Source organism: Thamnophis elegans, chromosome 2, assembly GCF_009769535.1.
Source record: "Thamnophis elegans isolate rThaEle1 chromosome 2, rThaEle1.pri, whole genome shotgun sequence".
NCBI classification, from domain to species: domain Eukaryota; kingdom Metazoa; phylum Chordata; class Lepidosauria; order Squamata; family Colubridae; genus Thamnophis; species Thamnophis elegans.
This window is the reverse complement of record NC_045542.1, coordinates 33302832-33374920: the sequence shown is the minus strand read 5'-3', so window position 1 is coordinate 33374920 and position 72089 is coordinate 33302832. Positions and strand designations below refer to the sequence as shown.

Genomic DNA, 72089 nt, shown 5'->3' with positions numbered 1-72089 from the left:
GGCTTCCCTAGGGCATGAGGCAATTCCTTTTGTCCCGACAAAAAACCCTTTGATTAATTTACTGCTCATTCACATCCAGCAAAGTCTTTCAAAGGAGGATTTACAGTCAAAGACCTTATCTGGCTTGGAAAGCTGAGAGGCCGATATCTACAAAACATGGCAAGGAGTCTCGGAGAGCCACTAACCAATTAAGCGAACTAATTGTCTCCTGCAAACTCCACTCCCCTTTCGCTCCTCTTTTATTTCCTCTGCGAGGGCCATTCATCATCCACCTGTGGCCTTACTTGCAAGTCGACCCCTGTTCCTTAGCTGTTCCCTTAATTTGGCAACTCTGTGCATGTGCAACTGGGAACAGGCTCCAGCTGTTCATCTGCCTCACTGATATCTGAATCTGAAGGCAGCTGATAACTGGCTTACAGCTATGGCCCCCTCTATGCCTCCGACACAGAGCCCTCATCAGAGCCTTCCCCAGACTCCAGGACTGGCCCATGTTCCTCCCCAACCTCCTCACTGTCCCAATCTATGGGCCACAACAGGATAACACCAACAGACTATGGATTGCTTTAGGGGAGCTGATCCCATGGCAAGCTTTTTGTCTCCAAGCTGGGCCAATTCTATTAGCCGACCTTAACCTTGATCCTAACCCTCTCTGCAAAGAGTTGAATAGTAGAGGCACTATAGAATGGTATGAGATCCTGATGCATAGAGGGAAGAATATAATAAGCAAACAATGTATCTGTGCCTTAAAGAAATAGAGCAGACAGAAAGTTCCTCTTATAAAAATTGTATTGGTAATAATACAATTTAATAATTAATTTGGTAATAAATTAATAAATTATTATTAATAAATTAATATCACAAGTTTAATACAACTAAATACTGTATCAGTGCGAGGGGCATAAATAAATGAACGGATGAATAAATAAATAAATAAATCCCCAAACCAGATACAGCAAATTATGAATGAACGTCCTTCTCTTGTTGGGATGCAATGCCAAATGAAGTCCAATTCATTCCTCCAAACAATCCAGCTCAGTAAACCATTTAGCAGTGCAAAAAAGCACTAGAACAAATGTGAGATCCTTGAAAAAACACCATTTGTGTGTCAGTCATGTAACACAGGATTATAGTTTGGCCTTCCTTCATCACCCTTCTCTCTGCTTCAGGTATTTAAAGCCCAGCAAAAATCAGATATTTTATTCGGTTAGCAACACTTTGTTTGCTTCTGAAATCTTAGAGACAATGCATGGCTCTCTGTTGACACTTGCAAAGACTGGCAATGTGGATTTCAGTAATTTCTTCCACTACTATCACACTACCTTCTCTTCCTTTTTTTATTAACACACAAGGCAACATCACATGAAGTATTGGAACTCCCCCCCCCTTTCACTAAACTGGATGTGGGCGTGGCCAGCGTGTGACACATCCATCCTGTGGGCTGGGAGTTTGACAGCCCTGCTCTAGAACCATGTGTCTTTGCTCTTTGCTAGCTTCTAGGCATCATTATAAGGAGGTAGGTGAAACCTGTCTCACTAAATAGTTTTTCCAATGTCTCTGTCAATCTCATGCTTTGCTGCTGGCTTCATTTTCACATCAAACACTTGGGACAAATCTTGCTGGCATCCATTAATTGAAACAGCCTAAATAAACTGGAAACTGTACATTTTTAAAATAGGGATAATGATATCCAGGTTGGCATTAGAAGTAGAATGGAGAGAATGTTTTAATTCGCTTCTTGGTGGTGAATTTCAAGTTTCACCACCAAGTTTCACTAATTGGGAAATTATTTATTTCCCCCACAAAAAAATTGTGGTGAAAACACTGGATTACAATTCAAAATACCTGGGCTACATATCATGGCTTATTATTCCATCTCCAAGTGTCTATTCCTACATCTATATCTGTGAAGTTGGAATGATAGTATTTTTATTTTCTGATACCCGTTATTGGCTTTCAGACTGCAATGTGTCATGCGTTATCATGGAATATGATCAACCCTTAGGATAAGCTACAGACATTAAAAAACAAGGCATTGTTAGGGCAGTGTAAATAGAAAGGATGGCAGGAAAAAATACCCATCAAACGGAATAAAAAGATACTATATCTTCCCCCCCTAAGCCAGGTGTCAAAATGCAAGAGATCTGAGATTACCTCTGCTTAGAGGTGAACTAGTTCTGGCAAGCTTGAAAATAACAGCTTGCAATCGTTCATGACAAGAGAAGAGGGAAAACTCTTTCTACCACCTTTACAGAAGGGAGAAAAACGTGCAAGAATTTAATGTAGATTGTTGTAAATAGGGCCTTCATTTAATGCACAGCAGACATTAGAATTTTTTCTAGCAGTTTTATTTTGTCATACATTTAGCAGTTCATTGAATTTTTATCGTCAACTGATCAGAGATATATGTCTTTGAATGGTTTCCTGGGTCAGCTTCCAGGTCTAGTTCTTACAGACAGAGGCTTGACATCTTACCCCCTTCCACAGTGCATTGGCACTTCAATTAGTTTTTCAAAGGCAAACAATAGAATTGTTAATTTTCCCTCTCCTAAAATGAAGGTGATAGCTTTGTAGTATTTCCTTTGTAGCTTCAGGGTGAGTAATTTCCCATTAAAATGCCCCTTTCCTCCTTTTTCCCCTCCTCTGAGGAAATAGGTGCTACACCTTGACAACTTGTTGTGCCCCCCCCCCCCCATACCCATAGTTTCTGTCTGATCTGAGCCTTTATTTGTCAGTCTCCTGCATCCTTATTTTTTCCTCCTGGCAAAGAACAAATCCGGTAAGATGAAGACTGAGGATGGGAGCAAGGCATCAGCTGCCTACCAATTTTCAGATCAAATAAAAGTAAGCTAATTCAAAGTACAGATCACAAATCTAGCTTTCTGAGGTAAAACGTGAAGTATTTACTAACCTTTGTCTAGCAGCTATTAGACCAATTACTATTTCTCCCTTCCTTCCTGTTGTTGGGGTTTATGATATCAAAGAGTTAATTGCATGCACTAGTTTTCTATGGAGGATGATGTGGCTGTCTTCAATCTTTGTGTATGACTACACCGTGTGGTTCCCAAATCTACAGCCATTCATAAAGAATCTGGTTTTCTTTGCTGCTCCAGGCAGGCGACTCAGTAGCCTAGTCAATATTTAAAATGGGGGGGGGGAGAGGGCAAGTAAGTTTGAATGATCACACTCCTAGAATGTTTTCCTCCTGTGTTAAGTTCTTCACAATAAAAAATCCCTTGTTTACAAAAAAAAAAGAAAGAAAGAAAGCTACTCCTGGAAGTCGATATCAGCAAAGAGAGAAATACATTGTTTAGGCATTTGATGCAGGTAAATTATGGGCTACAAAAAGATAATTATGCTTGGCTAAGCTAAGTATAAAGGGAACATAATGGAAGATGAACAGGATCAAAGAGAGTAATAGGGGTATCCTTAAAGAATTATAATATGGTGATTGTCCAAAATCACGGGGGGGGGGGGGGAAGCTTCACACACAAATAGAGACTTCTGATACATTGGCAGGAAGAAGACAGCTGGCTAGGCTTGAAGTTTTAGAAACAAGATACAGTAAGAATAGCTGGCAAGATTCAACTGATTACACAATTTTGAGTGCTGAATCCTAGCCTGTTCCAGAGCAGATCAGCAAAAGATTGCTGAAGTTTCCACTATGGTCTGAAGACTACTTGGTGAAACAATGGGGAGGATCAACATGTCATGGAAACTGGCCAGAGTTGAGGACAATATTTTGTTGGATACTGTTCCAAAGGAAGATCAAGACTAGACTACTGTGAGAGATTGCCAGCCAAGGATAATTGATGCCCTTGTTTAAGTGAGTGGGAGAAAGGGATTGGGGGAACTTATACAACATATATTTATAGACACATAGCTGTTGGAAGAAATGTCCTCCTGGGTTCAGTTACAAGTGGGGAAAAAGACACTGGAAACATGGAGGCTGTTTGGAAAGATGGTTTAATGGTGGACAGGACCACATGGCTTGAGATCCTGGGGGAAAAGGTGATCACGTGCTTCAAGATGTTGAGTGAAGAAAAAAAAGAAAAAGGGCTTGCTGTGAGTTCTTGGGTTTTTTACTCTCTCTGTTCGGCCCCACCTCTCTGTTTCCTATTCCTGTGTAAGAAATGTATTCTGATTGATTGTTAAACTCCCATGGGGCCATGGGGGGGGCAACACTCTAGGCTGTGTTTTGAGGCCAAGCTTGGTTGAGTTCCCTGATGCCATGTGGTGATTTTCTGTAGAACACTAATCCTACCTTTATTATGTAGAGTAGACTAGCTCAGGGCCCCTAATGGCCCATTGACAAAGGTGGGGGCTATTAAAAGTGAGTCTGTTTCCTGCCTAAAAAGATGTTTCTCCATTTCTTATCCAAGGAAATATAATATTCTGCCTTTTCAATATTTCCTGGGATATTTCATTTTTCTAGGAGAGGGGTGGGTGCTAACTTCCTACATAGCCTATATAGTCTATATCAAACTTGGGCATTTTAGGGCCTGTGGGCCATATCTGTTTTGCAGGTGGTCCCAATCCCAGCCTATAACATTGGCTTCAGTGGCAGGGGGGAAACGGAGGTACAGCAGCAGCATTGGGTGGGGTGGAGTGGGGGCAGGGGTGGGGGCAGAATGGCAGCCCTCCACCACAGTCCCAGCTTCTCATGTGGCCCCTTGGGAAAATTTACTCACTCCTGACCTATTGTATAGCTTAGCAAGTATACAGATATATAGCCTATTAAAATAAATAGATCTAGGCAATCACACTACAAATAATAGCTAACGTAAAGATAATTTAGAAGAGACACATAAATCATTGTAATTGTAAAAGCTGTAGGATGGCTAGAGAGTGATAGAGGTCACAAAAGAGGGTTGTTTGAAGGCCTGGACTTACCTGCTGCTTGGCTTAAATAAGTTTGCTGGGCTGAAAGCAAAACTAAAAACTTTGCCTATCTATGATGTTATAAATAAAAGAGACATCACAAGAAAGGTCTTCTGTATGCGAAACATCTGATCCAGGGGTGAAATCCAGCTGCAGGTTCTGACAGGCTCTGGAGAAGCGGTGGTAGAAATTTTGAGTAGTTCGGAGAACTGGAAGCAGAGATATTGAGTAGTTCAGAGAACTGGCAAATGCCACCTCTGGCTGGCCCCACAGTGGGGTGTGAATAGAGATTTTGCAGTATCCTTCCCCTGCCATGCCCACCAAGCCATACCCACCAAGCCACACCATGCCCACCAATCCATGCCCACAGAACTGGTAGTAAAGAAAAATTGAATTTCAGCACTGATCTGATCGTTTCCCAAGAATCCAAAACCGAATGAGAGCCGATTCAGTGGGAAAACCATTGGGGAGCCAGTAATAATGTGATAAGTAGGGAGGCAAAATCAATAGGGAGAATTCTATGCATAAAAGTGCTCTGTGCTCTCAAACAAACATTGCAGTTCAAACTCTTCACATAAAGGAAATTGTCTGAAGAGCCAGTTTGTTGTAGTAGCTAACGAACTGGGTAGAAGCCAGGAGACTGTGAATTTTAGCTCCACCTTAGGAGGCAATAAACTTCTCTGGCACTGCACATCAGGGAATGCATTCGCCTGTCATTAGCAGATGGTTGCCGATCCATTTATATATCTGAAAATGTAACATTCTGGCTAAGGGACATTCAAACAGCAAAGCACAGAACAGGAAGTCAGATCAACCAATCAGCATGCAGGAGATACATCTTTGCACAACACAGAGTTGGGATTTAGAAGGTGTTCATGTCAGCCCGTCTGCAGCAGAGGTGGTATTCTGCTAGTTCTAGAGAATTGGTAGCAGAAATTTTGAGGTGGTTCAAAGAACCGGCAAATAGGCTGGCCCCGCCCCTGCTGCCTCCCAGCTGATCTTCTTTTGTTGCCCTGAACAGGAGAACGGAGCTGGAAAGCAGGTTAGCGGGGTGGGGAGGGAATGGGGATTTTGCAGTATCCTTCCCTTGCCACGCCCACAAAGCCACATTCACAAAGCCATGCCCACAGAACTGGCAGTAATTTTTTTTTTGAATCCCACCAGTGGTGGGAGAGAGAGAGAGAGAAAGTTAAAGAAAATTCCGATTGCAGAAGCAAGAGCAAGCAAGAATTCTTCTATCATATTTCTCTTATTAATGGGGGCAATTTGAATCTTGTTTAAACCAAACTAATGGCCTTTTAGGCTTCCTCCACATGAATGGTGCTCACTTTTTGAGTAAAGTAAGAATTATATATGTCACGGTGTGGGTGGGGGGAGGATCAGGATTTTGGAGATGCTTAGGTGGGGCATGCCCTCCCCCCAAAAAAAATGGTTGGGAACAGGGGTGGGTTCCTGCCGGTTCGCACCGGTTCTTGCGATCCGGTTCGTCAGTGAACCCGGAAGTAATTAACTTCCGGGTTCCTAGCTCCTAGCCCCTGTCGCTGGGTGCCTGCAGGGTTTTTCTTTTTAAAAAATGCCTCTCCGGATGATCTTGAAAACCTGCAAGGTTGCTTTGGAAGGGGGCATATGGGCAGCATTTTCCCCTGCCCCCCTCCCCGGGAGCCTGCAGTTTTAAACCAAGCCTTTGCACAGTAAAGAAAATCTCACGAGCGAGAGAGAAATTCTTACTTGCTTTTACTGTGAAGTTGCGGAAGCTTCCAAGCAGAGATGGGGTGGGGGTTTTCAAGATCGTCTGCAGAGAGGCATTTTTTAAAAAGAAAATCCTGAAAAGGATTTGGAGAGATTTGCAACTGGTCTTTGGTGGGGGGGGGGAATTCCCAAAACCAGGAGCACAGCCCATTCCCCCTCCCAAAAAGACTGTTTTCTTTTTAAAAACCCCTCTGCAGAAGCTTCTCAGTGGAAGCTTCCAAGACTATAGGCAAGCAGAGATGGGATGGGGGTTTTCAAGATCGTCTGCAGAGAGGCATTTTTTTAAAAGAAAATCCTGAAAAGGATTTGGAGAGATTTGCAACTGGTCTTTGGTGGGGGGAGGGGGAATTCCCAAAACCAGGAGCACAGCCCATTCCCCCTCCCAAAAAGACTGTTTTCTTTTTAAAAACCCCTCTGCAGAAGCTTCTCAGTGGAAGCTTCCAAGACTATAGGCAAGCAGAGATGGGATGGGGGTTTTCAAGATCGTCTGCAGAGAGGCATTTTTTTAAAAGAAAATCCTGAAAAGGATTTGGAGAGATTTGCAACTGGTCTTTGGTGGGGGGGGGGGATTCCCAAAACCAGGAGCACAGCCCATTCCCCCTCCCAAAAAGACTGTTTTCTTTTTAAAAACCCCTCTGCAGAAGCTTCTCAGTGGAAGCTTCCAAGACTATAGGCAAGCAGAGATGGGATGGGGGTTTTCAAGATCGTCTGCAGAGAGGCATTTTTTTAAAAGAAAATCCTGAAAAGGATTTGGAGAGATTTGCAACTGGTCTTTGGTGGGGGGAGGGGGAATTCCCAAAACCAGGAGCACAGCCCATTCCCCCTCCCAAAAAGACTGTTTTCTTTTTAAAAACCCCTCTGCAGAAGCTTGAATTCCAGAACTCTTCCATGCCCTCCCTCCCCGTTTCATGGCAGCTGAAGCAACAGTGAAGCAGAGGCTGACACTCCTTGTTTAGGTAATTCTGAGGTGGTTGATGGTTCTGTGAGTGCCTGTCCTTTATAATTTTCCACGTTGCCTTGATGGTTTTTATTCCAGTGAATAAAAACCATATTCCCTGTTCTTAGGCTTAGGAAAAAAAAACTGGTTTCATTGGCAGTCTTTTTTTGGGGGGGGGGGGGGGGGGGTTTTTATTTTTTGGTTGTTTTCCTAGCACTGTCATAGTTTGTGGGTGTGGGTGGGTGTGTAATGTCCCGCAGTTATCTATGCATTAATAATGATCTAGTAATATTAATAATATCTAGTAATTAGTAATATCTAGTAACATCGTCTTGGCCACTCCCACCAGGTCACATGGGTGGCAAGCCACTCCCACAAAGGAGGCCACGCCCACAGAGTAGGTTCGAACAATTTTTGAAACCCACCCCTGGTTGGGAACCACTGCTCCAGAAAGTGAAGAGCATTCTCCAAAGCGGCTTCAAGAACGAAGACCTTGTTCAACCAGGCGTAGCCTCGAGAAGGCTGCAAGGGCCCAAGAAGAGAAAGAGAAATTGGCAAGGCTAATGGTGCATGGCAAATGCTGGGGAGCTCTGGACCACAGGGGCAATTGCACTGTTCCCCAAGGCTCACATTCCTTCAGGAACGGCATGAGTCAGCCTTTTTGAGTGGCAGTAGTAGCACTAGGGCTGAAGTCAAGGCCTGGGCCTCTATTTCAAGCTTAGCCTCAGTACTGCCATCAAGTGCTGCAGTTCAAGATGGCCAAGATGGGGATGGGTGGGAGGGAGAGAGAGAGAGAGAATTGTTTTGTTTTATTTGGGGGTGCAACATACCACCAGAGTCAAGTTAGCATTTTTAGAATTTTTAAACTGCTGAGTCTAAAGATTTGCCATCATCGATTTAGGGAGCAGAGAAGATGTAGGAGAGAGCTGACCTCCACTTTCTATAACTACTAAAGTTTTTTTTTAAAGAAAAAGCAGAGCAAATGCCTCATATAATGAGCCCTGGGTTGCTTCATCTTTTAGGTTTTTTTTTTTAATTTCATAGGTTGGGTTAGATGTTTTTAGTACTGTGTTAAGTAACATATGGCTGTAGAAATCTATTTGGAACAGTTTGATGGATGAAAATGTGCTGTGTTAGCACTGCCTCCTATTTTGTGTTAACAATTCCAAGCAATTTTCTGCCCATTAGCCTTTTTTTATATAACGTCTGATTTGCACAAAATACTGATGAGTTATCCAGAGTTCTGCTATTATGTGCCTGCACAAAACCAGAGCCTCAATTTCTACCCACTCCTTTGGCAAGTGATGAGGGCACCCCTCTTTTCCCGCCTTTTCCATTGAGAGCCATGATCGTTCTAATCTTGGATCTTCCTGTCCTTAGCATGCTTTTGGGGCTTCCCATTTGAAATTTTTTTTTCTCACTTGCTACAACAACACAACCCTTGAACACTGTCTATGTAACTGTTGCATATTCTCTGCAGAAGGCTGATTGATGATCTGGGAATAGGCTGTAAAACACACATGAATATTTATACAGATATGTATAAATATTGTACAAATACATAAACACATAAAGTCATATAAATACATAAGTCATATACATATACATATTTATGTTCAGCCTCAACCTCAATAATACACGGGCAAACAATCGATACAAACTCAAGGTAAACCACTCCAAACTTGATTGCAGAAAATATGACTTCAGCAACAGAGTGGTCAACTCCTGGAATGCTCTACCTGACTCCATTGTTACCTCCTCAACCCCCCACAGCTTCAACCTTAAACTGTCTACTGTGGACCTCATCCCATTCCTAAGAGGTCCATAAAGGGGGCGTGCATAAGCGCACCAGTGTGCCTACCCTCCCTGTCCTACTGTACCAATCTATTTGTACTCATTTCTTTCATTCATATTCATGTTTATATGTATACCTGCTATCTTATACATGTTTGACTAATAAAATAATGATAAGTAAATATGTGCTTTGTGTTAAAAACCCACCCTGAGCCCTTGATTTAGGAAATCTCACTCAGCTGGGCTTCCTCCCAGTATGGTTGCTCTGGGGATAAAATCCTGGGAGATTCCCATATAAGCTACTAGTTTTCAGGAGAGCCAGATGTAAAGCAAACAATCATTTTCACTATCAGCTGTGGACACAAAGAAAACATCCCAGGAGGTCTAATAGGCACAGAGAGGGCTCCACTTGTTGACAAAATAACCCTTATAGACCCGGCAAGAACCCCAAACTTTGTGAAAAAGAGAAAATGAAAAGAAACCCCCCCCCAAGGTTTCCACAATGTATCCCACCCCAACCCATTAAGTGCAGATTGAAGCTAAAGACAGATTGCCTAGGACAGTGGTGGGTTGCTCTTACTGTCACTATTGGTATGCTGATTATGCGCTCATGCATTCTGTTTGCGGATGCACCTCACTTGCGCTGTGCACACATGTGACCCTGTGACAACCAGCTGATTGTTGGGGATCGCGCAGGCACCACACACTGTGCACGCGTGCGCACTTTGCTGTTTGCCATAAAAACAGATTTAGAGCGCGGGTGGGCAGATGGCCCAAAAGAGCCACTGCACCAGTACGCTTTCAGCTGCTCCGGGCCACTACCGGTACGGCCGTACTGGGCTGTACCCGCAGCAACCCACCTCTTGTCTAGGTATAACATCTCTGCTCTTGGTGTAGCAGAAAAGGTTAGAAAACCCAAGTTGCCTTTATCTAGAATCAGAAGGAATACTAGGATTGATTTTGGAACCTGCATCTCCAGCAAAAAAAAAAAGTATTTTTTAAAATCACAAATAAAAGTAGGACGTTTTCATGTGGACTGTTTTTTTTTTGCCCATCCAGAACCAGCTCTAAATCCACCTACTCCAAGATTTCTCTTTTGTAATGCTGCAGCTCTGCAAGACTTGTGGATGGTTCATTTTCTATATTGGCAGCGTTTGCCTCACCTTGCCTCCAGGTGCAGCTCTTTCATGCCTCCAGGGGTGGGCTGCTGGGGGTTCGCAGAAGTTTGGGAGAACTTCTAGCTAAGATTCTCTGCAGTTCAGAGAACCCCCAAATCCCACTCCTGGTTGACCCTGCCCACCCTCTCCCAGGAGTCCCCACGCAGACCGTTTTGGATGCAAGTAAGTGCAGGGGACGTACGGAGGCTTGGGGAGGGTGAAAACTGGACCTAGCAGAAGTTTGGGAAGGGCTTTCAGAGGGCCTCTGGAGCCTGGGGAGGCCGTTTTTGCCCTCTCGGAGGCTCGAGAAAAGCCTCCAGACCCCAGGGAGGGCAAAAACGCCCTCCCACCATGGTGCAGGAGGCCAACTAGGCCATGCCCACCCAGCAACTGGGCAGAGAACCGCTTGCTAAAATTTTTGAAGCCCACCCCAGCTTGTTTCACCTTCCCTCCAGCTGATTCTAGCCATCCTACAAGCTAATGGTAAACCTCACATTCTCAGGATTTTGAGGTCAGCAGAAATGAAGATGAAGGCAGGTTGTTCAGATTGCTTTGATTACCTACTGAACAGGAACAAACAATGCTTTTGTGCAAGTGCCCTTAATTGGAAAGAATTAAAAAACGAATTCTTTTCTTTTGCCAAACAGGAGGTCAAATTTTTCTGATTATAAGAGTGGACATGCATTGATTTAAAAAAAAATCTATTTTTACCACCAGACAATTTACATTTTAAAAAAAGAATATGCTGAAGAAGGCTCCTAAAATGTTTTCCTCCTGACACATTTCTCCTCTCTACCCCAATTTTCATTTTTACCAGCTCTGATGAAAAATTTGTTTTGCAGTCTCATAAATATTCTATTCTATACAAATCTAAGGAATCCAGCTTTAGAAACATTATCATGCTGCCCTCTGGTGTTGATAAAATTTATGGGGAAAATGTTTTGAAATACTGTATTTTGTCCTTCCTTATTCTGTTGGATAGTAATTGCTATGGCATGATCCACCTAGTGATAGCATCCTGAACTTGTAGACATCTGGACAATGGATATCAGTGGGACACATTTAAGACTAGATTTATCTCTTTTATTAGATGCTAACTAAGGGTTAGAAATGTGTCAAGGTAGCTTTAATTCATGTTTATATTTCCTTTTAAAATGTAGTACATTAATACCATTAGCTAATGTACTGTTAATGGCAGGAGAACTATGAACTATAGATCAGAGACCAAATGAACAGGAAACATAAAGCAAAACAAGATGGTTTTGTATGTTTAATATGAATGTGGGTTATCAGCAGAGAAAAATTTCCAGCCATGATAGCATTAACAGATAAATAAACAACTTAAACATTACAAAAAAGAGGAAATTATTCCATTCAAAAATATGTGCAGGTCTCCATGTACATATTGAGAAATAAATATGGTCATAGAAATATGATGCCCCATCATTGGACTAAACTCATATGCCTTTGCATCAGTGGTAAGTTATGACCAATATGCCCCGGTACGGGGTGTCTTAGGTGGTAAGCACGCATGCGCGCACACACTAAGCATGTGTGCGCACATGCTGCACACGTTCATGTGGTGGACGCCGGGCCCCATAGCACCGTACCTGTTGGAACGGGATTCAGAACCTACCACTGCTTTGCATGTATTGTCATAATAGAATTCTTTATCTTTATCTTTAAAAGCGAACTTGGAATTGGCAGGCAATATCTTAAGAAATTGTTTACACTTCAAAATCTGAGACAGAGGCTCAGTGTTTTGAGTGCAGTACAGTACTTGCTGACTGCCTGCAATTTGGCAGTTCGAATCTCACCAGGCTCAAGGTTGACTTGGCCTTCCATTCTTCTGAGGTGGGTAAAATGAGGGCCCAGATTGCTGGGGGCAATAAGCTGACTCTGTAAATCACTTAGAGAGGGCTGTAAAGCACTGCGAAGTAGTATTTAAGTCTAAGTGCTATTAATAAGAGGCAGATGAGATGGACGTAGAAGCAAATAAGATGAAAATATGTATTGAGCATAGCTAGGACACTCCTTAGTGGACTTATGTTTACGTATATAATAATCATCTACTTGGGGAGAGGTCTGTACAGAACTATAAAAAATGTGGAAATACTGTAGTCAAGGAATTTTGGGGAGACAGTAACAACTGGTATTTATCTATGGCAGAGCCAGCTGTAGTAATCTCTGTCTAGAGCCCTGCTACCCTTAGGTTATCTACTCTACTGATGTGCAATGTTTGGCATCCCATGGCCTCCAACACTTGATATGAGCCAAATACTTCTCTTGAATGCAAAACATAGAGCAAAAGGCTTGTATGAAGGTGAAACCAGTGTAAGGCTAACCATTACAAAAGTAAAATTTCTAGACCTGCTGTCCTAGGTCTACATATGTATGGATATCTAGACCTAGATATCCAGGGAGACAATAAGATGTTGAAGAAATCATTGGCCATACTGCCAGCACCATATCACTTGCCAGCTCTACTTTTGAGTAGAGTTGTGGAGAATTATCTGAAGAAACAGCCAATGGTTTCCAATGGTTACCAATAGTTTCTAGTTTTGAAGGTGGATTTGAGGACTGTCTCCCTTAATTTTTCTCCCTCTAAGATTAAAATGTTTTGTCAATACTGAATGCATATACAACTAGATGGAGACTTGGATTGTGCTGCTGCAATTGCCTTTTTAAAAAAAGGTGATATCCCCATCCCACCCCCACCCTCTGATCGTGCTGCATATACTACCAATTCAGTATGCTCTACTTGGCTCTCCCTAGTTTTTGTATCCGAGAGGACTGGTATTAAAGGAGGTTTTCCAAAAACTTGCTGTCTTGTCTGTCCGTCTATGAGACATAACAAGAGAATCTAAAAATGTGAGATCTAAAATGTCTCCCTTCAACTCCCAGGCTATATTCTCATTCTCATTCTCATTCTCATTCTCATTCTCATTCTCATTCTCATTCTCTCTCTCTCTCTCTCTCTCTCTCTCTCTCTCTCTCTCTCTCTCTCTCTCTCTCTCTCTCTCTCTCTCTCTCTCTCTCTCTCTCTCCCTCCCTCCCTCCCTCCCTCCCTCCCTCCCTCCCTCCCTCCCTCCCTCCCTCCCTCCCTCTCTCCTGTGTGTGTTGATGTTGATGATACTATGATGCCCTTAAGGTAAAAGAAAACCCTCCTCTCAGCAGTCTTGAAATCTGACCCGAAAATAGAGAACAACTTATTTTTTATTAAAAAGAACAAAAGAAAAAAAAGGAGGGGGAGAATAGCTCTTTGTGAGAAAGGATCGATGTTGCTGGTGTTCTTGGCAATAAATGTGTGAATAAGGCGAACCTGTATAGGTTTCTTGACCAGATCCAGGGATGGAAACAGATTTAAGGGGCAACTCTGCACTGCAGTCTAAAGTGCTGCTCCTGGCTTTTTCTTAAGCTAACCCAGTGGCGGGTTTCAGAAATTGTTCGAACCTACTCTGTGGGTATGGCCTCCTCTGTGGGAGTGGCTTGCAACCCATGTGACCAGATATGAAATTATGAATTAGTACTTAGGTTGGTCCAAGTAATTATTCAGAAACTCTGGCATTGAAGCATGCAAGTCTTAAAGCTGTCAAGTTACAAGATCCTTGCACCCCTAACCCTTTAGAAAAATAAACTAGGGGTCTTCAAACCTGACAGCTTTAAGACTTGTGGACTTCAACTCCCAGAATTCCTCCTCCAGTCATGTTTGCTCAGGAACTCTGGCATTGAAGCATGCAAGTCTTAAAGCTGTCAAGTTACAAGATCCTTGCACCCCTAACCCTTTAGCAGTGGTGGGTTTCAAAAAAATTTGGAACCTCTTCTGTAGGTGTGGCCTGCTTTCTGGGTCCACTGGTGGAACCTCTTCTAACCGGTCTGGTAGATTTGATGAACCGGTTCTACCGAATAGGTGCGAACTGGTAGGAACCCACCTCTGAGCTAACCACACCTCAGGAATTCTATTCCAGATTTCAATGGGCTGGAAATGGGAGCAGGTGGGTGCTCTGTCCAGCCTGCAGCCACTATAAGACCTGATGAGTTATTGCCCTCCATCTTGTCCTTCTCATCCATTCAGGGAAGGCAAACCTCATTAGCTGGCTCTTGCTTGGACCAGTCCCTGCATTTCCTTTTAAGGATTATTCTCTCCTCACTAGTCCCTTGTACATTTGTTTTGCTTTCTAGATATTTGCACATTATGTTCTTCTACTCTCCTTCTCTCTCTCTCTTTTGCACATCGCACACAGATGTCCCCTGACACTAATGCTGATCTCCCCCCCCCTCCTTTTTGGTTCCATTGTTGCACGGATGCTTCAGTAACCAAAGCAAAAGGAACAGTTTGTTCTTTCTTCCTACCTTTCTGGGTAGGTCCATGAGTATTTTGAAAGAAGGGAAAACTCATAGTTCAGCTTCACAGAATCAAACTAGTGATATTCTTATCTTGCCAGTTAAAGGTGTTAAAAAGATAAATGGAAAGGAAGCTCTGTAGAACCATAAAAAGAGGGTGAGAAAGCAAAGGAAGCATATTGCCCCCAGTTTTGGCAGGAAAAGTGTGCACTGGGAGATGTAAGCCTTGAACGGAGCACTCCAGCAATGAGGACAGTTCATTGATTTAACTGCTTGCTTGATGCAAGTGTTGGAAGAAAACAACCATCTGGGTTCAGTTCCAAGCGGGGGAAAGACACTGGAAACATGGAGGCTGCTTGGAAAGATGGTTTAATGGTGGACACATGGCTTGAGGTCCTGGGGAAGCATGACCGCATGCTTCCAGATATTGGGTGAAGAAGGAAAAAAAGGGAGAAGAGCTTGCTGAGAGTTCCTGGGTTTTTTATACTCTCTGTTTAGCCCCACCTCTCTGTTTCCTGTTCCTGTGTAAGAAATGTATTCTGATTGGTTATCAGACTCCCATGGGGCCATGTGGGGCAACTCTCTAGGCTGTGTTTTGAGTCCAAGTTTGGTTGAGCATTGCCTCTTTCCAGGTGCCCTGTGGTGAGATGAGTAAAGGGCTAATCCTATCTTTGTTATGTAGAGTAAACTAGCAGACTTGACAAAGGTGGGCCTATTAAGAGTGACTCTGTTCCCTGCCTAAAAACATGTTTCTCCATTTCTTATCCAGGGAAATATAATATTCTGCCTTTTCAATATTTTCTAGGATATTTCATTTTTTTTCTAGTAGAGAGGTGGGTGCCAACTTCCTACACAAGTTTACACAAAATAGTAATTGCCAACCAACAGAAGCAGAAAATGAAGATCTGCCCAGGATCCCCCTAAATCTTTCTTCCCCATTGAACTAATTACAGATGGGAAAGTAGAAAGCTCTATCCCTTATTCATGCTTATTTAAGTCAAGGGAAGGCAGGGTTTTTTTTAATCTTAAGGGCCAAATGCCTGGCAAACTTGTGAAGATAAGAGGGAAGGGCAGGGATGAGAGGTCAGTTTGGCGGCAGCACTTCTACACAGTGTCTTGCAGGGCAGCTCCCCTTCTTTTTAAAATATATCTGAAGCCATTCGAGAGTCTATCTCTTTATTTGGGTAGCTAATTTTGGGTGTCAAAACAAATTACCCTAGTGTAGGAGAAAGTCACAGCATGCCACAAAGCACTTTCTAGCAATATGGAATTCTTCCAGTGTATCCCTGTACAAATTTTGTAGCCACAGCCACTGTGGATGAGGTGCAATCTATCCGATTCATTTGGAGAACAAGCTGACAAAGGTTATCAACTGTTCCAACAGATTGAGTACTTTTTCTTCAAAACTTTTTCTCCAAATAAAGTAGAATAAAATATAGATTAATAACATAAGAATGAAGACGTGGCATAAAAAGGATAGTTAGAAGCTTGCTTAAAAGAAATGTCGTCATTCTCTAACCACAAGATGTTCTAGCCAACGTCCCTATGTCAAAAGTCCAAACCACAAGGTTCAGATAAAGTTCATTCACACATAGTCCATACCTTTAACAAAAGGAGAAGTAAGACCCTCATCTCCTTATAAGGCTTTTTCCTCAAGGTAATGAGTTAAGTGTTTCCGTGTTACGCTGCCTTTGAATGTGTGCTTCGATAATGAAGGCTGTTCAGAACTTGCAATGCTAGCCATGGGCTAGCTTTCTGAACCTGGCTGCCAAATAAACTTTTCCTGTATCCTGAGAAGTCTAAAGCCTGCCATTTTCTGCAACACAAATAATTAAGTTTTAAAGTAGAAGATTAATTTGCTGAGAGTATGGAGATGGAGGGGGATGGGGGATTCCCATCCTTGTTATTGGGCCAGGTGTAATGGTAGAGTAAAACCACATTTCTTTTAAATTCAGAATTTTCTTTCTTCCACTAAGATCTCAAATTTTTAGACTCAGTGAGCACTAGGTGGCAATAGCATATTACAGCCTACATCAGGCTGTTCGCCCATCACTATAAAATTCATAATCACTTACCATTTTTTAAGATTCTGAAAGGCATTGTGCAATTATTGTCTGAAAATGATATATTTGTCATGCTTCTTTCAAACCTCTTTTAGGGCAAGGAAAAGAGAAATGAATTATTTGTGGGGGAGAAACAAGGTAACCGTAGCTTATTATGAGAAAATGCATGAATTGCTTATAGTTCTGATCAATGAAAGAAAAAGGAAGCCCTCCCTCTGTACAAATTATATCTTATTCATTGGTTATATGTGATCCAGATTTATAAAGGATCCTCCGTTTAGGATTTCCACCACAAACTGTATATATGCATAAATATACAGAGGAAAAAGTAAGCTGTTTGGGCAATAATAATTAATAGAAAGTAGGAATCCTTTCTTTACACTTTAAATGTATATAAATATCCACATCTGTTTTCCTAGTTTTCACTTCATTGTTGTATAATTCACATGGCCTTGAACGTTTTTAAAAATGAGTCTTGGGGAGTAAAATTAATGAAAACTTAACCATCTAGTCAAAGTCCACATGTAAATCAACTGCAACTTTGAGGATCAATATTATTTTATCTTCCTCCTGCTCTGCTTATTTCATTACTTCAATCAATATACGTAATGAATAAAAAGAAAAGGTTTTCAAGGTCTTTACCATAAAGGCAAACTGCATTTCATATAAAACCGTGATAGCCTGACAGCATTTCTCCTCCCCCTCCCTCTTATGCCAAAGAGGGTCAAGGTCGGGCAATCTTGATTATTTTTTCTCTGGTTTGTTTTTTCTTTTTGTCTGGACTGAGCGCATGTTCTGCTAATAGTCTCTGCATGTCTTTTCCAAGGACATCTCTGTGCTTTTCTACACTTAAGGACAGTGGGCCTTTATGGTGAAATTTCCCTGACAAAAAAAAAACATAATAAGGTAACAGAAACCTTATTTTTATCACTATCCCCACCACCACCACCACCACAGAATTTATACAGCATCATTCAAATTTTCAGAAAGTTCCATATAAAACAAATTATCAGGATATCAAAGAGAAGGGCCAGCAGCATAGTAGATGGACCCAATTACTAGGATGATGGCTAGGCTATTGGAAGATCTGAAGGACCAGGTTGGGGAATAGATCCCACTACAGAAAGTCCATCTATATGATCACTAACAGTTAATACCAATTTGATTGGCACATAATCAAATCCAGTCATTAGGGTCATAAGAAGCCTGATCTCATCTCACAGATACAGAGATAGCTGAAGATCCAGGTTCGAGCTTATGCTCCACTAGAGTTTAGTGGTTTTAAGCCAATCTCCCAGCTTAATGTAGTCCAGACCACAGGCTGAGGTTTGACCCTCGCATGCCTTGAATTCACAGGTATACAAAATAATCAGTAAAATAAAAAGGGACTACAGTCCTCTACAGGGTGCTACTGCTGTTTGTTCTCATAGTGACTGTTAAATGGCTTGGGGCCAGGGGTGGGATTCAGCCGGTTCGGACCCGTTCGGGCAAACCTGTAGCTCCAACTATCAGCTGGGCAGCGAACCGGTTCACTCCGACAATCAGGTTGGCCTGCCCACCCGCTCCTGCGCTTTACTTACCTATATCCTCTCAGCTGATTCGCAGAGCAGAGTGGATTACCATGCCACAACTGTTATTCCCCAGAAGTAATGTGGAAGATAAGTTTTGTTAAAACTACTGACGCCCAGAGAGCATCCGTCAGGCGTGTGCGCGTGCAAAGCACGCAGTCACCAAACCGGCAGGATCCCACCACTGCTTGGAGCGTGGTGATAGAGGCAGTTTCTCCATCTCCATAAAACTTTTGATGCAGCCCTCGCTCTGGCTTAGCTAAATATGTGTGCAAATCGAGTGTGAATCAGGCTGGGACGTGCCTGCTTGCCAGGCGAATCACACATCAGCTTATCTAATTGTCCTGCTGTATTTTTCTAATGGTGACCGCAGGTGATCTTGGCTTCCTCAACAAGAGCCCTGCTTTCTATGTTGGAACTACTTAGCCTAGTACTGAATTCTGTATTGAATTCTGACATTTCTTCTTCTATCAGCACTACTTAAATATCCTGCTCCTCAATAATTAAGTTGTTGCATTTGGATATAGAGAATGAAATCTCTGCATAGCTTGTTACCTGTGAGGTTGTGGAATGCTGCCTTTAAACACTCATTCTAGTATTTAGCACCAGAGCTTGCATTTCACACTTCTGGTCCGATTCTTTGATGCGTAAGAGGCAGTGCATTTACTCAGTGAATTGTATACCTCTTTTTTCCTCCACACTAGAAGTGCCTAAATTTTCAGTTTGTGGTGATCTTGATGTCTGAGTAATTTTTCCACAGACCCTCTGGCAGTTCCAAATGGTATGCCACAGCTTCCTGAGAGGCTACAGTGAACCCACTAGTACCGTTTACTACAGTGATGGGCAACCTTTTTGGCGTGGTGTGTCAAAAATCGGCAAAAAATCGAGCATAACTCGCGTTGTGTGTCACTTCGACAAAAACATAATTTTGCGCAATTTATAGTTGCTGCTAATGGCGCTCACAGTTCCCGTTGGCACTCTGCTGTTCCCTGCTGTGGTGCGGTCGTAACCGACAGTCCCAGGAGTAGACTCTCTGTGCCGGCCTGACTGGAGAGAGGCGCGCACTGTTCCCGCGCTCCTCTCCTGCGGGTCCTCCCTCGCCGCGCTGATGATGTGTGTGCGCACGGCACGCACACCTTACCAGCAGCCCCTGCGCTCAGAAAGGGGCGGCGGCGATACAGTAAGTGAGTGTGGGCGGGGGAGATCACACGTCCCGCCCCCCCCCCCCCGTTCCTCCAGCACAGATTCTTTCATCCTCGGCGGCCGTGCAGGAGCCGAGGATGAATCGCATGAAATCCTGTGTGTGTCACCCCAAATGGCTACGCGTGTCAGCACTGACACGCATGTCATAGGTTCGCCATCACTGGTTTACTAAGTAGTAAAAAAGCCAACAGTACCTCTGAGTTTGCTGCAGTACTTCAAGGCTCCAGGCTTCGCAGTTGGAGAACCATAGCACTCTTCCAGCGATGGCTAACCCGCGCATGCACAAACAACCCCACATGCACATGCACAAGCGACCCTCCCCCCACTGCGCATGTGTGAGCGACCCCCATGCAGCGGGGAATTTTCACCCTCTCTGGGCTCTGGAGGCTTTCCTGAAGCTTCGGGAGGGCGAAAACAGCCTCCCCAGGCCCTATGGAAGGCCAAAAAGCAGCTGGCCGGCGTGCGCATGTGTGCTGGAGTTGAGGGCTGCTGAGGACTGCCATGCCCGCAAATATGGCTCTGCATGCCACCTGTGGCACACGTACCATAGGTTTGCCATCATGGCACTATACAATCCTCTTCCATAAAGGCATTGAAATACAATCTTGCAAACCATGAAGGTGAGCTTCTGGGCTAATAAGCTGGGATCGAATTCTCTGGTATCCTGACACCTTACCAAGCAACTGTGACACTGATCGTGAAAGCTTGCACTGATTTATTCCAAGCTTCTATTGTAACGTGCAACTGAATTTAACTGTGGAAAAAAATAGATTATATATAACAAATTGAAACCTAATTCAAAAGGTGTGCAAAAATGTTTCAGCCTTGGAACAGGTGAAAGACGATTAACAAAGAGAAATGTGGTTTAAGGTTTCTACAAGGAATATCAAAATTTGGGAACCTCCATTAAGAACATTCTTTCTTCAGTTTCCAGAAAACAATGAGTACCCCTTGTACAAAATGGGGAAGACTGAATAATAGTTGTGTATCAGATAAAACAATTAGTCAATCTAATTAATCAAATTTGAATTTGAGGGACTTTTTCAAGAATTGAAGTATTCAAATAGTCTGTAATTTACACAGCTGCAAACCAGTTTGCTTATATTACTACCATTACGCTAACATGCAAATTAATAGTTTGAAAAATCATTACTTTGCAAAAGATAAAGGGGGGGGGGGGTAATATTTCTTATTCGTCCTGGTTCTGTCATGATTTGCAACTTATCTTCTTGCTAAGAGTACACTTTATATTTCATAAATGTTCATTTATATTAAAATAGTTTTATGATCCTACTAACCTAGCTTTATTTAGAAATCAACATATTTCCAATTTTGCCCGATCTTGTAAAATATTAAGCAAGATCAGACCAAAGTAATATTTTTCTGAGACATGGCCAGGAAATTCCAAGACTGACTCCTAAATTGAGAACTATAATAAGCAAATAATAAATCACCAAATAAGGCAATGTTTACCATTTTTTCATTGGAAATGAACATCTACCTCTTCAAATATCTGGTCCTGTATTGCCCATCATTGTGCATGATGGATATGGAGTTATTTCATGTTTCCAGGATATTACAATTCAGAAGGAAAGAGTCTAGTGATCATTAACAGAAATCCCCTATGCATTGATTACCCAAGGCATTCCAAGATTATTCTTGGGGGGTGGGTAGTAATTGGTGAACTGGTACCTTTGATAACAAATGGACATACGTCTTCAGTTCCATGTTTCCCACAGGCTCTCTAAAGAACACTTTAGAGTTCTCAGGAACACTTGCCAAGTGTTTGTGAGTTACTATCCTAAGGATTTGAAGACCACCAGGTTGGGGAAGGATGCTTCAGAGTGTCTGATCGCTAATTGGCAATAGAATTTTTTTTTTTGAGTCTGACCTGCCTCCAGATATTACTGTCTTTTTTATTGCAACTATGGAAAACAATGAGTACTAAAAACAAGCCATTGGTAGTTCTGGTTTTAATTGTCCTTTGGGGACTATAATTTTTACAACTTCCTCCCACGCCCACTGCAAAGAACTCCCAAAGCAACTCCAAAATGTCAGACAGATGAGATTCACATTTCTCAAAATCCTCACTGTTTTGTCGCACTTTATCAATGGCCTTCAGCAGCCAGCCCAAATGTCTTGTAAGACATTAAAATAGGAGAGGATTCTTTTATGACATCAGGTTTATTGCCTGCCATCTGCAACCCGCACAAATGGCAGTCTACAGATGCTTCTGACACTTTAATCCTGCCAATACAACTGGGAGATATAATTGCAGTTACTGACTTTCAGCTCCTATCTCTATCTCGCTCTCTCTCTCTCTCACTCGCTCGCTCTCTCTCCCTCCCTCCCTCCACCCCTCCCTCCCTCTCTCCCTCTCTCCAGCAAAGAGGAGGGCAAAGAGGAGGGTATATGGTTTTGGATCATGGAGTCAATTTCAGATTTTAATGACATAATTCATGTTTATATGAGTGCCTTCTATGCTATTCCACTCCATCAAGCAGACATAGAATGCATTTTGTTCACAATATACATGTTTAATCTGAGACATATCTAGCCCATATGGGATTTTTAATTCTTGTATGCCCACATATCTTAAAACCAGTTCTAGATGGCTGACAACTATAATATAAAACTGGTACCATATATAAAAGTTAAAAACAAAAAACAAGGAGAACAGAAACAGAAAACTGGCTCTACTAACAGAAAACCTTGTCTCTACTAACTAAACTCCCTTGATGCAATCTACAACACCGTCTTCCAAGTCAGTGAATTCACTTTTTGAGTAAAGTAAGAATTATATGTCACGGGGGGCATCAGGATTTTAGAGATGCTTAGGTGGGGCATGGCCAAAAAAGGTTGGGAACCACTGCTCTAAACCCTAATGGTAGATTCATTTGAGTACTATTAGAAAGGGAGTTGGGGCATTTCTTATGAAAAATTTTAGCCGTAATTAATATATTAGTCCTTAATGTAGCCCAAGACTGTTTGCTTTGGTTGCAAAAGACTGACTAGTCTTCTAGTTCAGGGGGTCAAACCTGCGGCATCCCATTTGTGGAGCTGGGTAGGTGTGGCCTGAGCATGATGCATCCAGCCCGAGGGCCGCCAGTTTGACACCCCTGAACTAGGCAATCTTTCTGGAAGTAATTTCTTACCAATCTTAAAGATGAGCTGATAATTACATCCTGTTCCTGCAACATATGGATTGGATTGCCTTTTATTGTTGTCCTCCATGTCTTGGCATGTATGTATGGCTGTGAAAGTTGGACCATAAGAAAGGCTGAGCACCAAAGAATTGAGGCCATTGGACTATGGTGCTGGAGAAGACTCCTGCGAGTCCCTTGGACCACAAAGCGATAAAACCAGTCAGTCCTACAGGAGATGAACCCTGACTGCTCCTTAGAAGACCAGATCTTGAAGATGAAACTCAAATACTTTGGCCACCTAATGAGAAGGAAGGACTCACTGGAGAAGAGCCTAATGCTGGGAATGATTGAGGGCAAAAGAAGAAGGAGACGACAGAGAATGAGGTGGCTGGATGGAGTCACCAAAGCAGTAGGCGTGAGCTTAAATGGACTCCGGGGGATGGTAGAGGACAGGAAGACCTGGAGGAACGTTGTCCATCGGGTTGCGATGGGTTGGGAATGACTTCGCAACTAACAACAACAACAACAACAATGTCTTGGTAAAGTCTGTTTGGTAATGCCTGTTTGGCAGGCATTGGAGGACATTTCAACCTCCAATGCCTGCCAGTGATTTTTATTAATTTACTTGAAGGTAGATTTACTTAACTGCATATATGTCTCTACACATAATTTGGACAGGCAGCATATACAGAAATGAATTTGTTCATTACGGTTCTACTTTATTTTTTTCATCTTCCCTGTCTCTCTTTTCCTTAATTTCACTCTATATAATTTCATGGTTACTTTTTGCTTATGTGAAAACCTTTAATAAAATGCATGAAACTTGTATGCTGCCTGATTCTCAGCCACTCTGAGCAGCTCATAGCAATGAAAGACAGAAATTACAGTGCAATTAATAAAGTTAAAAGTTGGCATGCGTGATGAAGTGAGGGGTGTCGTTCTCCCTCACCAAAGGCCTGGATGAAGGGGGGGTTCTTAACAATAGCAATGATCAATGAATTAATGATTCATAATGATTATAACCAAACAAGTAATCATGATTCCAGAATCCCTGCTTCATACAGAAATAACACCCTAGGCCACTACCTCTATGCCAGGGGTGTCAAACTCAAGGCCCGGGGGCCATATCCAGCCCACAGGGTACTTAGATCTCGCCTGCGGAGCCATCCTGGAAACAGAGAAGGACTGGCCCGCAATGAGTCTGCTACTTGTCTGTTCAGTTGGCCATACCACCCCCCCCAAAGTCAAACACAATCCTGAGGTAGCCCTCAATGAAATCGAGTTTGACACCCCTGGCCTATGCAATCTTGTTCTAACTACTGCATTGACATTCTTGATACAAGCGAATGGATATCCGGGACAGTTACAGAATTCCCAATGAACCAACAATCACAACAGTAGCCTGTGAAAATCTCCGGCCCCAATTGCTGCCTGATTAAGTTTTGTTTTAAGTTGCTTCCTTTTCCTCACTTGCCATGAGGTCATCATGTGTTTATGGCGGCTCCTATCCCTCTGAACTATAAGTGGGCTCTTTTTTCCCCCTTTCCTCGTGATGCCTTTCAGCCCCAGGAGTGAACTGTCTGAAGTTATCCATCAGAGTAATTGCCTCACATTTCCTCTTGCCAATTGTCATTTTCTCTGTCCGTAGAATGAGTTAGCAGAAATGCTGCAACTTAATTTTCAGCTAGATCATCTGCCTTTAAAGAAGGTGGGGGGGGGAGAGAATTGGCTGGGCTTCTTCCATCCCAAGAATAATATCAGGAAAAAGGAAACCAAACGCTGACGGGACTGCTTAGATAAAAGCTGTGTATTGTGCACACACCACTTTCGTTTCCCCAGTGGCTTGCCATTTCAGTCAGACAGGGGTGAGTGAACGATGGTGCCCTGGGATCCTACCCTCTACTTCCAAATGTCTCTTTCCTAATGCTTTGATCCTCTTTCCTGGCTTCCTCAATTTCAGTATCCAGCAGCTTCCTCTAGACATTCCTCATCACTGCGGTGACATTGCCCCAATATTGTTTCCCTTTACTTAGTTGCAGGCACTTTCTTTCCAACATGCAGTTTAAGTAAGCAACAGCAGTATATTTCAACCTGGTGTGGGGTTAGGTGGAGGAGGTTCAAACCAGGTTCTTGCCAGTTCTAACCTCTTCTATAGAAGAGGTTCCACAAATCTACCATGCCGTTTAGAACCAGTTCCAGCTCCCTCCCCACGCCCGTCCGCACCACGCTTGCCCGGCCCGCCGCTCACTGATTGGCTGGCTCACCAATCACTCCGCCTGCTCTAAGAGTCCTATTTAAACCTTAAAGACTTAAAGCTGTCAAGTTTGAACACCCCTGGGGTTTTTTTTCTAAAGGGTTAGGGGTGCAAGGGTCTTGTAACTTGACAGCTTTAAGACTTGCACACTTCAATGCCAGAGTTCCTGAGACAACATGACTGGAGGAGGAATTCTGGGAGTTGAAATCCACAAGTCTTACAGCTGTCAAATTTGAACACCCCTGGGGTTTTTTTCTCTAAAGGGATAGGGGTGCAAGGGTCTTATAACTTGACAGCGTTAAGACCTGCGTGCTTCAAATGCCAGAGTTTCTGAGCCAACATTTTGGTTGCTAATCAAGAGCATTGTTAAATGAGTTTCACCACATTTTACAAGTTGGCCATGCCCACCCAGTCACATGGCCGGCAAGCCACTCCCACTGTCACATGGCTGGCAAGCCACTCCCACAAAGCAGGCCACACTTACAGAAGAGGTTCTTAAAATGTTGAAACCCACCACTGGTTCAAACTCAAAGACAACCAGCCAAAGCTCCCCAGCAGACTCATTCATGGGCCTTTTCAATTCGGGCCTCATTGTGAAAGGAAGTGAAGTTTGTATTATTATGTCTTCTGACAGGCCTTTTGCAAGGGAATCCCCCAACTTGAAAAGGCAATGGCCTTGTGGCAGAAGGGGCTTTGAGCACATAGAGTTGTCATTTCAAGAAGCATCTGTGTCAGAGATCCATTGTTGCAGAGATGTATATTTTTGGAGTTTTTCTGGCTTCAGTGACACATCTACTCTAGGCCTGTTGGTAGGAGGAAGCGTAGATGACAGTTCTTATGATTGCCTTTGCTTCAGATCAGCGGTGGGTTGCTGTCGGCATTACTGCTGGTTCGGTGCCTCAAAAATTTTGTGTGCACGCGCTAGCTTTGCTCACACACACACACACACACACCAGATGCACACTACATATATCTGAGCATTTGCAAATTAAAAGGTCTGCGCATGTGCAAAACCTTAAACATTGAAAAAAAATCTACTAAAAATTGCTCTGCGCACGCACAGAACCGAAAAACAAAATGGCGGCCCCGTAGGAGAACTGGTTCGGGGCATTGCAGGCATGGGTCGCTACCAGTTTCAATAACCCAGGCCACCAAGTTACTACCGGTTCGGCCAAACCAGTCTGAACTGGTAGGAACCCACCTCTGCTTCAGATACATTAGGAATCATGTCATAGGCTCATTCACCATAAACAATTCCCAATCTTTTATCAGAAACCAAGTTTGCAAATCAAACTAAGCCACCATTTCAAACTACGTTTGCTTGAATAATCTACCATTGCTTTTCACATTTTAAATTAAGCCCTAGATCAAGGTGTGCAAACCATATTTGATTTTTCAACGTTGCTAAAATCCTGTGTCTATGATCACTAGCCATATATGACCAAATTTTCAGTTTACTCTTCCTTGTAAGTCTAATAAGAATGCATATTTAAAAATAACTTGAACAATGTTTTTCCACAATAAGGACTGGAAGGGGAAAAATCTTATGGAAGCAGAAATCAGGCCTATTTATTTGAGAAGTAATCACTGGCAGGGTTCCTTTCTTCTGACACATTCTTCAAATTACCCATAAACTGTGGGAACATTTTAAATTCACATTCCTTGTACATATTCCTTTCTTTTGAAAGATTTAAGTATAAATAGACAGGTAGTCTTCAACCTATGACTACAATTGAGCCCAAAATTTCCATTGCTAAGCAACAGTTGTTAAGTGTATTCTGCCCAATGTTACAACCTTTCTTGCTAGAGTTGTTAAGTGAATCTCTGCAGTTTTTAAGTTAGTGACATGATTGTTAAGTCAGCAGCTCCCAACCTTTCTGCCTCAGCGAACTGGCGGAAGAGGCGGCGGTGGGGGTGGGTTGGGAGAGGGAATGGTTTTGCACACACTCCACCCACCATTTCCGTTGGTTCTGAATGGGCAGCAATCCGGGGCGGGGGGGGGGGTGGCCCCTGAGATAAGTGAATTGCAATAGACTTAGATTTATATACCACTCCATAGTGCTTTACAGCCCTCTCTAAGCGGTTTAAGAGTCAGCCTATTGCCCCCAACAATCTGGGTCCTCATTTTACCCACCTCGGAAGGTTGGAAGGCTGAGTCAACCTTGAGCCTGGTGAGATATAAACTGCCAAACTGCTGGCAGTTGGCAGGCAGCAGAAGTAGCTTGCAGTACTGCACTCTAACCACTGCACCACCACGGCTCATCTGTCGAATCTGACTTCCCCACTAGCTTGCCAGAAGGTTGCAAAAGCTGATCATATGATCTCAGGACACTGCAACCATCATAAACATTAGTTGGTTGCCAAGTGTCTGAATTTTAATCATGTGACCTGCAATGTATGCAAAATGTTCATAAGTCACTTTTTTCAGTGCTATTGTAACTTCAAATGGTCACTAAATGAATGGTTGTAAATTGAGGACTATCTGTAACTAAGAACTAAAATAAACTGTGGAAAGACTCTGTACTTATTTCATTGTCACCCTGAAAACCTACCTGCATGTGAATGTTATTACTCACACCATAAATTTGGGGAAAATCAGGGTGGGCTATATAAAACTTGTTGCATCTGTACATGTTTGCATGTATGGGGATTGTGGAAAAATACAAGATGAGCTGCATAAACTTTGTTCTGGGTCACATGATTAGGAGGAAGGAAAGAAGGTGATTAAAATGGAGGTACTGGCAGCATCCTAACCCTATAGGGATGTACTGGAGGGAGCATTTCCTTTGTAGCCTCCTCCATCCTGTCACCCTATTTTCAAGCTTAATTTTTCTTTTGCCATTTTCTCCTGCCACACCAAATCTGCTTGTGCTCTGTTCAGTTTTTGGAAAATCACCTGCTGATAGAAATGTAGACAGAACCGTGAATGCCTTTCTGTAATTTCTTTCCAACATTTGCTGGTTGGAAAAGAATAAAAAAAGGTCTTTAAAGCCTTTGCAATCCTTTGCAAAGGATTTTGTTCTACCAGTAGATGCTAGGGATGCCAACGTTAAGTTCAAGTAAATTGGCTGGATTTTTGATTTGACCACAATTGCTTCCAGGATTTTTTACATTCTTTGGCAATTTTTCGAAATACAGCACAACTAAAATGACTAAGTGATTGGAGCACCTTTTCATTTGCTGGTGAAGAACAAAGATAATCTTTTTCTCTTTTTCATGAAGGTAGAACTTCCCTAAGCCACATCTACATGAGTTCCTCTTCCCACAATGCGTTTGCCACCACCATTTCCAACCATGCCTTCATAATACTGCCTGTATTTCAAGGTCAATCTGCAGCTGGATCTCCGTGAAAATGTGGCCTGGTGCTCTGTTCCAGGTGCAGCATCTTCCCTATTATCCTTGTTCAAGACTGCCTACCGTATCTAGACAATCCATGGCATTTGGCAGAGGAGATTTAAATCGGAATGGCAATTTGCTCAGCTCCGTCTGGCAGATATGCTGTGGGACATGAGGCTGGTCCCTGTACTTGGTACCTATTCTGCAATTCTGGTTTGGCTGCAACAGAAACTTTTAATAAATAGATTACCATAAAGGCCTGACATTCAGTAGTCCATCCCTGAACTCACACATGTAACTGAATGCATAATCAAAAGGAGTTGGCTTTTGCACTTCTGCAGTGTATATGGCAGAAAATGCCCTTCCCAGTGGCTGCTACTCTCAGGGAATCTTTTAAGGTTTGCGGTGTGTGTGTATGTGTGTGTGTGTGTGTGTGTTGGCTTTCTCTTCTTGGATTTTGTTCTTGGGGTAATTTATAGCTTTCCTCTCCCAGAAGCAAAACTCCTTTCTCTAACTTCAGCTCTGTTAACAATTTTATTCAGCAGGTACTGTATATCTGAGTTTGGGTGACTGCTAAAAACCAGCCAAGAGTTAACCTGTGATAAGATGGGCAGCCAATAAATTTGATAAACAATGCAAACAATGACAACCCTCTTTAATGGCTAATAGCTGGTCGATCCATAATTACAAGGTTTTGGTTTTTTTTTTTTTTTGTCTATTTACTATGAACTGGATTACTGCAAAGGAATAAAAGGAAAGGGTTCATGGACTAACAGGGCATTGTGCATACCAATTGGAAGAGGCTTTTTATCCACCAGTTGATGGATGATATTGGCTGGGTGTGGAATTTCAGTCAAGGGAACTACCAATAACAGAACTTTGTGCATAGTAGCTGTTTGAACAATAGCATGGTACAGAGCGGTTCTGGGGACACAGGATGACAACAGCAACATTCAAGATTGCCTGCCAGCTCCAGGGAGAGGTAAAAGCATGGCAAAGCAGTTGGGTGGGCCTAATGAAATTCATTGCAAATACATCCAGAATTATCAGAACAAACTGATTGTTTGGCCAACATCAAATGCACTGAAGTTAACTCACAAATTAAACAATAATTGATGTTCACCACTTGTTTAGCTGGATTTAGAAAGGCTTAGATAGTTACACTAAGGATGAATTTAGCTAAATGGCTAGTAGTCATGGAAACTCTGGAATAAACAAACAACAGGCAAAGTTCAGCAACTTCACATATTATGAAGCACATTATTTCTCACATTCTCTTCATAAGGATTATAACTCAATCCCTATACCATTGACACAAGGATAAAGAACATTCAGAAATCGATTTCAGAAGTCAATGTTATTATCTGTCAAACTCAATCTCCCATGCAGGATATTTAATTGCAATTTTGCAAAACTTCATTGGCATAATTATCTGATTTATTGAGTCTTCTGGTTCGGATTGCCACTTAATATACATATGGAAACAGAATCTCCATGAACACAGTTGAAGAAGTGACCACCTGAACAGGTAAAGAGCTCTGAGAAGAAACAAACATTAGATCAATATATAGTCCAAACTCTAGAACAGTGTTTCTCAATCTTGGCAACTTGAAGATGTCCAGACTTCAACTCCCAGAATTCCCCAGCCGGCGGATGCTGGCTGGGGAATTCTGGGAGTTGAAGTCCAGACATCTTCAAGTTGCCAAGGTTGAGAAACACTGCTCTAGAAATTAGAGAGAAGTTCCCTGAAGATGGGCTCCAGAATGAATCCAAAAGCTTGGGAAACAAAATTTCTAGTCCTGGTGACTGACCCAAATTGGATCCTGCAACATTATCCTGGGACACATATATTCACCATCGTGTAGAAATTACTTCATAAATTAATGCATTTTGTCTCTAAAAGTGCTTCATTAGAGATTTTTAACTGCACTAAAGTCAAGATGAAGATGTTGCTGAACTACAACCAGTGGTGGGATTCAAACTTGTTTTACTACTGGTTCTGTGGGTGTCGCTTGGTGGGCATGGCATGGCTTGGTGGGCGTGTCTTGGTGGGCATGGCAGGCGAAGGTTCCTGCAAAATCCCCATTCCCTCCCAATCAGCTGGGACTCAGGAGACAGAGAATAGATAGGGCGGAGCCGGTCAGAGGTGACATTTAGCTGTTCTCTGAACTATTCAAAATTTCCGTTACTGGTTCTCCAGAACTAGTAAGAGCCTGCTGAATACCACCTCTGACTACAACTGCTAGAAGCCTTCCCTACCTGGCCAAAAGTGATATAGGAACATTCATAGTTCGGTTTCTCAAACAATAGAAGAAACAAAACTTGTGTTCTTAGAAAGTCTATTTTCTTTCCTTCCAGGGGGACTGAAGTTCTTGATTCTTGTCAAAAAAAAACTCATAAGAAATCAGAAATAGAAACAAGACTGCAAACTCATCTGAATGCAACCATATAGGATGAGTGAGAGCAGGAGAAATGTGTTACACATAGATTCCTCTAATTACTTGTCTGAATTACAAAACACAGTGAACATGAGACTAATAAAGTCATCTGTTTTGCAATTGGCCTTCTTATTTATAAATCTGATAATTAAAAACTCTTTAGACCTATACTTATTTTCATATATTTTTATCCATAATTTCCAACAAATCTTATTTTCAAATTCTCACTATCAATTTTGTGAAATTATAATATTTGAACTCATTATAACTTCATCTCTTGCAAGATGACATGCAAAGGGGAAACAGAACTCTGTTCCTTGTTCAGGAAACATCTGGCCAACCTTTTAATTCTCACACAGGTCACTGGCCATTTCAAAGCTAATGGAACAGAAAAGGGTGGGAAGACAAAGGTACATCTCTCTACTAAATATCATCACACAGTATACCAGTCTGCATCCAAATAGGTTCTGGAAATGGCTTTGTGCTGATTAAAAGGTCCTTGGTGCTCTCTGAGCTTGATTGTTTTCTTGCTGAGAAAACAAGTGCCAAATCTAGGTGACATCATCAGTGCATTTTTACTGATTGCTTTTCTCCAGATCAAATTGCAAATTTCCAATGGAAGGATTGAAAATAAGCAGTGCCTCAGTATTAGCTGAACACTGAATTATGAAGCAGATCCAGGCAGAATGGAATGTTTTTTTTTTTAATAGTCTGTACCTTTTGAGCTCACAATGATTAGAAAAGAATGCATTTTAAATTAAGAAACAGCTTGTAATATTTGTAGATTTATGACCTTATACACCCACATCCACATTTCTATCCATTCAGCCTCACCAATGCCTGCAATATGCAACCTCTCTTTCCAGTAAATTAGAGTTGCAATCCATTAGACCAAACTCAGCAGATCAGTTCTCTTTGGTGTGCATTGAAACTCAGTTATTGGAGCTTCCTGTTTTGGCTGTCTGTATCAAAAATGGGGTGAGGGGAGCAAGGAACAAAAATGGCAACTCATACCTGGCAAACTGTATTACATCACTGCTGGAAGGGGCATAAAATCCACCATATATAAGCTAAAGATGATTAACCCAAACCCAATTGACCAATGACATAAATGCATAGTATATGCCACTACCAATGTGTTTGAAGGGGTGGGTTTATATTACAGGAAATATAGAGGAAGGAAGTTTAATTCTCTTCCTTGTCAGACTGTCATTTTATAACGTTCCCTCCTTCTTTCCATTCAACTGAAAGCAGAGATTCACATCTGGCCGGTGTATCCCAGGTGGCCAATTGGACTGCTATGGCTGTTCTGTCTTTCTATTTCTCTAAAGCTGAGCATTACAGTCTAGCTGCTTTAAAACTATTTGAAGCAAACATAATGGCACAACAGCTGTATGGTATAAAATCATGATTTTACTCTTAGTTCCAGTAGAGAAGGTGCTGTCTAAGTTTAAGGGCACTTATGCAAGTCCTTCATCACTTTAAGATTAGAACCAGGAATTACAAAAACAGTGGCCAAAATCTGGATTGTGTTTTTTTAAATAACCAGCTAGAATTTATGCTTATCCCAGGAGGGCGAATTCCTCTGATGATCAGGGGTTACTTTCAGTCCACAGGGAAAATCTTTCAGTGAAAAAGTGGCTTTACATGGTGTCCCTTGGGAGACATTACACAGGATGGGATATAATAAGACATATGATGGCACCAAGACAGCTGACCTTCTGAAATATACTAGCTAACTCTTGCCAATTTTTAATAATTATGGATATTGAAGAACATAAAAAGACGTTAATGACAGATATTGAAAGATTATCTCATATGAACACCTCTGCCCTGGGGCTCTGCTATTTATCCTTAGTTTCTACTGTAAGACTTTTGATATAGTTGGTTTTGCAGGCCCGTGGGGTTGACAACTGGGAACATTTTTTACCGACCTCCACAAATTTGTGGTAATAGTGAAGTTTAGGTATTAATGGAGTAACAGCACTGTGCAAATCTCTGACATGTAGGCCAGCTGGCTTTTTTAAACTTATATCTACATCTGAAGGGGATACTGAGGTTGAACTACAGTGTTGACGTGACACATAATTGGCTGGTGCTGGGAATTTGGGATAGATGGGCAGACACATTGTGACACATTGCTGGATTATACAGTCGCTCACAAATATCAAGTTTGGGTTACATCCCCTGCGCCACCTTCCACTGTTAAATGAAGCTGGTAACTTCTTGTCATGTAAGAGGCAGGTTATTCGAATCTGGCCACTGTATAAGTCACCCCATTTCTGTCATCATCTGTACCCGATGCTGCTGAGACAATTAAAGTGACAAAATTTATTTTATTCTTATTAAACGTAGTAAATGTGTCATCCCTGATCTCAAGTTAATGATGGTTTATACACTGAAGTGACCATATAGTTGCTCAGTTCTACAGTTATTAAGTTATTTCTGATATTGTTGTGAACAGAACCTGAATCCCAACCTTAACAAAAACTATGCTGCTCTGCATAGGAGCTTCTCTGCTACAAGCCACACACTCTGTGTTTCAGGTCTTTTCTGAAGATTGCCTCTGTGGGCCTACACAAGACATCGCAGTTATACTTTTGGCACAAGTCCCACAACAGTTCTTCCTTATAGATGGACAAAACCTCAATGTTTACTGAAATAATAGTCATCTGTGTACCTGATGATTTTCGATTTTTGGAATGCACAGTGTCATAGGTGGAAATGAGCATCTATGCTTTGGATGCTTCTGGATTGAGAGGATTAGGCAGCTATAAACTCTTGTCCAGGGGATGCCCAAATATGTTTAACAGCACACATTCTTCGGGGAGGCTCCTTTCATGTCCCCCTCTAATTGAAATGAAAAAGACTTCCAGTTTTAATGAGTCTATATGATTTTTAGTGGAGAGAAACAAGATTTTTGTAATGATTAAATATAACAAAATATCTAAGTAAAACTCCCATCTGTTTAACTTTAAAGGATCTGATTAAACCACATTGCTTGGAAGATTCAAAACAGATGAAATTCCCATGAAGAGAACAAATTAATGGCATGTATTATCAGTGTTAGATGTATTATTTCCACTTAATTTCTTAGTTGATAATGAAAAGGAAAAATGCCCAAACAAATCTGAAATATTGCCTGATATATTTTGGATACTCATTTTACCATACACACAGAAAGACATATACATGCATACATACAGACAGACATGTACATGTGTGTGTTAGTTAATGTGATTAGCCTAGTATTTGCTTTTTACTAAGCAATTATTCCTTAAATTCACTTTTTTTGTATATGATTTTGCTAAATTGAACCAAGATTGTGTATTAGTTTGATTGGTTTCACAAATATATGCATGTGTGTATAGCTTTCCAATATACACTCATCTATATGATATTGCTTTTGCTGAGGACAATGGTTAAAATGTGCTCTATTTATTCCTGCTGTTCTTGGAGGTACATAGACTGGCGGGGAGGGGAGTCAATGAAAGCAATAACAAAAGCAAAATTGAAAGTTATTATATAAGCTCTGCACCTTTTATAAGTGTGTTATGAAGTTGCACAAAAGTAAGAAAGGGGTGCAGCTTGGATTATATCAGTGCCACACTACTTATATTACTTTACTGATAGCATTAGATCCCATGGTTGCTCTGGAAGATGTTCATGTCATGAGGAAATTGACTTTAAGGGTCAGCAGCTTTTTTGAGTGAAAGAAATATGGAACTGATTTCTCTATTTGAAGCTGATATTGGAAAAAGAAGCAGTGACTTGAGTTCAAAGTACTGAGTTGTTCCAACAAGTTTAATTCATTGGATAAGCTCAACTTTCTAACCCAGCACTAGTTCCAGCACCGGCTCAATTTCTCCAGCCTCTGATGTCAAGGGAACATGTCACATCAGAGTTTAGCTCAAAGAAGATTATTAGGTTATGTTGAGAGACACAAACACTTTCACTGTGTTTTCAAGCCATCAAAATTAAAAGAAAGCCGTGACTGGAAAATGAAAAGTTTAATAAGTTCCATTATCATATGCCTGGAAGCTTCCATGGCTCATGATTACCATCCTCAAAGGCAGCTATTATTCAGTGATGTTTCATGACTATATCCACATCAATGACCAATTTTGGAAAGTATATCTATCAGTCCTTCAGATTGAATACAGAGAGCCATTTATCTCTTACGATAACTCTGACAAGCTTTCTGCATGTCTTTCAAGAAGTTGGGAATTCCAGTCTGAAACAGGAATTGAAAAACAGTTATCTTTCTATGCTTAATGGTACACTAAGTAGCAACTAATTTTCTTTGCATTTCTTTTGATACTACTTAAAGAATAAACATTGATTTAAGTCACCCATCTTATACTTTGATTTACAGAGAGGCATCACACCAGGGGATAATATTTGTACTAATTCTGCGGCCACACTCATTGAATTACTGGTATCTCTTCTACAGGGACAGCCAGACACTGCCATCACACTTTTCAAATTATACAGTTATATATGGAAAATGGCAACAACAAAACAATATTCCAAATTTCTAAGAACCCATGAATCAAAATGATGTATTGACTTAACCTACAGCATTAATGCTCCTGAGCTTCAACTACTCTGCTTACCTTAGCTGCCCAGTTGACAGCCCACGAAGGAAGCTTTCCACCAGGATCATCAAAATAGGTCATGAAAACTTTTTAACCAAAAGAAAAAAGAAAAGAAAAAAAGAAAAGAAACAAAGTGAAATTTTAAAGGCATCTTTTTCATTCATCTGACTGTAATTTAGAATTAATGTGTTATTTCATGTGCTGAAACTCCACATGATTTGTAAGCACATTTTATTCCTTTCATTTCATTTCATTTCATTTATTAAGATTTATAGGCCGCCCTTTTCCCTGAGGGGACTCAGGGCGGCTTACAATCACGGGGAAGGGGGTGCAATATCAAAAAACAAACAAAATGTGAACAAAAGAAAAATAATAAAACACAACTTTCATTCAACAGTCAACACTCGGGCGGGTAAATTGGGAACCTATCCCCAGGCCTGATGGGAGAGCCAGGTCTTGAGGGCTGCGCGAAAGGTCTGGATGGTGGTGAGGGTGCGGATCTCGACGGGGAGATCGTTCCTTTCCTTCCCCAGATATCAAAATATCCTCCCTTCTGCATAATGTACTCCTTTTGTGGATTCTGTTCTAGGCAACTGAACAATTTATAGTACATAAACCCAGTCCAGAAACAAAAGCAGTAAAGAACACAGATGAATCTAAAAAACAGTCATTCCCTTCCCTAATCACATTGTTTCACCTATCCTTTGTAAATGAAAACTAAATTTGGTTTTTACCAAATCATTTTTGAGGGTGGAGGCTGGAAGAGAGATAGGGAAGGAAAAGGAAAAATTATTGTACTTTTTCAATTTAAGTGTACATAATCTTAGTCTTGGAATCATCAAAAAAATTACTGGATAACACTAAAAATCTATCAATCCCAATGTGTTATTCCTAGTGTCCAGTCAATTCCATAAGGCCTATTCAATTTTTCTTCCACAGCTGCTATTCAGAGATAGACAGCTTCTGACATTGCAAAAACTAGACTGACATCATGACTGCCAGCTACTGATAATCCTTCCCTTCATCAGTTTGTCTAACCTCAATTAAATGCTTCCACGCCATTTATCCAAACCTGTACGGATTACTGAATTAATATGAATTATATGGCTGCCTACCTTATATGACACTACTCGGGATGGCTCACAATAATAAAATCAGGAAAGTTTAAAAAAAGCAAGACCTGTCACCTCAATCAACAGTCTACTATACATTCAGCAAAAAAGTTCCTGACATCCTCACCCTATCCCAATGCTTGCCATTAACTGTATGCCCTCTCTAAAAGAATTTATGGAATATGCCCCAAACCCTCATCCCTGCTTAGTCATTTTAGTATAAATTTCATCAGCATATATGTGATCTGAGGATTTTTCTTCTGAAATGTGCATTTCCTCAGGTTTGTTTGCACGGAAGTAAATTTATGTTGATCTTTTTGGAGAACTGAGATTCCTTTTTGTTTTAAGCATTCTAACTACTGGTAATTTGATGTGATTAGCAAACATAGCCATCTTGTTGCTTTTCAATTTGCCCATAATTATTTTCAAACATAGTGAAACAAACTTTTGCTTGCTGTTGCTATTTTAAAGCCATTTGTTTTTTTTCTTTCTGCTTTCTGTTCTTTAATAGATTACCAATCTTCCAATTCCATAATGGTGAGTTTACTCAGGAGCCTCTGGTAAACTTTGTGAAAGTAAAGAAAGAAAAGAAAAGCTGTATCCATTCATAGCCTAAATACCTTCAAAGAACTTTAAAGGGTCAGTGAGGCAGAAATTACCTTTCCAAAAAATCTGTTATTTCTTCAGCAAGCTTTGATTTTACATAATGTTCTCACATGATCACATGGTCAATCCAAGAAATGCTGGAGAAACCTCTACTCTTCATACAGCCTGGTGCTGCTGTGAGTGCACCAGGCATTTTAAAAGTTAAAGAAAGGTAGAGGAGATTTCCTTGGCCACCACACAGTTTTAAAAGTGTGTACAGACCCTCACCAAAATGTTGCTAGCCAAATTATTGTACAGTTGCTAAGCATCCCATGAACAATCTGATAGCAGCAAATATTCAAATTCAGTTCACAGAGGGATGTATAATAAATATTTTGAATCCCTAGGTAGAAGACAAAGAGCAACAGAAAAAAGCAAGATGAAAGTTAAATAGCAGAGATTGGTTAGCTGGTGTGAAAGAATTATCTGTATTGGAATTTATGAAACAAATCATTAGCTATAGGTCTACAATACTACAATGCACACATTCTTTCAGCTATCTGTTTATCCAAATTGCTAACAAAAGACATGAGTTAATGTTTGCAAAGGCATATAGATATTTGTCAAAGTCCTGAATTAGAATTTAAATTTTCTGATCAAATTAACCATTCCTATAAAATTATATATTGATTTCTTACCTTTGCACCCTTTCTTGCCATCACTTGCAAAGGCCACGCCTTGTCTAAAATTCTTTACTCTAACAATCCCAGGCTTTTCTGAGAATTTAACAGTATTCACACTTTTAGCCAATATAACATAGATCTTCTGCCCATCATGCTCCATATCTTGACGCTCACGAACAAAAACATACTGTGCTGAAGTTTAAGAAATAATCAGGATTTTAAAATTTAATACACATTACGTATCCAGACATCTCCCAAATTTAGGGAGCACAGATTCAATTGCATTTTGGACTTGAAATTATGTGGTTATTTTTCTTTTCAAAGGGTGTGAGATGAAACTACAGCATGTGTAAAGATTCTATTTTTTAAGTTCCTGATAAGGATTAATTTGTACACCCGTTAAATTTTCAGAAACTGAGAAAAACTGAGATTATAGCAAGGTTGGTAACTATTAAAGTTAAAATAAAATTACTGTCAAAACTTTGAAAGGATACATCTCTGTTTGCCAAGGGGAAGGGGAACTTCACTTCCCAGTAGATAGCTGTTTTGCCATCCTGAGTTTTCTCACGTACATCTACAATACAAATTGTTGGTAAAATGTATAAGAAACATTTGTTTCACTAACAATCAAATAATGATTAGAAACGATTTAATGAAAATGCTACAAATTATACATAAATCAAGCTAGGTATGTGTGAGGCTTCAATAGATGTCCCTTTTGTTCTGACTGTCAGCTTCTAGGGATTTAGGTGGGAGATAGGATGTGTTGCTCATCATTCAGAGCTGTTTAAAGTCATTCCCCATGCAAGTTTAATAAATCATCATTATTATATACGCAACAATGTGAGATGACAGCTGCCAGTTCTTTAGTTGTTGATGGCCTTCATGCAAAGGAAATTTATTTTATTTTATTTTATTTGTTCATTATATTTATATGCTTCCCATTCCACAAACCAAAGGAACCCTGAGTTCTTCCCAGGGACTTAGGGTGTCATAATGTATCAGCATAGTAGACGTGTGGATCCAAACAGTTTGGCCTTCTACAATGCACCTATTTTCTAAGTGCTGTCCCAGATTTGGTATGGAACTCAGTGTGTCAATAATTTTGTAGGACCACTACGGCAGGCTTATGCCATAATCTTTCAACTTTGATTTGCAGATCTTATACTTTGTGATCTTCTCCAATTCTTTGTCTTCTACAATTCCCTGGTATTGCCACATAATTATCCCCACTTTTGCTTTTCAACCAATCACTTTCTTGTTATGAGCCAAGGCTTTATCAGTTTGTATTTGGAAATCCTACAATATTTTAAAAATTCCTTCTCGGTTATTTTTTCAACTGAGATGTTCCATCAGTTTTTTGTTACTAGCACATGATAATTTTTATAGATTATTATTCAGAATAAATTGCAAGTTAATGAGATCAAGGCCAGAAACCATGGCCGCAATTATGGAATCATTACATCTTAACTGCTTCTCAATGGATAGCAGCTTTGGCTCGCAAAATTGACCCCTGAGAAGCTCAGAGCCTAAGGAAAATGAATCCCCCAAACAGTATTGGTTTTTTTTTAAAAGAATTGATCAGGAAAAGGAAAAGTTCTACAGAAGAATATTAAGAGAAGTTATTTATCTATCACCATTTGTTTAGCCTCATGAAAGAAAAACAAAAGTGTACTGACTCTATTGCACTAGGGGAAAATATCTTGTTATGAAAGGAGAGAACCATGCTGAGTAACTATGCAGAATCAAGGTATGTTAAGTCTCTGTCTACAGATTGCTTGGACCTAAAAGAGTCCCAAACAAGGCTCATATACAATCCTTCAGCATTTTCTTGCAAAGGTTTCCCTCATCTTCACTTCTCCAATCACTAGTATCTTTAGTGTCTTGTTGCCCCCCCAAATCCCATCTTCAACATACATGTGAAGAGCCAAGGTGGCGCAGTTGTTAGAGTGCAGCACTGCAGGCTACTTCAGCTGACTGTTAGCTGCAGTTCGGCGGTTCAAATCTCATTGGCTCAGGGTTGACTCAGCCTTCCATTCTTCCGAGGTGGGTAAAATGAGGACCCAGATTGTTGGGGGCGATATGCTGACTTTGTAAACCGCTTAGCGAGGGCTGAAAGCCCTATGAAGCGGTATATAAGTCTAACTGCTATTGCTATTGCTATTGCTATATACATACATACATACATACATACATACATACCTGTATACAGTTCAGATTTTTTAAAAAACATTTTCGAAGCAACACAGTGTGATCTAACAGAGGCTGGACTTTAATATACAGTAGGTCATGTCCCTTCCAATTATATCTCATCTCCTAGAATTTCCCGGCCAGCATGGCCACTGATGAGAATTCAGAAGATCCACCCATTTGGAGTGCAGCCAGATTGGGAAAGACTAGCTTATCAGATCCATAACATCTAACAATAAATTGCCTTTCCCACAAGAAACAGAATAGAACAGACAGATAAACAAACAAACAAACAAACAAAACATAGTGTCTCTGGTGGAATGATTAAGGGGTTGGGCTAGTCCTGGAGAGGCCCAGGTTCCAGTCCAGCTCAGCCCTTTGACCTAATCATTCTTTCTTTCTTCACATTTTAGGGTAAAAGTGAGGGAGGGAATGAGGGAAGGAATGCTATGTACACTATCAGGAGGAAAGGCAGGCTATAAATATGACAAATAGTATATGTAAGATAAGAATAGTAAGTCAAGACAAATCTGTCGAGAGCCCTCCTTTTTGTAGCAGAAGAAGATCCAAGTCTTTGTAACTTAAGCCTCTAGGACTGTCTCATCCTTATGATGAATCATCTTCTGCCCATCTCAAACAGTACTAGAAGATACAAAATGGAGAAAGCTTCTTCTTGGATAAGGTGAGGAAAAGAAAAAAAGTCAATTCTAGAAGAACAAGACTATTTTTTCTCATTATTTCTTCTAGCAATGGCTCTTTTATGAAATTATGAAGGCTAACAGTGAAGCAAAGCAGTGGGACTAAATCAATCCCTATCTATCTATCTATCTATCTATCTATCTATCTATCTATCATCTATCTATCTATCTATCTATCTATCATCTATCTATCTATCATCTATCTATCTGTCAGCAAAATAGAACTCAATCCCAAAATATCACTAAACCAATATAGTTTTTCCTTTCTATTGTCAAAATCCATAGATAATTTATGTAGATATATTTCATAAATTATTTGATCTATACTTCTAAAGTCTCAATATATTTTTTTAGTTTCTCAAGCCATCTTCTGTAACCTAGTTCTTAAAATTATCAGTTAGTTAAAGTTAACTACTTTTCCATTCACAAATTAAAATATTTTATTGCTTTTTAGAATAATTCATTAATTCCTTTTTAAACATTTCAAAACTGTCAAATACATCTTAAGTAGTCTTCTCCCTAAAATAGCCTGTAGTGAAAAAAAAACAACCATACAACTGAAACTTTTTCGTGTTTTAACAAATGATATGTTTCTAAGTTTAATTTTTGAAAAATGTTCCAAAATTGCTGTGCCACTGTTGGTCTTACCCACTCTCAAGCTCCCGTTGGAACTGCTTGACAAATAAGAACTCTCATGTACCTAATAGATGCAGTTTATGGGGATACTAGAAGATGCTCTTGAATGCATGCTGTGTTTTTAGACAACTAAATGAAATGCATTGTGAACAATAATATCATTTTCACCTTAAAGTCAAAAAGGCCATTTTGTTCTTTTCAACTAATACTGCTAATGGGTGTGTGTGTGTGTGTGTGTGTGTGTGTGTGTGTGTGTGTGTGTAGAAGTGACTATTACAAACGCTCATATCAGAATGAGAATTCTTTTAAATTCTTAAGACTTTGTCACAAACATATGGAAAGCTTAATCACATGTTGCTACTCTGAAATATCTTTATTTTCACAGGATTTCATATTCAATGCCAACTTTCTAATGGAATAGATTATAATTCCCAAAAAGCAGTAAGTCACATGAATATCACATTTTCCACCAGAGGTCACTGCCGTATTAATTTGGTACCAGACAAATGTAAACCCATACTCCCCAGACAGGACATCTCTAATTTTACACATCTATCCATAAATATATTAAACCATCAATGGAACAGCACATTTCTACTTCTTATTTTCTGCTTAATATTAAAACATTTTTTCAGTTCTCTATTCTTATGCATGCTTTGTTTTTATTGTATATCATTCTTACAAAATTAAGAAATCATTCTTCAACACCATATTTCTACAAAATAAGCCTACTCAGCTTTACTGCATACTTTCTTTAAATCAACAAATGTAGAATTAATTTTCTTTTCGCTTTCATACAATTCACAATTCCTGAAGAGTAAAAATCATCTCCATATAACCCTTATATGGCATAAAATTGCATCATCCTTTCCACATTATAATTCATTTTTACTTCTAATATTCTTTTAGTAACAATTCTGCCAATCAGCTTTCCATCTTTTCTATAATTAAATTCTCCCAGTTTCCCCTAGGCTATGTTACCCTCTGTGCAAGGGACCCTTAGTGGCCTTCTTTCAATTATAAGGCCTTCATACAATATTTAAATCAATATCATAATCAAATGATATTCATATTTTTCTCCAATTACACCTACAGCCTTACTATCTACATATAAAGGTAGTCAACAAAGGGCATGCAAAAGGAAAGAACAGCACAGTACATGATAACAGAAGCAGAAAATGCAAAAGTAATATACTAATATTGTCTGTGTTGCACTATATTTCCATGTATTAATTTGTTAATTTTCATTATGCATCTGTGATTTATAGAATACACACAGACATAGGCAGAATATATAGGCAGAATAAAATTTTGTTAGATGATTTCCTCACACTGAGGATTTAATACCAATAGACCTAAATAAGAATACCACTGAAGGATCAAAGATGTTTGACTGAAATAAATGGCTATCTAGAAACTGGGATATGTTTTTATTAGTTTCTCAAATAAACATCCATATTTTCAAGGTCATTTTATAAACATTGGAAGAGCATTTTAAACAGCATTTGTATTTTAAGAAAGAAAAGCTCACCGAATTAATCATCTTTGAATTTAAAATAGTGAAATGAAAGAATCTTAGAAATGATAGGAATATAAAAGAAACATTATAATTATTTACTAACTTTTAACATATTGGTCCCATTTTGTTCTGTAGCTTAAGTCCATATAAACATCAGCACATAGCTCTGGGGAACAATCAGTAAGTATGCTATAGATTTTATATTCATACAGCCCCGATTTCTGGAAATAGAAATTAAAAATCAGTCAGATTAAAAAGTAACATCTGCTTTGTATTACTGTTTCTGTCTAAGTTATTACTTTGTATCAATCTTTTTCTACCCAGTATCCCTCAGCAAAACTACTGCTAAGAATCATAATATAGTGTTTATAATTGAAGGGCACCATATTAAGGAAGGTTACTTTGACCCCAATCTACTTTCATAAAATAAATTTACAATAGCATCTCAAATAGAATATTTGTCTTAAAGGACAAATACTACTGACCCTTTGGTGAAAGGCCTAAGCGGTCGCTTTCAAAAAACGAAATACAATATTGTGCCAGATTTCCATTCACTCATGCAATGATGCCTACCATTCCTTCCCTCTTTCTGCAATAACAGTCCCCACCCCCAATCTGCTTTGAAGTGGTGCAAAAAGATATAGTGCAAGCAGGATGGATTTGATTTAAATCAAGTCCATTTAAATCACAATTTAAATCATGATTTAAATCTCTAGTAAAAAGGCTTGATTTAAATCAACTCGATTTAAATCATAATTTTTAAAGAGCAACTGTCATCTCTGTCCCACAGCGGCTCCTCCTCTGACCTGCTGTTGACTCCCCAACAGTCCCAATATTGTACAATATGCAGCCTCATGCTACATAACTAAGCTCCATTTCATGCTGAATAAACTACATTATTAATGTATCTTAAATAGAAAACTATCTTTAGATAGATTTTTATTCCAAAAGCATTTTATTAAAATAAATTTCATAAAAATCATAAAATCTAATTTAAATTTTAAAATATCTGATTTAAATGTTTAAAAATCCATTTTTTGATATATATTTTTAATCATTGATTTTTTTTAACCACCCTGAGTACAAGAGAGAATGACTTTGGTTGGCTAGACTGAAAGAAAGAAGTAAAAATAGGAACAGAATAAATGAATAGACAGGAGGGAAAACATTGCTGGAACGTCCTTGGAAAAGCTGTATTATATTATGGAAGACTGGTTGAGACGGCATTTATCTAGGAATTCACCAGAAATTGAACTCAATGAATGGCACCTAATTATCTATTCCATTTGTGGAAGTACTATTAGATTCAAACTAAAACTTTCATCCTATTAAAAATAGATTTCTTCATATAGTAACCACTGTTACTGATAATTCTGCATGGCAGCCTTAAGGTGTTTATCTCCCATGCTGATACTGGCTAGATATGAAACCTGTCTAGTTTTCAAGCTTTGACAATGATCCAAGCCAGATGTTCTGTTCAGACAGCACTAACCATGACCTCTAGTTGGTGCATTCACCTAGTTCTTTACTTTACCTCTTCCTCCAGCAGTGAGAAAACAAACACTAATTCCCTTTTTTAGGTGGGCAGATCTTTGAAGACTTATGGTTTTCATTTGCAAACATCGACACTCAATGAATCATTCCGCTGGAAGGATGCTTAGACATCTAATTCAATCTCATTTTTAGGGAGAGATTTGCTTGGTCACAATGAACATATCACCGGATTACCAATGGATCACTGAATAAAAACACACCAGTTTCACCATTCACTTTTCTTATCATCTGAGCTGGAAGGCAAAACTGGCAAACTTCTCTCAATTTCTTTCCAACCCTTACTTGAATCCAAAAATTCCTTTTGCCAACATTGGTCTTTGCAAGCACAATTAGGATAACTTTTATATATCAAAAGCATTAATGGGCTCTAGTCTAGTCTAGCTGCTCCTGCAGAGGTAAACAATTATAGCTACTCTAGCTTTAAATGAAAATGTAATGTTTATATTATAAAAAATTATAACAAAAATTATTTTGTTGCTTTGAAAACATCTTAAAGCTTTCCCACTGCTTGAGAGACAATCTTTCAATAATTAAATGTCAATAAAATTCGATATATTAAAATGGCACAATTTTATCCAAGGTTGGGTACAGTCAGTAGATGAGACTCACTGAATAAAACATTTAGAACCAGCAGCTTGACTGGAAAAAAATATAGCAAATACGAAAGAAAGAATGTTTTTCACTAACATCAAGAGATTAATCAAGTTCTTGAATACGTAACCTGATCTAAGCATACTGGCTTAATCTAATGAATACAGCTGCAGTCAGATGGAACAGCAATTGAAAATGCATTTAATTAAGAATTGCAAATACCAAAACCTTGAAATTCTAAATATGATCATCAGACCATGGCCTTTGATTCAATAAACTATACATATAGTGGGTTTCTTACTTATTGTATAACTTATACATAAGATTATATATTTATATAATGTTATAAGTTATATTGTATCATTTAAAACCGTAGTTATAATCAGGATTGTAAATTTATATATTTCTGACATGATTATACAGAGCCTCTCTCTGAGGGAGGGAGGGAGGCAGTTAAGAAGCATGAAATATAAATAAAATAAATAAAAATATATTCCATTAACAAATACAAAATATATTCCCTTAGCAAAAAAGCTTTTATTGAAATCAGTAAAGTGAATTAACAAGAAATAATATTTTAAAACTTGGCAAAAACTGCCCATTGGATAAAATGGGTTAATTTAACAAGCATCATGTTCACTTAATGACCACCATGTTCATTTGACTGTGGCATTTGCTTAATGACTGCTACAAGGAAGGTCTAACCCTGCTTAACAACCAGCACAACTTACGACCATAATTCTGAGCTCAATTACAGTTGTAAGGCCACAAATACCTGTAATTATTCCCCCTTTTCCTACCTCTTTCACAAATATACATAACCCAGAGGTTAATGGCCGAGTTTCACACTTTGCAATCATTAAGATTCCTAGGAAATAGTGTCCTAATTAGAGTCTTAGGGGAGGAGAATGAGCCTCTAATATTTTCAGGAAGGGTAAGAAGCGTTTACATGAAACATACTGAGCTCTTGACCCCGTTATTTCTTAGAATTATTTTATATAGGTAGTCCTCAATTTACAATTGTAATTGAGGCATAATGTAGGTCCCGACATGACAGCACCTGATTTTATGTTTTTTACAGTGTAAAATGTAATGGAAATCCATGGTTTGCTTTGTGGTGTTTTTTTTAACAGAAATGGAAAGTAAACAATGGCTTCCGGCAAAACCATCATAAATGATGATCACATGACTGCTGCAAACATCTATAAATGTGGGCCAGTTGCTGAGCGCTTAAAATATAGTCAGGTGACCACAGGATGGAAGGGGCCAACATTTAAAGTTTGAAACCAGGTCGTAAGTAGCTTTTTCAGAGTATATCATAACTCTGAGCAATCGCTGAGCAACCAGTCATAAGTCTGGTCTAGCTAAGGACTACACTGTATCAAAGCACTATCGAAAACCTTCTTAAGCTGAGGGAATCAGAACAGAAATCAGTTAGAAATTTGGCGTTCTTATTCCTAAATAAAAGCAGGAACATTCCTTGGTTATATCTAACAAAGAAAAAAATAATGATTTAATTTAAAAAAAAAAAACTTCTAGGGTGACACTCAATTTTATTTGATAATATATTGGAAGAAATAGTTTAAAACCCTATCTTGGCCTTTCAGATCTCAGGAGTTGACAGTAATTGTAATAAACATATTATATAGGGGATTTTTTCTTAAAAAAAACAAATATTCAATAAGAATAACATTTCTAAAATGTAAGAGAATAATTGGGCTTTGGAGAAATAATTATTTTTAATTACCAAACCCGAATTATTCTTTGTATTCCTTCAGCAAACTCTATAGAATATGAAAAGGAGAGCAAAATCTTTATTTCCAAAGATAAAAAATGCATAGGAGGGAAGGTAGGAGAAAATTCTGCTTCTGTCTATACTCCAGACATCCTACTCGCCTCCCTGACCAGCTAAATAATGCTGCAGAAAAGCCAGACTTGTAATAAGAGCTAGGTCTGTATCCTACAAGCGTCTCTAATTTTGTCTTATAGTAAACAACCCTGTGAAAAGGAGTTAGGAAAACAGAATATTGTTGAATATACCCATGATTGTATGATAAATTCAAGCTGTTAGCCCTCACTTTCATTTCATCTCAAGTATGGGAAACAGAAGAATGAAAGAAAAGAGAAGTTGAAGGATAGGATGAAAGAAGCAGAATATTCATGAAAAATGAAGATGTCGTTTTGGGCACTTGCTAATAAACTTTAAAAAATAAATGCCATTTAGCCTTAGTTCCTCAACCTATAAAAATAATCATGAGCCTATTGTTTTTATTCATCTTCCTATTTTCTATGTTTCTTCCCTTAATAGGACAAATCTATCAATGATTATTACTTGGCACAACTGGTTCTTCACCTTAAAAGTATACTTTTAAATGCTAAGGCCTTATCTAGGCTGCAAAAATCTGGATGGCAGCAAGGAAATTAGGGAAACTGATCACGATTGTGTGCAAGAATTCTTGAAGGGTGCGGCTAGTGACTATTGGAAACAGTACTGGACTTGAATAATCTTTAGTTTTGCCAATCTTCATAGTTTATGATGAGGATATTTTTTGTATATGCCCAAATATTTTACAATTATTTCTTCTTCCTAAAAAAAAAAACATGGCAAAAATATTGACAGACTGAAACTTTCAGATTAAAAAAAAATTGCACCATATGTGATGGAACATGCCTGACAGTCGTGTTCTCTCTACGATTCTGCTCATGGTTAAAATGGTTAAAATGGTTAAAATGTGGGAGACTGACAAGGGAGGTCCAAGGTTCAAACCTCTGTAATCACCCCAAATGTTTGACAGGAAGATCTGGGAGGGTCATAGTCTGCCTTTTTTCACTGAACTTCCTTCAGGGTTGCTATGAGTGTGCTGTGAACAGGTGGGAAGCCACCCTGCAGGCCTCCTGAACACCTTGGCGGAAAGAGGTGAGGTTAAACATACTTAAAAGTAAAGGCAAAATAAATATATTTTGTAAAATTAGCTTGATTAATGGAGATTATTACATGGATTGCATCTATTCTGGCTTCTCTGCCTCATTTGTTTTCCTTTTAAAAAAAAAATGAGCCAAGGTCCACTAAGATCCTCTAGCTGGGCAATATTCTAATAAAATTCTGGGCTCCGGGCCCTCACCAGAACATTTCAGTTTCTGTGGTAATATTAATGGTAATGCCGTAGTGTAGCATAACTGAACTGAATAAGTACATAAATGAATAAGGCCCTCGCCCTCTCCCGCCGGTCTCCCCTGGGCAGCAGACTCGGGGAGGGGGGACCTTGGTGCGATGCCTCGCACCTCGTCGTGCAGCCGGTAGATGCAGAGACCCTGGGTGTTGGTGAGGAGCTGCCAGGTGTCGGGACGCGCGCTATGGCTGACCAGCTCCTTGGAAACGGCCAGGAACTGGTCCTCGGAAAAGGCCGGGCGCGACTGCTCCTGCCTGCGGAGGTGGGCAGCCGAGGAGGAAGCTGTGTTGCTGCTTCGGGACATCCCCACCGGGAAAGGACAGGCGCAGAGCTCGTCTCCCTTTAGCTCGTCCTTGGCCGCCGACGCCGCCGCCTTCCCCAGGCCACAGGGGAGCCTCCGGACCAGGTTGCTAAAGATCTCCGGTGGGCACATGGCCCGGGCCCAAGCAGCATCGCCAGCGGAGCTCCTGGCGCGCTCAGCTCGGCCGGGACCGGCGCGGCGTAACGGCTGCACGGAGGGGCGCGCGCGCCTGAGACGACCTGGGTTCGAATCCCCGCTGACGCGATGGGCGAAGAAATGTCTCGGGGCGATGAGCCGGAGGGGGGGAGAGAAGAAAGACGAGCTCCCTGGAGGCGGGAGAGCCCCAGAGTCTGCCCCCTCGCTGATCTGGGGAAGGGTTTTCTGGGGCAAATCCCCACCGATGACATGAGTCCTCTCCCCCCCCCCCCACCCCCGGTCATGTTTCTTCGGACGGCTCCTGTCAGACGACCTAGAAAAAGTTAACGGTTGTTAGAAGCAAAGGCCTCTGAGGGGCTTAAAAGAATTGTCAACCAGGATTACTCTTGCATGGCCTGTAAACTGGGCTAAAAGCCAACACAAGAAGAGATCTAAGTAGCTCCTTTCATCCAAGAATAATTGCCAAACGGGTCATGTACTTCAGTCAGACACTTTGCCTAAGAATCACTTTTGACTGGACTCTTCTTTTCCCATGACACACTCTCCCTCTCGGTTGATTCAATTCTGAGTCTGTATGACATATGTAACCATAAACGAACCACATGGCTTGAGTTTCCATAAGTGACAAGGCAAAAATGTGATTGGCTTGTTGATATTTCGGGCTGTTGTGTCAGGGAAGGGCAATAAGGATTTTCAGGGGTTTTTAGAAGTCCAAGAAATGCTTAACAGCTGCTGAATCCAAAGAAAATATAACCCCAAAACTGAGCAGACTTTTAGGCCACAGCAGCCAAAGCTTTAAAAGTAAAGGTTCCCCTCGCACATATTTACTAGTCTTTCCCGACTCTAGGCGGTAGTGCTCATCTCCGAGCCCGCGCTGTCCAAAGACATCTCCGTGGTCATGTGGCCAGCATGACTAAATGCCGAAGGCGCACGGAATGCTGTTACCTTCCCACCAAAGGTGGTCCCTATTTTTCTACTTGCATTTTTACATGTTTTCAAACTGCTAGGTTGGCAGAAGCTGGGAAAAGTAATGGGAGCTCACTCTGCTATGCAGTGCTAGGGATTTGAATTGCCAAACTGCCCACCATTCTTATCAATAAGCTCAGCATCTTAGCCATTGAGCCACCGAATCTCAGGTAAAACTTTGAAGATACTGAAATTTTGAAGGAATGTGAATATCTCGTACATTTATGTCTTTTCCTATGGAGGAGCTAACCCCAAGAGGACGACTGTAAGGACTTGGATTTTCCACATGGATAGAAAGAGACTCTGATTATCCATTCCTGAGATGGAAGAAACACCAGGAAATTTTATTATTAATGTGATAATGTGGATTCTTGTAATGAGAATTTTTGTTTAAAGAGCTCATTTTACCAATTATATTGTTAGGGTTTATAGTTCATTGCTGTGAGGAAAATTTTTAATCTGCTTAGAGTTAATTAGAACAGTGTGGAGGTCTAAGCGAGTTCGTTCTGTTTATTGTTTCAACCATAACAGAGTATAATAATCAATATGAAGGTTAAGTAAAAACATAACCAACAAAATTAAAACACATCAGAATCCATAAGAGTAACCAAAACATACAGAGCTATATTTCTACATTAACTATAAAAGTAAAAAGTTAATAATTTCAATAAAATCATTAATGGATTTCATTATTTGAGGAAAGCTTGCCAGCTTCCATAATACAGCCCCCACTTGAATTGATCAAATATTAAATATTGACTGAATTGGCCCCAAAAGCACCAGTTTGGTCTAGTGGTTAATGCACCAAGCTAAAAATTAGGAGACTGTGAGTTCTAGTCCCACCTTAGTCATGTATGCAAGCTGGTGACCTTGGGCTGGTCACTTTCCCTCAGCCCAACTCACCTCACAGGTTATTGTGTGGAAAACAGGAGGAGGAAGGTATACGGTAATTGGTTAAAAACATAAAACAACAATTGCAGGGGAAAAGTGAAAAGTGAAGTGGGAAATTTCATTTGCTTCAAAAGACACAACTTGACAGATTGTGAATCTGCTTAACCCAGTAATTAAAGCTTAACCCTATAATTAAACACCTTCATTATTTTGACTATAATTGGGTATAGACCATTTTCTGCATTCAAAAAGGAAATATTAAGGTACACTTAATATAGCTCTAAAGAGCAAGTTTTGGGGGAAAATCCATTTCATAAGGGGCAGAAATTGTATTTAAACAGTTACATGCAGATAATAAGAAACTAGCATCTAAGCAAATTAGTAAATATAGCATAAGATTAAAACAGAATCCTTTTTGATAAAATGTTTTTAAAAGGATTTGACTGTATACAGTTAGGCAGAACACAAAGTAGCTTCCATTTTCTTACTTCACTGAGCCAATGGCATAGGAAATGTGAAAGGAATATAACAAGGACATATTCAGAATGTTAATTTGAAATAACAAGTCAGAATTGCACATTTCTATTTTCCATATATTCATAAGACTTTCCTAACTTGCATCTAACTAATACTGACATAGCTTGGTTCCTTCCTCCCTCCCTCCCTCCCTCCCTCCCTCCCTTACTTACTTATCCTTATGGAGTTGCGTAATCTGATCTGAAACTTAAATTAGGATACATATTACTCCTTCCCTCCTGGTCTCTATTGTATTCCACAATTATTCTCTTCTGTGTAGTAGAAGACTTGACTTCTTTCAGACCAGACTATCCCCAAAGGCCACCAGGTACACATACAAGTACAAGGACAGTTATGCAGGAGAGTCCTGGCTTTCTTTCATGCTTCATCATGCAGCCTGCTCCCACACCCACACCTATCATGGTGGATTAGCAGTGGTGATAGTGCGTGCCGAGTAAATGAGAGACAGCCACTTCCCCACCAACTGCTTGCTAGTTGGCAGAGCTCACCTAAAGGGTCATTGTGAGGTATATACTGCACAAAGTATATTCAAAGTTGCTCATGATAATTCTACATTGGATTCCAATTTTAAAACAGAATCAATGGAGGTAGTGGCAGCTATGTCTTGCAAAGAGGTTTCAAACAGCATGGTGGCATAATGTTGAAGATGCTTACCTCTCACTCAGAAGGTAAAGAGTTCAACCCTACCAGTAGATAGCAGCAGATGTTTCTTTCTCAGAATTCCACATAGGAGTCAGGCAGGGAATCTAAGTAATAAACACTCAGCTCCCTTCAGTTGCCCAGGCTCTACCCCAAATTAAGGGATTAGAGGTTTGTAAAAAAAAAGGGCGGGTGTTTTATAGTTTTAGAATTACAAGCTACCTACAGTAGTGTCACTTGGCTGAGATGGTTGGTTATAGAGAATGAATGAATGAATGAATGAATGAATGAATGAATGAATGAATGAATGAATGAATGAATTAGAGCAAGGGTAGGGAAGGGTGATAAACAATTGTTGGCTATATCATAACCTCTACTCTATAAGGACAGAATAATTTGCTGCATTGTACCTATGACAATATATGGATTACCAGTGTAGAGGCAGATTTTTATGTCAGTTTATTTTTCTGCTGGCAAAAGGAGTGGTAGGTAGCCTTTTTAACTCAAAAATTCTCTATTTTAGCAACAAGATGTGTTTTGAATCACACTTTGGGATACTTTGTACAACTGTTTGCTAACCTCTGTTGTGGAGTAAAGGCTACATATTTTTTAAAGTTTTAATTAAACATCCTTTCAAAAACACAAATCTCTACACTGACATATTTCAAAAACATTGGATCTTCAAAAGGTCTTTTCTTTTGTTGACATTCTTACAAAGCACATCATAATTATGAACAGTTACACCCTCTCAGAATTGTTCATTCTCCAGGAAAAGAGCCCTTGTTTTCTTAATAAGAAGGAGGCACCAGTTTTATTGCATCTGGCAAATGGTGTCTTAAGAAATAGAAGATTTGCTCCTTTATGTTCACATTCAGACCTTTTCATTCTGCCTTCTGGCCCCTGCTGGGAGTATCCCACTCTGAACATCCTATGGTACTTACTGAAGAATAAACATCTTTCTCTCCAATTCTTTTGCAATGTTGAAATTGCCAAGCAGACCAAAGTGACAATGATCCTTTTTGCTCATGTTTCAGTCTAACTCTTGCAAGTTGTTGGATTAGTCTTTTTTGGATTCATTGCTTTAGCCTGAAAATTGCTAGATAAATATTTAGTGAAAAGTCTGTTGTTCTAAGAGTGTCACTATTCATTAACATAATAAATGATCATATAAAATTCTATGGTTTATGTACAGAAGGCTGCATGGAATGCCTAACAGACCTATGGTGTGTTTCAGGGGTGGGTTCCTGCCAGTTCTAACCTCTTCTATAGAAGAAGTTCTACAAATCTACAGTGCCGCTTAGAACCGGTTCCAGCTCCCTCCCCCCGCCTGTCCACACATCATCAAGATGAAGAGCGAGAGGAGAAATTCTGGGAGTTGAAGTCCACAAGTCTTAAAGTTGTGAAGTTTCAATACCCCTGGGGCTTTTTTTCTAAAGGGTTAGGATGCAAGGGTCTTGTAACTTGGCAGCTTTAAGACTTGCGTGCTTCAAATGCCAGAGTTTCTGAGCCAACATTTTGGTTGCTAAGCAAGAGCGTTGTTAAGTGAGTTTCACCACATTTTACAAATTGGCCATGCCCATCCAGTCACATGGCCGACAAGCCACTCCCACCAGTCACATGGCCAGCAAGCCACTCCCACAAAGCAGGCCACACCTACAGAAGAGGTTCTAAAAAATTTTGAAACCCACCACTGGTGTTTTTTCTGTTTAGGTACTGCTCAGCCATTTCTTTTTCAGAAGGCTGTTTTATTATTCCATCCTTGGCTATATTCCCAATTTGGAGAATATTTTGTCTTTTTCAGTAGATAGCCAACATTTTGTAGATATTGAGAAAGTCATGTGTTCACAGTAAACCCACAAAAGCTGTTTCACAGCCTTACTGGCTTTGTTACTTTTTTCTTGTTGGTATCTTTGACTCAGTATGAACTCATGGCAATTGCCTGGACTGGTTCCTGCTCTTTTACTGGTAAGATTTTCAGAAGTGGTTTGCCCTTGCCTTCTTCTAGAGCTGAAAGGGGTGGAGTGGCCAAAGTCACGCAACTGGCTTTCTGCCTGAGGCAGTACTAGAATACATTGTTTCCTGGTTTCTAGCCAAATGTCTTAACCACTACACCAGACTAGCTATCTCTCATGAATACCTAGCCATTATTACTTCATGTTTATTCATTTAACCCAATTCCACAACTTGCACATCATATTGAGCTCTCACTTACATGAATGGAATGGAATTTGTACAATATGCTAAGCTACAATATAGTTAAATAGTCCATGAGTCAGTGTGACATATGCACATTTGTTGGGAATTAAGGAACCCAACACATTTTGATCAGTGCCATATTAAAATTACATATTCTTCCTATGTGCACCTTCCTTTTCTTCCAAAGAGTTGGAGACATGTTGATTTTCTGCCCCCTTACTTTTTTTTTTTAATAGCACCCTTTTGAGGGTGGTAATTCTGCAAATAATGACTGGTGCAAAGCTATACAATAAGTGAAGGGTGACTCAAGATATAGATGTTAGCAGAATGGACAATAGATGACAAGTAATGGAATATCCAGGCAACATATATGATGTGATTGATGCAAATTTTATAATAGAAACATTTACATAGTAACATATATAAATGTCACCACTTTGATGTAATTGTGGCTGTAAGTGACACCTATGGCCTAGAACAGTTATGGTAAACCTATGGCAACCGTGCCAGTGGTGGCACACAGAACCCTCTCTTCCGGCATGCGCGCTGTCACTCCAGGTCAGATCTCCGTGGTGTTTCTTTTGTGAGCTTCTGTTTCCCTGCAAACACCGAAACAGAAGTTCACAAAAGAAAAAGATGTTACCTCTTGCTGCGCTGCCGGATTGCTGCACTCTTGAGATGCCCTACCTCCCACCAGCCAACTGGTCTTCGGGTCTCTGCTGTGCATGTGTGCACATGCGTGCATGCACATATGCGCAGTTTGGACACTCAATATCTAAAAGGTTCGCCATCACTGGCATAGAAGGAAATATACATTAAGCTCCCAATAATCTCTGTCAGCCAACCAATTTATTTTTCCCCTTTATAGCTACGAGGGATATCAATAGATACAATATAACACCTGAGAATTTTTATAAAGCCTGTGTGTAAATAATCATAAACGACTATATAAAATAAAAGCAAATTATTGAATTAATTTCTGAACAGCTGTTTTTTGCTCAAAGGTACATAATTACTCAGATATCCTGTAACTATTGATTGATTGCAGAAGGGGACTTGTCCTTGTTTCTATAAAGACATACTTTTGCCCATTACAAAGTCTCCTGGAACCTTTCTCCAAACTAACAATTCTCAGCTTCCCTGCTGTTGCATTCTGTCATTAGCAAAAAATGAGTCTGCTTCCCTAGACGCCCCTTGGTGGTGATTTCGCTGAGACCACCCAGAATGAATGAAGTTTATCCCCCAGCAGCTTGTTCCCTCCAAGAACGCTTTTCATTTAATCTTGTGAAATTGACTCCGGTCCCTTGGTGGTTTTTTGTTTTTTTTTAAACCTCTGGTTCAGCCGTTTGTTTACAGTCCCTAGCTTCCCCCTCTTCGGAGCGCTCTGGGCAAGTGTATGTTCAGTTCTTCGCTGATCGAGCGGAGGTAAGCTGCTCACACGGCTCGTTTTTGGCTCCTGGGTTGGATTTAAAAGGAAAACTGGTGGAAACTTTTCCGGGCATTAGCTTTTCCCTTCCCTTCCTAAATAAGCTTATCTTTTAACAGTAACTCCGGTTCTCGGTTATGAGTGGGAACTGGGGGGGGGGGACCTCGAAAAATCACCGTAGAACACTGGGGAACTTCAGGGGAGGATATTAAATGCAATCGGGATTTTTGATGTGTGTTTTTTTCCTTTTGTTTGCCAATAGCTATAGGCAGTTCTTTTAAAAAATATCTTTAAAAAGGATAAGTGCTTCCAGATATTTTTACCTTTCTCTCCAAACTCTCTAGGCTATCTTTCCTCGACTTTTAGAGATATGACAGTGTAGTAATCGAAACTCTCCTGCAACTGCGCTGCTTTCTTTCAATCTTAATATTGAAATAAATGGCCCGCAATATATTTTACTCATGCATTTATTCGTCTGTTTGACTGCGGACGATGAGCGAAGGGGTTTGATTTACCACTCTGGCCCCACTTTCCTCGCTGCTAGCTTTCCAAGCCGCGTTGCCTCACATTATAGGATCTTAATTTTTACAATGGGGCTTAAAGACAGGCACGTAAAAGTTTGGACCGCACAACCGGAACTAATATTTGGAATCATGCTTATAGTATTTCAACGTGCAGCGAGAACTAAAACTAGATTACACAGATCTCCCCCCTCCCTACCAACCCGAATACCTAGGGAAGGGCAGGAATAGTAATATGCGAAATGTTGTTTTCCTGTGGATTCTTTTTTTTTCTTGAAGATTCGGGTTTCTATAACCTTCTGAAATGCAACTGGACTTAGTGGTCTAATTTGCAGTTGAATGTTACTTGACCATCCTGAAACTGATGTCTGGACTGTTGGAGGTGGTGTGTTATTCTGTAAACCAGCTAGGTCAACTGTAGGGGGTGGGGGATTAATGGAAGATGCACCTACATGAATGTTGAATTCATGCGGATTGGGGAATGGAGCAATGGGTCTTAGCACACAAATTGAATTGTATGTCTACACAAGATGAAGTTATTAAAATTTGATTTCTATTCTCATAATATTTATGCCATCAAGGTACATAATATTTTGGAAGTAAAACTCTCAATGGAAGAGTTTATTTCTGAGTAAGAATATATAGCAATCCCTTATAGCTACTAATAAATGCTATATTCAGATTTTTCAATCCTGATCCATCATTAATTTTATTGTGTTTTATTTACTTTAAAGTAAATAATGTTCCAGCTTTGAACGTTCCTGGAAGCCATAATTTTCTTTTTAATCTTCTTTCCACAAAATGCCATAGTTAATACTTAACAGTTATTTTACTTTTTTTTTCAATTCTTCAAATAATCTTGGGCTATATTTCATCTGGGATTAGGATCTGGTAAAATATTGTATAAACAGCTCTTCCCTGCCCCACCTGCTATAACAACTTCTGCTAAACCTCAGTAAAGATGGCAAATGGATTGATACTAGTCAGGATGTAGAAGTGCCTGAAAGATTTGCAATTTAGCTAAGTAAAGATAAGTTGGGATAGAGAAAATATTGGAGGCAGCAAAGGAATGAGTAAAGAAAGGTTTACAAAAACAGACTGGAATTGTTTTCTCTGGCATGAAAGATCAAAGGAGAAAGTTGTTTTTGCAAGAAGATAATTCCCCAGTACAGGCTCTGTTCCTAAACTCTCTCATGTTTCAAAAGTTGCAAGCCTTGTTCAACCAAAGATGGGAAGAACATTAACAGTACTATTAGAATATCACACCTCTTTCAAGATTGTGACAATCCTGATGTCATCTCTTTCTATCCTTAGGCAGAAAAATATGTCTTTTAAGAAAAACGGAAAACGTTAGGAAATATTGAAATGAGGAACTCATGGCAGGAGGGATGAGGAAAAAGATCAAAAGATAATATCCTAGTGTGATCCTGTCCACGTTTCTTTGGTTCATAGCAATAAGAGTTTACTTCAGAATAATTATTAGCTTTAAGATTGCTCTATATAAAATGTGATCTTTATAAATGCATACAAGCATATGGATTTGTGAACTGATACAGTTAGGATAGAATAGGAGATACAGGTACAGAACCACAAGTATATTTATTTATTCTCCTCTTGATCAGAATTAATGACTTTTTTAAAAAAAATGATACTGAGTTGATTAGATGGTTTACATTTTTTGCTTGTATGATTTTGATTATTTTTGAATATTTCATGCAGACACTGGGTCAGGCTCATAGTTTGGGTCAGACTCATACAAAATTCCACTTAGTGATGCTATGAATTAAACTCAGTGTTTTGGTCATTCAAACTATGTGCTCTACCACAGAATAATAGCCCTCCTTCTCTTTAGTTTTGAGAATATGTTAAAAGCTACCAAATAATTCAATATTTGGCCCAACCTTCTGCACGTTCCATGGTAGTTGTGGGTGTGTACTTCAGTACATTATAGATCTATCTGGCTTTCCCTCCAATGTCCTCTATACTGATGGAGTTTATATACTGCAGTAGTGCTAAATCAGACATCACAGGACAGGGCAAATGTGCTTTTCTTTGCCCTCATCATCAATTGACTGGCCCAAAAGTACAGTATTCAAGGAGCTTTGTAGCCAACTGAGGATTGGCTGAATGACTGTCTGGTTGACTGTCCAGAAGCTGTTCAGGACCTCAGCTATTTCCACATTCTATGGTTACATTGTAATTATATGTACACAAATGCATCTCAGCTATTAAGACCTCTGATAATGTATCCTTTATACTTGAGAATCAGTTTCTAATAAGTTGTCTTGAAATAAGCTGTGGATATTTCAGTCCTCCCTTAGACCTCTGCTGGATGTAGCTCATCTCAGAAGTGGTAAAAGCCATGTATAAATGTGAAGAGACAGAAAACTGTGCATCCTTAGTTATCATATCCCATTCTGTGCTTTTGTTTGAGTCAAGTTTGTCTGTGGTGATACTTTTAGGTTGTTATAATATTAAGAGATTATTTTAATTGGAATGGCAAGACCATAAAATCAATTTGTTTAATTAGAATATTTGGCACAATGTTGGAATATATCTCATAAAATGTGATATATAGATAGAAAATAATGTAAGTAATAATTCATATAGCAACACTTAGACAATTCAAAAAGTCTGGCATTAGATCTACATTCCCCTTATAGCAGTTGCCACACAGCCACACTTAGCAATCTTCTCAGATAAGAGCACCCCTCAAGTAGGAAATATACATCTTCTTCATTTGATTGATCCAGTCAGCTAGCTAGCAGGGACATTACAAATATGAACTGTCATAACTGATACCCGAAAAGAGTTGATCCTTCAAAAGCGGGAAAGAGATTATCTTTTGGGAAGCTGTGTTTTTATTTGCCTTTCAGAAGCATAAATGTTGTATTTTTAAATCTAACCTGTGGAAAAGCTAATCTTTGCTTTGGCAGAACACACACTGATATTGGAATTCATTGAACATGCCTAGTTCTAAATTTCATCCATCTTTCAATTCTGTGAAATATAAGAACTTTATGTCAGGTCAGATAATCTGTCTGCTTAACTCAGGATTGGTTTTTTAGAAAGTTCTGAAAGGTTTTGCAAATAGAGATCTTTCATATAACTTCTTGCCTAATCCTTGAAATATGGAAGAGAAGTTAGGATAGATTATTACTGTGCAAAGCTGCAATCTATGCATTCAGACCTTTTCCTCAAGATCTCTAAAAGGTTTTGTAAATCTGAATCTCCTTCTACTAAACTGAATGTGAATTTTGTGTGTGAGAAAGAGAAAATGAGAGGGGGAAAGAGCAAGAGAGCAAGAGAGAGCGCACACGAGAACCTTTAACTGTTTAATAACCCCTAAACATAAAGCAAATTTTAGGATGAGGACCCACCCCCACTGCCCATGAATTACAGTCTTCAAAATAACATGTGCATTTCCTTTTCTCTACTGCTATTGCAGATACCCTACTTCCATATAGCAACCATCCACGGGCAAGCATTGTCCAGATGTGTGCCCTATATTTCCCATCACTATAAACCAGGGACTACCCTAGCTGCAAATTATGAGAGTTATACTCCGATGCATCTGAAAATACCAACTGGAGTCACATTGTTTTTGAAAGTTCAGCCTTGTACTCTTATAAGCCATGTTGCAAAAGAAAATATTTCAATGTTACTATTCAAGGCTGTGTTTTTGAATACATCATTGACAATTACAGTGAGGATATCTGTCATCAGAAAACAGGATCAGCCCAGCATGGTATTTTGATCCAATGCAAGTAGTATGTAGGCAGTTATCCCTCTATCTGTTCCTCACATTTCTTGCTAGCCCTGATCTGAAGCCTTGGCCTGCAGTGCTGTACTGGCCAAAGTGTCCTCTAGAGCCTTTCAGGCAGAGGAAAGGAATGTTGAGTAAGCTTAGTAGCAGATCTTTTGCAGGTTCAGAAGGTTAACCTGACTGCCTTGTGGTTTCACAGCTGTTGCTCTAGCTGACGCTGCTTTGGCTCTTCCTTGCTTAGGGAAATCATGGAAAGTGTCAATCTGGGATGTAGCTGTTAGAAATGCAGGTGTTCAAGAAAGTGTGTCATTTTAAATGGGATCAGCTTGAAAGATAGCAGAGAGCAAGGTTGTCCTTTTTTCCTCTTCTACAACTGAAACTGACAAGATCCTGCTTTCAAGACTGAGCAGGACAACCATTTATCTCCATACCTGAGCAACAAGTTGATTTAGCAAGTTAAGAATAAACAATGAATGACACAGATCTTTCTAACCTCACCATAACCTAAGATAGCATGGAAGAACAGGATGACAGGCTGAGAAATTGGCATCCTGCTCCTCGGCTTCTCTCACCTGAAGTAGTTATTCATTTTCCTTAAGGACAGGGCTGTATATAGGTAGGGTCTTCTTCACAGAGAGAAATGCAAGTGTTTTATTTGGAATGCTGTATGAAGAGAAGCTGCTCAAGTGATTTGTGTTTCCTGTTCCCTCTGGATCGCTGTCATATTCGAGGCTTCTCTGGTCAGATGAGCCAGGCTGAAAAAATTCTTTGGAGCAGTTGATGAGGAACAAACAAGGATGAAGTTACCAGATCAAATGGCATAAATAATGGAGCTTGTAGAGCTCTGGTGTCTATTCTATGGAATTCTAATCTGGTGGGCTGAATGATGTTGAACTCTTCCAAAGAAAGGTAATTCCCCCAAAAAGGGAAATAACTGGTAGTGTTTACTTCCTGGTTTTTTTTTAAATCTTTTAACAGCAGGATTTAATTAACAAAAATTCCTCAAAACTGATTGAGGAATTGTGCTGTATGTGCTCGTTTTGTCATATATTACCCTAAGAACTGTTAGCTATAGTCTGACTAATACATTTTGCACTGCATACTTTATTTAATAAACAGAAATCCTGAATACTATGTGTGTGTGTGTGTGTGTGTGTGTGTGTGTGTGTGTGTGTATGTGTGTGTGTGTGTGTGTGTGTGTGTGTGTGTATATATATATATATATATATATATATATATATATATATGTTATATTTGTGCTGATAAATAAATAAAAGGAGACTAGTATAGATCTATTTCAAGCTATTTAGCTCTCATCAGCTAGCCATACCCTTATTGGGAATCGAGCCTTATCAGCACAAATATAACAAATGTAACAAAAAGGCAACAATAAAAAATATTGGGTTCTGTCTGGATGGTCTCTTGTGACGAGCCGAAGGACAGAGAATGGAAGTAGTGATCTTCCTCCCATATTTGAGCATACCGGGGGTTGTAAAAAATAATATATATATATATATATATATATATATATATATATATATATATATATATATATATATATATATATATATATATATATATATATATATATATATATATAAAATAAAGCTTATGCTGTTTCTTACATTGAATATTTCTATCATTTATGTTAACTTCATCCTTTTGCAAATATCATTCTATCCAATTTCTTTTCTCTAGGTCCCACTATATAGTGTCTGGTTTTCACAAGAAAACAACAATACAAACGCCCTTAATTTTTGCTATTCATCGACTGATTTGGAGAATAAAAGTCTGATTTTTGGAATAAACCTTCACTGTTGCTTGCCAAAACAAGCCATGATAAATGTTTTACAGAAGAGGTAGGTGGAAGCTGGCTCTTGCTTGTGTGCATGAACAATAATAAATCATCATGGTCTTAGATGAGAAATGAATGTGCATCAGTACAACTGAAGAAATAAATACAAATGTATCATTCAATAGGCTTTTAAAACAAGTTTGTTAAGATGAACAATCTCTGCCCTATATTTCTTATCCATTTATGTTATAGTACAATGTTTGATTTGTACATGTACAATGTTTGATTTGAATTCTATCATAAGGATTTTTTTGTCATTCTTTGGATTTGAAGAAATGTTGATATTAGGAGGGTGTTCACATTTGCCCCATGGAAGAGGAAAAATATAGAACCATGCATTTGCAAAAAAGAGAAAGGAAGAATGCATTATAAGTCACATTTAAAGAATGAAACAGTGACACTCCAATGTGTGTTTCATCTTGATTTTCTCACTATCACTTGTTAAACAGTAATCTTTCTGGGGAGAGATAACTTTTGCTTAGAAAACTTTGCAGAACATGACATACATTGATGATGCTGAATGGATAATAAGTTAATAAAAATATTGAGGCCTCCGTGTTTAAGGATACTTTTAGTTTTCTTAACTGAAGAAGTGACAGCAGTATTGTTATGGTTAGTAAAGATGATATGGTATAATAGCTTAACTCAAGTTTTTTTATTGTGGTTTGCAACAGACATATGACACTTCCACTGTAATTAAACCAGATCAGTCATAAAAGGATATCCAAGAGATTATCCAATTGACAACCAAGCCTATAATCTCTAGGTTTGTTTTTAGGTTAACCTTATGGCCTGTATTGCTCACTTTGAGAGTTGACTAGTTTTCTTTTTTCTTCTTTAGAAAGCAAAATGTTATTCATTTTTATTTTCTTTTTAAATAAGAAACTTATTTGCCAAAGATATTGAAGAGCTACTACCAGAATAGATGGATAAACCTGGATAGATGGATAATCTATGAGTCACAGTCCCAACTCACGTAGGGGTTCACGTGATGATTGCTTGGAACAAATGTGATATATAAATGTTAACATCTGTCCTTTAATGTGGTCAGATAATGCTCTAATTGCTATGAATCTGACCAGCGCTACCAAACAGGAAGATAGACTCCTTTAATTGGACTGACCCAAGAACATAATGGATCCACTTGGTTTCCAAAGAATACTTTGGGGGGGGGGGATTTCTAAACACTGGTGGGTCTCTGTGCTGAAGTGTTACTCTCCATCTGTGAATACTTGGACAGCTTCAGCTTTGCACAGAATTGCACCTAGGTGGCCTCTTCCTAAACACCAGTTCATGAGAACTTGGATTACTGAAGAGCTCCAGGAAGTGAAACAGCAGAAGAGACACCTAAAGCAACATCAGGAAAAGATAAAGAGCAAGTATTTCTGGATCTTATAAGAGTGTAGCTTGAGCTTACGTATACTAATATGAGCGCTAAAATACATGTTACTGATCCATAGTTTACTATTCAGTGGCCTATTTAAAGTTACCCTTACCATATTAAATAAAGATGAGAAAAATAAAACCACACATATCTATTTGGAACTGAGTGCTAAGTAGGCAGATCCTATTGAGGTAACTAAGAGTGTTCTTTGCAAGTTTAATCAGGAGAGTTTGATTCTTTCGGTTCTGAGGAAGGGGACAATGTTCTTCACAGTATTGGCTCTGCTGCTTGTGGTTTGGATGCCTGTCTTTCTGCTTGGTGAAAGTCTCCAATGAGCTAGCAGGTGACTGTGCCAGGGTAGTGGTTAATGCACTCTTGAGAGAGGCAGTAGTACTCCCTGTCTTTAGAAAGGTAGTAGTGTACCTTCTTCTTAAGAAGCTATCACTTAATCTAGCTATATTAGATAACTGTTGTCCAGTCTCTAACATTCTCTTTTTAGGGAAGGATATTGATAAGGTTGAAGAACACTGTAGGAAATAGATTGTCTACATGCTTTTTCAGTCTTATTTCAGGTCTGTAAATGAGCCAGGGATAGTGGAAGTGTGACTCTCACGGTCTTGCTGTACCTTTATACGGCATTTGAGACCTTGGTTTATTGTAGCCCGACTTCAAGAGTTAGGTGTAGGGGACATTATTTTATTGTGGTTTTCCTCCTTCCTGAAGGGGAGTTTTCAGTCAGTAGTAATACTTGATACTTTACCTTTCCTATTTAATATCTATATAAAGCTGCTAGGGAGGATATTCATTGACATGGAGTCACATATCATCAGTATGCTGATGATGCTCATCTTGACATTGGGCTGAACAAGAAGCCTTGTCCTAGTCCAGTGATGGCTAACCTTTTTTGGCTCCTGTGCAGGGAGGTCATGTGCGGGCATGCCACACCCATAATGCTATGGGCACACATCCCCCCTGCTTTTGGCACATTTTTTCTCCCTCCCCAGGCTCCAGAGACTTTCTAGGAGCCTGGGGAGGGTGAAAACAGCACCCCCCAAACCCCCTGGAGGCCCTCCAGAAGCTTCAGGGAAGCTTCTGGAGGGCCTCCGGAGGACAAAAAATGGACCTACGGGGAACCCAGAAGTTCGGGAATAGACTTCCGGTTTGCTCGTAGGGCCAGTTTTTGCCCTCTGGAGGCTTCAAGGAGGGTGAAAATGGTCTCAAAAGAAGGCTGAGGTTATGCGCGCTGGAGCTGACAGGGAAACACATCACGTGCCCTAACAAATGGCTCCGTGTGCCACCTGTGGCACGCGTGCCATAGGTTCGCCATCACAGTCCTAGTCTTTGAAGGTTAATTAGGATCTGATGAAAAAAGCTCAATCCTGACAAAACAAAGTAGCAATGGACATGGAGAATTTCCAGTACCAGAGACATTCCATATTTGGTTTTACTTTCTTTTTTAGAACTGGTTCATAATCTGGCGGTCCCTCTGGACTTCCAGCTTCTGACAAAAAACCAGTGGCAAATGTCACCAGATTACATCTGGTATGTTAGATGATCTGAAGACTGGCAAACATTATTCTGGATCACTTGTACCTTAGCCGCTTGTTACCGAATTACTGCAATATATGTGAGGCTTTCCTTGAAGAGCATCCAGAAGCTTAGATTGATTCAGAATGCATTGACTGCATTGGCTTGAAGAGTGGAGGAAGCCTTACGTTTCTCCCAAGTAACACTTCTATTTCAAGAGCTATATGGGGTGCTTGTTCTTTTCTAGATGTTATTCAATGTCATCTTTAAAGTCCTCCATAGCTTTTTGCCTGGTAGGGTGAGCTCTCTCTTTTAAAGATTGTCATTTTAGATGCTGCAGGAATGAACCTTCTCAATCCCAGATTTCATTTTGAAGCAGCAGATTCCCAAAATTAGGTTGTCCTCCATAATGGGGCTCCATTCTGTTAGTTTTGAGAAAGGCCATTAAATCATGACTTTTCAAAAGCACCTTAAGTTGGAATGGATATCATTAGTGAGCCTCTCTTGCTATGAACTTCTTTTCATAAGATGTTTTGGCTGGTCCTTGAATATTAAAGTTATTCTATCTAAATCCTTATTTGTTTCTGTGCTGTTGGAAACACATTTCCACAAATCCATGCCATGTAATATTTAAACAACTGCATTAGTAGGGCTCAGTTGATTATCGCCATAGCATGAATATAAAATGCAAAGTGTTTTTACCTTATTAATTAAGAGATTGCGAGGTGGATTTTATCAATACGCCCTTGGTTATATACTTATATAATATATTAACATGTTAGGAACATTGGATGTATCCTTTTGAGATACTTGGACAAATATGATTTAAATGTTTTGTTAGCATTCTTATTGTTTTGTTATGACTGAGAAAATAATTGTTCTTTTAAATAGAATGAAACATAATCATAATTATAAAGTAAATTAAAAATCAGTATTCAATTTTTGATGGCCATGGTGGGGCATATGTGTGTGTGTGTAAGTACAGTAAGCTAGTTCATTTATAAGAGACCACATATTCTAAACTAAAATGTCTACCATAATATTAAATAAAAACCAACAAACCTTGTTATTTGACTTTTACTTTACAAATGGTGACTTCCAATGGGGAAATGGAGAGCCAATCTGATGTGATGATAAAGGCGCTGGCCTAGAAATCAGAAGAGTGTGAGCTCTAGGCCTCCTTTTAACATGAAAGCTAGCCTGGTAACTTTGGGCCAGTTCTTCTCTTGACCCAATCCATATCACAGAGTTGTTGTGGAGAAAATAGGAATTTGGAGAATAGATATGTTTGCTGCCTTAAATTAACTAACTATAAAGATGGGATAAAAATCTAAGAATAGTAGCAAAATACACATTCAGCAGTGTATAGCACTACAGTAGTATCACTCCAGTCCCGCTGTGCTAGAATAATTCATGTTTGGTTGCTCTCCAAAAACGGAAATGAATATTTCATTAAAATATTTTTATGCTGAGATTATTCTTAATTAGGGTATAAATAGGAGTGTTGGTCTAACATGGTATTTGATTCTGCTATCTGAAATTGGAAATATTTTTCTCCCTCTTCCCTCTTTTCCACTGAGTTTTTCAGACTGGCCAGGGAAAGTGTCAGTGCTTTTGTAAAAGCCATAATTAGCAGATGTTGTAAACATTCATGCTCCCTGCTTTTCTTCTATCTGGAAGGAAATGACTGTTTGCAAATGACTGGGAGAAGGCTGCACATACAAACAGTAGGGGATCAGTTTGCCTTGTGTGAGCTGTGCAGTCTAGTAGCCTGAAAAATCTCAAATATTTTTTTATTTTCATTGTTGTATTGTTGGAAACTGCCTTAAGGTTTGGAAACGCTCAGAGTAAATGTTTTCAATAAGTAAAAGATACCCGCAAAGTATATGGTAGTTAGTTCTATTGAGGCACTGACCTGAATAAGTTAAAACTTGACAGTTCTACACCAACTTTCTCTTTTTCTCCTTGATTTCAGTGGGATAAGTAAAAACAAAAACAAATTTTATATGATGATCAGAGATCAACCCATATTTCTTTAATTATTTCAAACCCAGTCTGAATCAGAAACTTCAGGATCAATTAAACAGTTCCACACCAATCACTACAAAAGAACACAATGCTATTACGTTCCTAGTGTGTCCTACTAAAAATCCAAAAATGTATAAATAACCAAAAATACATTAATCAGAATTGAAGCCAGTGAAATTTTGTAGCCAAATAACATTCTATATTTGGATCACCACAGCTAACCAAGCCCTTCCCAACAGTCCTACATAATATATAGTATAAGTTATAAAACGAAGTGCAATGGCCATCAGAAGAAGTGATCTACCACTGTTCATGGAAAAGATCTTCAGCAGAGGACCTTCCCTTCACCTGCTGTTGATACATTGTGTAACTAGAGACACCAGAGTTTGTATGTTCTCACTGTGCATGCAAAATAATATAGATGCGCTATGGAGAAAGCTGGAACTATTCCTTACCTGTACAGGAGATGTAGAAGAAATTGCTGGTCTTGATACTTTTTTTTTTGTATCTTTCAATATTATGATACCATTTATGCCATAATATTTGGATGAACACCAGTTGCATTTATGTTGAACAATTCCAATGATTGTCCTGTTAACACTTCAAAAATATTTCCTTATGCCGTTTTTACTACTCAATCTATACTCTAACTCACAATTATTGAATTACAACAAATGAATCACTACAAAATTGTAGTAGAGAAATGTCTGAGTTTCAAGTTAGAAATGTAAAAACACAGAAGATGGCTCCGAATTGCATTTGAAAGATTAATTTCCTCCTAGCTTTCAACAAAACAAATGACAGGATTTGCCAATTACTCCAAGGTTAGGAATAATAGCTGTGTGGGGGGGATATTTTTGTCTCCCAATGGTGATCTGGAAGTGGACTAGTGGTGAAATTCAATTTTTTTTTACTACCGGTTCTGTGGTCATGCCTTTGTGGGCATGGCAGGGGAAGGATACTGCAAAATCTCCATTCCCTCCCCACTCTGGGGCCAGCCAGAGGTGGAATTTGCCGGTTTTCCGATCTACTCAAAATTTCTGCTACCAGTTCTCTAGAACCTGTCAGAACCTGCTGAATTTCACCACTGAAGTAGACTATGGTCTTAACATTATCCAGGAAAGAATAAGGGGTACCATAGGAAGAGTTGTAGCAGATAAATGAGTCCAGGTTATTCTTGGATTTGTTGGGATGCTGCAAGTAGTTTCATGTTATTTTAAGACTTTTATAATGCAATTTGCTTTCTCAATTCAAAATTCCATGGACTCTGGGTTAGAAAGGACTCTGGGAGTTAAAGAGATGTGGGGCTGCAGATTGTCCATCCTGTTTCTAGAGACAGTCCAGAAATATTCATGCATTCAAATCCATTTCCTTTTCACAGCTGAAACCTTTCAAACAACACCCAAGCCTCAGCATTGATGCAAGAGAAGCTAGTCAAACATTGCAAGATGACAGACGAGCCTATTAAAGAGATCTTGGGAAGCTCCAAGTGTCCTCAGTGTGCAACACAGGAGAAAAGCAACAACAATGACTACAGGGTAATAGCTGTCCCTTTGGTGAGTGAATGCCAACTGACGGCTGCTACAGGGGGAGCTGAACTCTCCTGCTACCGCTGTACAATCCCATTTGGGGTGGTGATTCTCATTGCTGGGGTGGTGGTCACTGCGGTGGCATATAGCTTCAACTCCCATGGATCCATCATCTCCGTGTTTGGTTTGATTCTCTTGTCATCTGGACTCTTTTTGCTGGTGTCAAGTGCATTATGCTGGAAAATCCGCCAGCACCACAAGAAGACCAAGAGGCGTGAAAGCCAGACAGTTCTAGTGGCTAACCAGAGGAACCTGTTTGCTTAAGAACTACATTTAAAAAACACTTTAAAAAAGACAGAGAGAATGCAATCGGTCACAGAATGCACATCTATTTATTTTCATTTGGGCTACAGGATGTCTTTTATTAATAACTGTTTGGATTTATCAATGTTAAGTAAACAGTTCTTGCAAAATCAGGAATAATTGGAATCCATTTTATCATAAACATATTTCAAGGTGAATTAGGCTTAGTAGTTTCTTCCTTCCATTTAGTCTCCTATCGGCATTTACCCTTCTCTCCATTTATATTATAAACTTAAAAGCAAGACAAGCTAGCTAAGGTGAAAAAAACCTATTATAGTCAAAGATAGCAGTAAGCAATTGATAATGTATATATGCCCATAAGAACAAGGTAATTCTTTGTTAACAGCTATCACTTTTCATAGAATTATTTGTTTCAAGTATATATATATATATATATGTAACAAGAGCTTACCTTGAATTACTTTTCTGAGAAGCAACTTTTGAAAGTGATTGGGAAGAGGAGCCTGTGAACAATTCTATTATGACTAATAGTTGCAAATAAATCTGTGTCACTATAGTGGTAAATAATTCTATATTTTTCTGTTCTACGAAAGGCAGGGAAGCACCTAAACTTTAGCTGTTTTTCTACTCCAGATTTCCCTTGAAAAAAATCTGCTTCTACCTGTTGATTACCTTTGTATGGAACAAATAGAGCCTGCCTCAGTACAATCCCCCAAAATGAAAATAGCAATTTCATTGCATGCTTCATTGATTAGCATGTTTGCTTGGTTTACAAAGGGCTGCAAATAAAGCAATTCCCTTTTTACTTCTACAACCATTTGGCAAACCCATCTTGAATGTTATTTGCTTCCCCGTCCTTATGCATTGCCTCTGCTTATTGCCCTCCTCCTCAACTCTGTCTTCTGCACCAAAGATTTTTGTTGTTGTACTCCAAGCTACAGGTGAAACTCGAAAAATTAAAATATCATGCAAAAATTCATTTATTTCATTAATGCAACTTAAAAGGTGAAACTAATATATGAGATAAGACTTATTACATGCAAAGCAAGATAGTTCAAGCAGTGATTTGTCATAATTGTGATGATTATGGCTTACAGCTCATGAAAATCCCAAATCCACAATCTCAGAAAATTAGAATATTACATGCAATCAATAAAACAAGGATTGTACATAGAACAATATCGGATCTCTGAAAAGTATAAGCATGCATATGTACTCAGTACTTGGTTTGGGCCCCTTTTGCAGCAATTACTGCCTCAATGCAGCGTGGGAAGGAAGTTATCAGCCTGTGGCACTGATGAGGTGTTATGGAAAACCAGGATGCTTCATTAGCGGCCTTCAGCTCTTCTGCATTGTTCGGTCTCATGTCTCTCATCTTTCTCTTGGCAATGGCCCATAGATTCTCTATGGGGTTTAGGTCAGGCAAGTTTGCTGGCCAATCAAGCACAGTAATCCCACGGTCATTGAACAAGGTTTTGGTGCTTTTGGCAGTGTAGGCAGGTGCCAAGTCCTGCTGGAAAATGAAGTCAGCATCCCCATAAAGCTCATCTGCAGAAGGAAGCATGAAGTGCTCCAAAATCTCCTGGTAGATGGCTGTGTTGACCCTAGACTTAATGAAGCACAGTGGACTAACACCAACAGATGACATGGCTCCCCAAATCAACACAGACTGTGGAAACTTCACACTGGACTTCAAACATCTTGCAGTGTGTGCCTCTCCATTCTTCCTCCATACTCTGGGTTCTTGGTTTCCAAATGAGATGCAAAAGTTGCTCTCATCAGAAAAGAGGACTTTGGACCACTGAGCAACAGACCAGGTCTGTTTTTCTTTAGCCCAGGTAAGATGCTTCTGATGTTTGTTATTCAGGAGCTGCTTGACAAGAGGAATATGACATTTGAAGCCGATGTCCAGGATCTGCCTGTGTGTGGTGGCTCTTGATGCACTGACTCCAGCCTCAGTCCACTCCTTGTGAAAGTCCCCAACACTTTTGAATGGCCTTTTCCTTTCAATCCTCTCCAGGCTGCAGTCATCCCTACTGCTTGTGCACCTTTTTCTTCCACACTTTTCCCTTCCACATAACTTTCTATTAAAGTGCTTTGATACAGTACTTTGGGAATATCCAACTTCTTTTGCAATTACCTTTTGAGGCTTTCCCTCCTTATGGAGAGTGTCAATGATGGTTTTCTGCACAACTGTGAGGTCAGCAGTCTTTCCCATGATTGTGATTCCTACTGAACCAGACTGAGAATCCATTTAAAGACTCAGGAACCCTTTGCAGGTGTTATGGCTTAATTAGCTGATTAGAGTGGGACACTTTGAGCCTAGAATATTTTCACAATATTCTAATTTTCTGAGATTGTGGATTTGGGGTTTTCATAAGCTGTAAGCCATAATCATCACAGTTATGACAAATGACAGCTTGAACTATCTTGCTTTGCATGTAATGAGTCTATCTCATATATTAGTTTCACCTTTTAAGTTGAATTACTGAAATAAATGAACTTTTGAATGATATTCTAATTTTTTGAGTTTCACCTGTATTCTGAATGCTTGGATAATGTTAGAAACAGGAAACGTCAAGAAAATTGAGAAGGCGATCAGAAAACACCTAAAAATGCCAAAAGCCTGCTCACGGCTATCTCCTCCAATTTTGTGGCATTAGGTTTTCAATAGATGAAAAGTTCATATACATATTTCATCAACTTATTTTTTAAGGCCTACAGTAACTGCATTAGTGAATTCTCAGATCACTTCTCTGCTCTTGTTTTGTTCCTAAGAAATTTATGGTACTTTTTCAAACATTTTGGGTACTCATGGGCGGGGGATTAATACTTACACATAAGTTAATCTCGATGCCTATTAGCCCAAAGTAAACAAAATATCTGTATAGCTAAAAGTGACTTTTTCTATAAATTTTATTATTATAAAGCTCTCATACTTAGCACTTTGGGGTGGTTTTGATATTTTTCTAATGAACCCTTCATTTTAAAAATAATAAAGAATTTCTGCTGCTAGAGCTTCACAAAGTTTAGTTATTTCCATTCTGATCTGGTACAGGTAATCCTCAGTTTACAACCATAATTGATCACAAAATTTATGTTACTAAGTGAGAAATTTGTTAAGGGAGTTTTGCCCCATGCTATGATTTTTCTTGACACATTTGTTAACTGAATCACTATAGTTGTTAAATTAGTAACCCAAATTGTTAAGTGAATATGGTTGTCCCATTGACTTTGCTTGTCAGAAGGTTGCAAAATGTGATTACATGACCTGGGATCCTGCAACCATCATAAATGTGAGTCAAATGTCAAACATCCAAGTATCAATCACATGACCATGGGGATGCTGTAGTGGTCATAAGTATGAAAAATGGTCATAAGTCACTTTTTCAGTGCCGTTAACTTCAAATGGTCTCTAAATAAACTGTTGTAAGTTGAGGACTACCTGTACTGATCCATCCCAGAAGACCAATATGGATATACAAATGCACAGCCAGAGATGGCTTCAATGTATTTTGTTCATCCCTGCCCTACTGAAATTCTAAGGAACACGTGAAACTAGAGAGGAAGAACATTTAACTTTGCAGATGGAACTTTGATCCAGTCCCTGAAAGCTTTTACAATTGTGGTTTATTAAGTGCAGTTGAATGTCTAAAATTCTGCTAATGTTGAGCTTTCTCTTCTGCATCTTTATTTAAGAAATGTATGGGGCAGTGTATGCAAAATCTATGTTAAAAACTGAAAATACAATAAAAGATCCTATGAATCAAGCCTAAAGCAGTAACATTTCAGAAAGCTGAAATCAAACACAAATTGAAATAGTAACATTAAATGCCTTAA

General features: G+C 39.5%; 2 protein-coding genes across 3 annotated transcripts; one reads left to right on the top strand and one right to left on the bottom strand.

Moving 5' to 3' along the window:
* Positions 1-35038: 35038 nt before the first annotated feature.
* On the bottom strand, positions 35039-48507 carry PCTP (phosphatidylcholine transfer protein). Its single transcript, XM_032238919.1, has 6 exons — positions 48316-48507; positions 42992-43109; positions 38340-38419; positions 37861-38032; positions 35484-35551; positions 35039-35101 (listed from the first exon to the last, which is right to left on the bottom strand). The coding sequence occupies exons 1-6, from the start codon at positions 48505-48507 to the stop codon at positions 35039-35041; spliced, it is 693 nt and encodes a 230-aa protein (XP_032094810.1).
* Positions 48508-55254: 6747 nt separating this feature from the next.
* On the top strand, positions 55255-69225 carry TMEM100 (transmembrane protein 100). 2 transcript variants are annotated; one of them, XM_032211225.1, is made up of 3 exons: positions 55255-55314; positions 61301-61461; positions 67778-69225. In XM_032211225.1, exon 3 carries the CDS (start codon positions 67815-67817, stop codon positions 68247-68249), a length of 435 nt encoding a protein of 144 aa, XP_032067116.1. In that variant the 5' UTR covers positions 55255-55314; positions 61301-61461; positions 67778-67814; the 3' UTR covers positions 68250-69225. The 2 variants fall into 2 exon arrangements, with proteins under 2 accessions (XP_032067116.1, XP_032067117.1); XM_032211226.1 differs by lacking the exon at positions 55255-55314 and adding an exon at positions 60297-60511.
* The last annotated feature ends 2864 nt before the right edge of the window (positions 69226-72089 follow it).

Excerpts from the sequence above, each read along its gene's own strand:
- PCTP (XM_032238919.1), bottom strand. The coding sequence starts at position 48,507 with ATGTCCCGAAGCAGCAACACAGCTTCCTCCTCGGCTGCCCACCTCCGC. Across the intron at positions 43,110-48,315 it reads TCTACCGGCTGCACGACGAG|AAATCGGGGCTGTATGAATA; the intron begins GTGCGAGGCATC and ends TTCTATTTCCAG. Across the intron at positions 35,102-35,483 it reads CTGTCAACTGGGCAGCTAAG|ACTGGAATTCCCAACTTCTT; the intron begins GTAAGCAGAGTA and ends TTCCTGTTTCAG.
- TMEM100 (XM_032211225.1), top strand. The coding sequence starts at position 67,815 with ATGCAAGAGAAGCTAGTCAAACATTGCAAGATGACAGACGAGCCTATT.